Source organism: Papaver somniferum, chromosome 3, assembly GCF_003573695.1.
Source record: "Papaver somniferum cultivar HN1 chromosome 3, ASM357369v1, whole genome shotgun sequence".
In the NCBI taxonomy this organism is placed as follows: Eukaryota; Viridiplantae; Streptophyta; class Magnoliopsida; order Ranunculales; family Papaveraceae; genus Papaver; species Papaver somniferum.
Window position 1 is genome coordinate 174,822,787 of NC_039360.1, and position 72,089 is coordinate 174,894,875.

The 72,089-nt window shown below is 35.5% G+C and overlaps 2 protein-coding genes across 2 annotated transcripts; both read right to left on the reverse strand.

Moving 5' to 3' along the window:
* Positions 1-10,539: 10,539 nt before the first annotated feature.
* On the reverse strand, positions 10,540-11,844 carry LOC113358081 (probable serine/threonine-protein kinase samkC). Its single transcript, XM_026601591.1, has one exon. It carries the CDS (start codon positions 11,721-11,723, stop codon positions 10,764-10,766), a length of 960 nt encoding a protein of 319 aa, XP_026457376.1. The 5' UTR covers positions 11,724-11,844; the 3' UTR covers positions 10,540-10,763.
* Positions 11,845-12,360: 516 nt separating this feature from the next.
* Positions 12,361-16,362, reverse strand: LOC113358082 (aquaporin SIP1-1-like). The gene is made up of 3 exons (XM_026601592.1): positions 15,835-16,362; positions 15,445-15,717; positions 12,361-12,838 (listed from the first exon to the last, which is right to left on the reverse strand). The coding sequence occupies exons 1-3, from the start codon at positions 16,135-16,137 to the stop codon at positions 12,689-12,691; spliced, it is 726 nt and encodes a 241-aa protein (XP_026457377.1). The 5' UTR covers positions 16,138-16,362; the 3' UTR covers positions 12,361-12,688.
* Positions 16,363-72,089: the final 55,727 nt, after the last annotated feature.

The window sequence follows — 72,089 nt, forward strand, 5'->3', positions numbered from 1 at the left end:
TGTGTGTGTACTAAATGGTTGATGGAGGCTGGGTACGCATACTTGCGGAAGTTCACGACCGCGAATTTCTGCTGAGTTTGGAAATCAAAACCAACTCAATCCGGTTACTTAGCGAAAAGTTCACATCCGTGAATTTCTGCTGAGTTTGAAAACCAAAACAAACTCAAATCCGTTTACTTAAGTACGCATACCCGTACACATACTTAAGTGTGTTACTTTCTAAAATTAGTTTGTTCATGAACTAAAACATTTATATAATAAGGAATGCAATTTGCAAACCGTGGATATAATGTTCATGAGTTGATTCGAGTGAATCAAAACCAATTTTTCTTCGATTGTGTCTTGTATACTTCTATAAGATCTAATCAATTGAACAACTCTTCAACTAGTTCATTTGAGTCATTTGGACTAGTTCTGGTGAAGATGAATAAGGTTGATATGAAAGTGCTCATATGGCTAACCATTTGGTTAACTACTGTTGAACCAACTAGGTGTACACGTTTAGGTACGGTTACACAAACCTAAATGAACGTGCATTTTATTTGTGTATAACAAGTTAAGATTCGATCTAACAGTTGAAAGAAATTAGCTTGAATATAATCAGCTTTTCATCTAACGGTGAATATGAATGCTTTGTTACCAAGGTAGCATTGATTGCAAACCCCGATTTGAAGAATATATAAATAAGAACTCTAGCAACTGAGAAACCTAATCCCCACACCTCATGTGTGATACTAGTTGTATAAGCTAGAGTCGATTCTCCTTTAACCTTAGGTTTCTATCGAGACCCTGTAGGTTAACGACTTGAAGACTTCATTGGGATTGTGAAGCCAGACCAACTATTTTCTCTATAGTTGCGTGATATGATCTTGTTGTTTCTATCGTATTTAATACAATTGTAAAATTGGTTCGAGATTAATTTCTCCGATAGGAAAGATAGAAAAGTAGTCACAAACATCTTCTTCTCATCGTTTGCGATTCCACGATATCTTGTTTTGCTAGTCGATTAAGATTATTGTGAGGTGATTGCTGTTTCTAGGCTGTTCTTCGGGAATATAAGTCTGGTGTATCAATTGGTTCATGTTCACCTTGATTTATCAGAAGACGAAACAAAACTTGTAGTTATTTTTGTGGGAGACAGATTTATCTATTCCTGTAGACTTTTATGTGTGTTACAAATTTGTTTATTAAAATCTTCGATTTGTTTATTAAAGTCTTCGAAATATGTGTTGGCAAGCTTTCGCTTCGGCCAAGTTCATCTTATCTCATGTGAAAATTGTCGAGTAACATCTTACATGGTTTGTGTGATACAATCGTTTGGTGTTGTCTTGGAATGTTTCGTTATGATTATTTCAATAACTTGAAAATTGCTTTGATGCTAATAGTGTGTGAAAACGGCTAATTTCATCCTCTAAGAAAGTTTCAATGATTGAATTAAGAGTTAGAACACTTGACCATTATTGGATATCTCATATTGTGCACTATTGCACATATGTCCGGGAATCATAGAATGCGCACCCGTTTGCCTACCTGTTGGTTTGAGAAATCCAGGAACCTAAGTATGCGTACCCGTTTGCATACTGGCGTACAGGTTCATGTCCGAGAATTTCTGCTGGGATTGAAAGTTCGTGTACCCGTTTGCGTAAAGTATGCGTACATGTTTGCATACTTGAAGGTTAAAGTTCTAAAATCGGTTATGAACATGAACATAAACATTTATATAATAAGGAATCCAATCTTTGCAAACTGTGGCTATAATGTTCATGATTGATTCGAGTGAGTCAAACTGATTTTGCTTCAGTTGTGTTCTTGTATAATTCTATGAGAATATAGAAATTGAACAACTCTTTAACTAGTTCCATTTGAGTCATTTGAACTAGTTATGGTTAAGATGAATAAGGTTGATATGAGAGTAATCATATGGCTAACCACGGTTAACTATTTGTGAACCAACATGGTGTACACGTTTGGGTACGGTTACATATACCTAAATAAGGGTACATTTCATTTGTGTGTAACAAGCTAAATTCAATCTAACAGTTGAAAGATTTTAGCTTGGTTGAATCAGGTTTTTCATCTAACGGTGAATATTGAATGCTTTGTTGCCAAGGTAACTTGGATTACAAACCCTGATTTGAAAATTATATAAAGGATAACTCTAGCAACTGGGAAAACTAATCCCCACACCTCCTGTGTGTTACGAGTTGCATAAACTAGAGTCGACTCTCCTTTAACCTTAGGTTTTTATCGAGACCCTGTAGGTTAACGACTTGAAAGACTTCATTGGGATTGTGAAGCCAAACCCAACTATTTTCTTTGTAGTTGCGTGTTCTGATCTTGCCCGATTCTATCGTATTGAGTTCAATTGAAATAATTGTCTCGAGATTAATTTCTCCGATAGGAAAGATTAAAAAAATCACAAACATCTTCGTCTCATCGTTTGTGATTCCACAATATCTTGTTTCGCTAGTCGATTAAGATTATTATGAGATGACTGATAATACTAGGTTGTTATTCGGGAATATAAGTCTGGTTTATCAATTGGTTCCTATTTACCTTGATTTATCAAAAGACGGAACAAAAACTCTTGGGTATTTTTGTGGGAGACAGATTTATTCAATCTATAGACTTTTTTGTGTGAGACAGATTTGTTTATCAATTCTTCGACTTCGGGTCGTAGCAACTCTTGGTTGTGGGTGAGATCAACTAAGGGAATCAAGTGCGTAGTATCCTGCTGGGATCAGAAACGTAAGGAACGCAATTGCACCTTAAATTAGTGTGAGGTTGATTAGGGTTTAACTACAGTCCAGTCCGAAGTTAATTGGTAGTAGGCTAGAGTCTGTAGCGGCTTAATACAGTGTGGTGTTCAATCTGGACTAGGTCCCGGGGTTTTTATGCATTTGCGGTTTCCTCGTTAACAAAACTTCTGGTGTCTGTGTTATTTCTTTTCCACATTATATTATATAATTGAAATCTCATAGGTTGTGCGTTAAGTTCAATCAATTAGAATATTCGACCTTGGGTTGTTGATTTAAATTGATTGACACTTGAACATTGGTCTTTGGTACCGTTCAAGTTACTCCTCTTATATTCAATCGGGCTCGCAGATTTCTATTTGATGATTGCGGATTGAATTAAGAGTTAGAGATATAAACTCTTTGATATACTTTACTCTAGATTGAATCTGACTGTTTAGTTGATTCTCAAGAAAGTATATTGGAGTAAGTCGTCTCAGATTGCCAAACGAATTGTTGGGTGTGGTTGTTAGACCCCACATTTTCAGTTATAAGGTGAAAAGGATAATATATTATGCTAATGATAAATAAAATTCAGTGCAATGTAGAACCAATCAATATTTAAGGAAGCAAATTATGAACCTTTCAAACTGTGGGAATTTTCTGGGTCCTCTAATTACATAGAGGAAAGTCAATCCCTTTCGGCTTGTGTTGCAATACCAAAGAATCTCAAAGTGGTAGATTTGAATCCAGAGAAATTCTGGAGATGGTGCCAAATTAATTGTGATAGATAAGCTCCTGAGCTGCCCTAGAATAAGAAGAAAACAAATGCTTAAATAAAGACAAAGATAACCCTATCTCGATAGAAAATTGATCTTCTTCTTCGTAAACAAATAGCCTGGAAATAGGAAGGGAATGAGAGATGTCGAATCCAATTATGTTGATTTTCATAGGATTAGTGTTACCCATATTAATCTCATTTTCAACTTTTTAAATCATCATCTATTCTTCCCGTTGAAATGAGTCACTCTGAATATTTGAGTCCACCAGAATTGGTCGATGGTGATATTGAGATGAGCCAAAGGACCATGGATACACATGCACTTGCAAATATCGATCATGAATTTCAAAGAAAAGCTACAAACACTATAATTTTCTCCCCAACTAATTTTATTTTTTATAAGTTAGAGTTATTTAGACGATTTTCAAATTTGTAAGATTTCCTCTTTCAATTCTCGATTTGAGATTAGGTTGCAAGTATTTTATCAATAACTAGTTATTATCGAATAAACTTTAAAACCCCTCAACAATCTGCTTCATTTTTAGAGATATTTTGTAAAAGGGTCGCATGTTCAATGTTATATTAGGGTCTGGGTCGTAGAAGATGCAGTTGATGCGATAGGGTCGTAGACTAACTTTGACAGTCTAACATTTTACTAAAGCATCCTTATAAAATAGTGAAATGACATTATATCCCAACCTCGTTTAGAACTCTCCACCTCACCTTCGCCGATAGAATTGCAGTACCAACAAAAAGAATTAAAAAAAAATCAATCTGAAATTAACCATTTCTTGAAGTCAGATCAAGACATTCGATGCAATCAATCAATCAAAACCCATAAAACCCCTAACTCAATTTTTATAAAATCCTTACTTTGCAAAACTTGGGCAGAATTTTAACAACCCCTCACCGGTCTCCTATAGCGCATATGTTTGAGCTCTTTTTGAAATAAATTTCTTGGATCAAGCCATCGTATCTGACTCTCTTGGTTACATAACAGTAGACACACAACAAAGGAAGAAAAAATTCTTCTTCTACTACTCACTCTTTTTTGTTTTGCAAGATCCAAAGAGATAGAATTGAAATCCTAAGGTTTTCTTTGAGGTGATTACGAAGAAGATGGTATGTACTGGTGATGATTATAATAAGTATGTTATACATTACAAATGAACAAACTATTTTTGCAACTTGTATTTTTGTTGAAATCGTACCCGAAATTTCATCACTAGATGAATTGGATGATTTTTTAATGTTTTTTTTTCCTCGTAAGAATTTTTTTCTTCCTAATCGGTTTCTTATCCTAGACATACTTTGAGTGCTAGTAATACATCAGAATACATAATGATTGATGGTACTAATTAAGATTGAATGGGAATAATAAAAAATATGATTTTAGTATCTCTCTGTACCAGCATCAATGGAAGAAAAAGAAAAGGACGAAAAGTTTTATATGCGATAACAATAGTCAAACAGTCAGCACTAGTCAATGACGGTCCGGGTGTTAGGAAAGAAAATTAAAATTTAAAATAACGGTCTTCAACGGTCTATTGTTAGTCTACGACCCTGCATCAACTGCATGTTTCACGACCCAGACCCTAATTCGGTATTAAACATATGACCCTTTTAAAAAATAACTCTAATTTTTATTTCTTTATCTTTATCTAAAATTGAGTTATCCTTCAATTGATTTGTCTTACTTGGGGGATTTAAGATATAGTTTTTGTAGTTATTGTGTATTTAGTTCTTGCCTTTTTCGTTCTATCATACTAGTTAGTTTATTTATTATACCTAGGAATTTTTAGTTTGATCCCTCTTTCATGTATAATTGTTACACATCATTCTCATTTTAGGTTCATCGAAATTGTTGATCATTTGCATATTTTCCGGTTTTGTTATTTTCATCTCACCAAGTATAAAAACTTTTCTCTAGCATTAGTTGCAACCACATCAGTTCTAGTTCTTACTCTCATCAGTTATAGCTCTTACTTTCATTTCACCAAAAATATAATCTTGGAATTGTCGGGGCTTCGGAAACCCTACAACTAGAACTGCTATGTGGAATCTCATTAGTATTCAAAATCCTGATGTTATCTTTCTTTGTGAAACCAAGAATAACTCCACCAAAATGAGGCAGTACATGAGGATATTCAAATATCATAACATTTGGGTATGTTCTTTTGTGGGTCTCTTAGGTGGTATTGCTCTTATGCGGAAGAGTGGTTTTGCTTTAGATATTGTTCAATCCATGGATAAAACTGTCAACACCATAATATTTTCGGATCCTAACAAGCCTGAGTTCTTAGCAACTTTTCTATATGGTTCCACATACTATGATGAGAAACCACAATAATGGAATCATATTGGTAAAATTGGTCTTAGAGATGATCTTCCAGTGTATTCATGAGTAACTTAAACGTCACTAGGTTTTCCGTGAGAGATCTATAAACTCGAGGCCAACTATATTAGAATTCCCTGCAATCCCAACAAGTCATCGACTCTTTTGATATAAGTGACTTAAAATATATAGGATGCCAGTTCACCGGGCTAGATTTGATAGGCTTTAGTGAATGGTCTTTGTTTAAGTCATTGTGCTCACTCTAAGATATTCCATGTTATACTATTGGCTCTGACCGTCTACCTATTATTTTGGTGAGTTCTCATCCGAGAAACAATTCCTATAAATATTGTAAGTGTAGGTCTAAAGATCACATCAGTGATGAGGTTATAAGGGATGATTATACTACTAATATTAGACGTTCCTTGCTTTTAGAATGGTAAATATACTTAAAATTGTCAAATATGAACTCAAGAAATATAATATTTCTCATTAAGGGAATCTTGATCATAAAGTCAAGACTCTAATCGTTCAACTTAATATATGAATAGTCAACCTTATATTATCCAGAATATATTATCCATAAAGATCTTGAGCTTGTTCAAAAAATCAAAAAGATTTTTAAGCTCGGAAATCTAGAATGAATCATACTAATAGCTTTATAAAAATACTTTTTATTAACATAATAATTTGAATAGAAATTTTAATCATATAAACTCTTTAAAACATTGCTCATAGCCAATGGTCTAAGGATATAGACCTTTTATGGTGTCCCACTTTAGTTTACTTCCAATACCACTAATCCTTCCCTGACAATAGTTTTTTAACTGTATCGGTCATTGTGTCACTAAAAAGAACAATGATAAGTTATTGAGTTTCATTAATCTTCAAGAGTTTAGAAATACTATTTAGCAAATTGTCGAATGGACTGCTCCTGGCTCTGACGGGTTCCCACCCGGATTCTGTAAGTGGAACATGGCTCTGTTTGATAATGGTGTATGAAATGATATCAAAAAATAATTGACACTAACCCTTTGCTTAAAGAAATGAATTACACATTCACGTCCCTCATTTCAAAAGCGAGTAGTCCTGCAAAACTCTTGCAGACTTTACTAATATCTCTATATAATTCAAACTATAAAATCTCCAATTTTATTGTGAATATGATGAAAATTATCCTAACCTTCCAAGTTTCTTATTATGAAAAGGAAAAAAGATAAACATGGGATCATGGGCCTTAAACCTGACATGGCTAAGGATTTTGAATGAGTTGAATGATCATTTCTTATTAATATTCTCAAGAGATTTGGCTTTCTAAACATAAGTATAAACTCATACACTAATGTATTAGCACCACTAATAGTTATAAAATTCTAAATGGGTCTCCTTGCACTCCATTTAAAACAACTAGAGGTTTAGGTCAAGGTGATCCATAAACTGCGTGGAGTCTCTTTCTTATATGCCGAGTAATCTCATCCCATTCATGGCATAAAATTCACTAAGGAAACCTCCAGTATCACTCATCTGCTTTTTGCAGATAATTGTCTCCTATTTTCCGAAGCTACTCATACCGAGTCTAGCAATCTTATGTCTTTCAACAAAAATTTTAGTCATATCTCAGGTCAAATTATTAGTTTTTAGAAGTTTGAATGTTTTTCAGTAAAAATATTCATCCAGAACACCTTGTTTTTCTTATCAGGCTATGAATGTTAGAAAAATTGAGACCAATGAATAAGTATCTTGGGATTCCCCTCTAAGTATAATTCATAAACGGCTAATTTCTAGCCAACTCAGTTACCATCTCATGGTTTTACTTACTATAACTTGGTGTATATATGGGAGGGAATGTGCTTTAAAGTTTTTTTAATTAAAAACAATTAAACCCACGAATCACAACTAGATATACATTGAAATTTGGTAAAGAACCTAAAACATCTTTATCCCCTGTAGCCACTACCAGTAGTCATCAAGAAGATGTTAGTATTGATTATATGATCCCTCAAGTTTGTAGTATGTTTAATCGTGACACATCGTTCGACCAAAACTTTGATAAATTTGGTGCCATAATTGTCATCGTAGATATTGCCGGTATCTACAAAGGCTGCAAAGAATTATTAGGAACTGGCAGAAGTCTTGAAAAGGCTGAAAGTTTTAGACTGCTTGAAACTCCTAAGTGAATAAGGATGAAGGATTTTTTCAAAGTTTGTATTAGGAGTGCTGCAAAATATATCATTAGTTATCTCAATAATAACGACTTTCAGACTAGTTGGTCAAATTGTTCAGTCCTGGACGATTTCCATGTCATGTTAGACTAGGAATTTTTTATTAAGTTCTACTATTTAAGTAGGGATTTCAATGACTTAACGGATTAACGTACAACTCATAATGTCTCTGGAGAATCGAACGATGATTTCTTCCATTTTCTTTCAAACATTTTGAGGTTTTTATTTTTATCGAATTAATTTTCATAGAAAAAAAATTATTTGTAAAATGTTCAAAAGCTAACGGTAGATGGTCGCAGCTTCAAGTCTCCTTACCGCGCATTATATGTTGGTTGCGGTGTTAATCCGCTCTCCTTGTGGATAGGGTTCGAAGGGTGGGGTCGAATACAATAAAACTTTTATATAAGAATATTGAAAAAAAATCCATATATGCATTAAAAAAATTAGTCCCAGTTTGCGTCTTTGTAAAAATTGACTCTATGTAAAAACAAACACTATATAAAAACAATTTTACTTGGTCACAAGGATATTTTGAAATAGAGATTTGATTGTATGTAAATATATAAGGGGATATGGCTCGATCCACTCAGGGGCGAACTCAGTACCAACTATATGTAAACCATTCCTCCTCCGATTTAATCAGATCTTATTCATACTTGTGTTTGTCTTATTCTGCTAATTCTTCTCTTTTTCTTGTCGGATTTCTCGGTATCGTACTTTTACGGTATGTTCTTGTTACTTTGTATACTCTTATTTTCGATTTGAAACTCATTGTAACCTCGAATTTTCATTAATAAAAAGGTTCATTTTGCGAAATGAAACAGGAGAGGCTGTGCAAGCTAAAGTTGGGTCCATAAGAGCCGTCATTGCAGAAGAAGCAGAGGCTTTGAGTTTGCTGGAAGCAGCTTGTTGGGCTAAGAGTATGGAGGTAAGAAATTTTTGTGTGGAAGGTGATTGTCAAAGGTTAATTCTCTATGCTCAGAACAAGTCCAGCAACATTTTTTTTTCTTTTTTTTGAGGAATTAGGCGATAGTTGCAGAAGCAGTGAGGATTCTTCGGTCGTGCAACAACTTTTTGGGTTTTGTTTTAAAAACATGAGATGCAATGAAGTAGCTGATACTTTGGCAAAAGAGGTGCGTACAAGTGAGATGCATAAGCAAATCTGGTTGCAGATGCCTGATTTCATTTCTAACTTTTTACTTTCGGATTTTTTTTTTTTCAAATTCTGTTATGAACTGTAGTCCAGTAAATGAGGTCAATAGTATGTTGGTAGAAGCTAATATCTCAGTACAATGGGATAAGGATAACCAACATACCAGATGATCCTATATAATTTCTGTGTTCTTTTCAATCTACGTAACTTTCAAAAACAAAAAAAAACATAGAAAAACTGTAAATAGATCTCCATTTTTGGAAAAGAGACTATCATTTTTTTTCCAATTAGGTTTCTTCTCCGAAAATGAAAATAATTTTTTTTTCCTTTTAATATTTCTACTTTCTCGTTAAAAGGAAAATAAAATAGTTGGAAACAATAAAATAATAATTGGAAACAATGTTTTCTTTTGTGATCACCATCTAATGTACCATGAGATCGGGACATCCCAACTTCTACATTAAAAAAGAGAAAAAAATAATAAGGAAGATTTTGATTGGAGATTTCCCATGTAGTTCCAAACAGCCGAGAGATTAATACTGTTGCACGATTTCCTCGTTTGATTGTTCAGTCTTCTATCACTATACTACAGTAATCAATAGTATGTTATGAGTCCCAATCAGTATTTGTGGAGTGAAGATGATGTTGGAATATTGATGTGCGATGTTTTATTAACCCGAATGATCTTCCTGGTTTTATACGAGAAAATTAGCTGGAATAAAACGTGAGAACGAGTATATGGTTGGAAAATAACTAACTCTTCAAACTATATGCCCCATATTTGACGAGCTCGAATTCACCATATGTGGATGACCAATGTGAAAAATGGCTGCAAGAGGGTTATCAAACTTTATACGATTGAAGGGTGGCTTTTGCTTACTACTAGTGAGTTGGTAACCCCTTCTGTAGAATTTTGGTAACCTCTATGGCAGCCTTGAATCCTTGATGTTACCGATGTTCAATCATGTAACTTGACCGGTGATGTGAACTGCAGCCTAGGTTTGAATCAGTAAGTCAAAAACATTTGGGACACATAAGGCATCAAATCAGGTCAATAATGCTAAAAGAATCTCAACAAGTATCATGGTGATCACTAAATCCATAAAAGATTGATTTCAGTTTGACAAATTCGACTCGTTTCTTAAACATTGAGGCGGCATCCAGTTAGAAAAATGGTACACGTTCTTCTCGAATGGTTTGACAGCTGACGCCATCTCAAATCTCAGTAGTGAACAGATTCTAAGGCTCAGTAAGAGTGAAACTCAAAGTAAAACCCTTTTTGATCACCACGAACAAATAGCTAAAAAAGGAGATGAAGCAAACCATTTGACTGATGATTTATTTCGAAAGCAACTATAAGAGGGACATCACATAAGCATCAACAACAGATTAAGACATAAATCGCTTAAAGAAAGACCAACAATTTGTATTACTTGTCATTGATAACCTAAGCACGAGCATTGTAGTAATAATTTAAAAGAAAACCTAAATAAGAAAACATGAAAAGATAGCTATACCCAAGGGATTGATTGATTAATTAAATAGCAGGTGAAGATCTCAACCTAGAAGAAGTTCTGACTTTTTTGGCTGGAGGAGATGGAGTGACCATGGACTTGTTTTTACTGTTCTTCTTACTGGCATCACTGGGAACATCATTTGCTTTGGATTTCGATCTCAATACCCGCTTCTTTGACAAGTCTTGGACCTTTTTACTGGGACTAGCAACAATGGCTGGAGTAGTCTCTTCTTCTACTGCTTCTTTCCCAGGGGAAATTTGACGAGCATTTCGCGTGCGGGAAGATATAGTACGACCTCCTTTAGTAATACTCTGATTCTTCTTAGTATTTGGTGATGATCGATCAGGACTTGGTGATGATTGGATCGGATTTGGTGATGATTCAGATTCGGAAGAAGCAACCCTATCAAAATCATCTACAAGCTTTCTAGCTCTCTTCGGCTTGCTTTCACCTCCAAAAAGACGGCGAGTACTTGATCTGTTGATTTCAGAAACATCAACTGGATCTGATGATTTGTTGACGTGATTCACATCATATTCTTCATCATCATCGAGAAGAAGAGCAAGTCTTCGACGACGCTTTGTTGCAGCAGGAGCAGGTGGTGGTGAAGGGGAAGGGGAAGCAGATGAGGGAGATGATGAGTGATGTAGATCAGAGACGCGAACTGGAGTAGTCTTCTTAGAATCAGAGTTTTCGAGACTTTTCTTAATCGCCAAGAGTTTCTTCTTTTGTTGAGATCTGAGTTTCTTGACATTTCCTTCAATCTTTCCTTGAAGTTTCAGACGATTGAAACTAAGACCACCCATAGACCAGTGTGCTTCATGAGCCCAGGATAATAATGGATCCATTACTCCTAATGGTGGATCTACTCTAGCCTTGGTGTAGATATCTTCTTCTGCTGCTGATCTATTCATCAACATCATTCTTGGTCTTGGTAAGCTGCTTCCATAGAACTTTCCTGGACCTAATGCTACCACCATTTTTTATTTCAGAGAGGAACAAAAAGAAAATTGGGGAAATTTTTAGGGGAAATGAAGATTGGAAGAAATTGATCTTCAATTGACGATCTAAAGCTAAATAAATTAATTGCAGTGAAGAAATCACAGAAAGGTTGTTGTCTCTCTGAATAACGCCGCCCCCTTCTTATATTGAGTTAGGGAATCTTAGATTCAGCGGGAAATATCTTTAGGCGCCAAGATTTTGGCGGTAAAATCAAAAAAGACCGCCAAGATTATGGCGGGAGATGCTCACATGGGCCAGTTGTCTGCCACTTTGTCATGGAACACTTTGCGATTCTTTTACACCCCATTCCGAACACATTGACTATTTAGCTAAACCCCCTCTTGGAGTTGTTCAAACTAAAGAACACCCCCTGATAAGTGAGAAACAAAAATGGTTCGTTAAACTTCTTGTTAGTTCGATGGCAGGTAGTAAATGATGGACTCTAGAGGTCAACGGTGTGTATCCATTCACAAAGGGCACAGAGCCAGTTAGCAACTCTACTGCTATTGGCAATTGAAGATTCTGCAAATTGTTTTTTTTTTTTTTTTTTATTTTTAAGCATTATTGGTGGATGGGGGGGGGGGGGGGGGGGGGGGGTTAAAGGCTCCGATACTGCCCATGAAAATCCAAGTTCGATCAGCCAAATTTTTTATTATACACTCAATAATTCTTAGACTTGATTGCAGCACCTAATTAACCAGGATAACAAATACTATGTTCGACTCCGAACTTGTTCACAAGTTTCGGAGGTGTCGTTTTTTAATATATAACTACAGTTACTACACAAATAACAGACCTCAAATTAAAAGGAGTATTAACATATCTAGTTTTTATTAATGATGCCAGCCTTCGAGGCTGGTCTGGACAATGGATGAAACAGAAGTGTCAGACGGTCCTTCCTATCTAACTTCTTTTTTCTCCTGTTCTTTCAAGTCCCTCTTTTTCAGGCCTTCTTTTGCTTACTTGGAGGAGGTGGGAAAATAGCTCGGAACACCCAGGCGGCTAGAATAGCCCCAACAAAAGGGCAAATCCAGTAAACATAGAACTGCTCCCATGTGTTGTGGTTGTTCCTAATGTATGCCCAGCCAAAGGCCTGCAAAATTGAAGCTGAACGTTAAGCTACTTAAAATGCAACACTACATCATAGATTGGTTAACTCTCATGAAACAAGAACAAACATCATAAATTGTTCGCTTATGTTCTTGGCTTCTTCTCGCACTATCAAATTGCACGATGTAACCTGATCATCCCCAACCTTTGTAATTTAGCATATCAACTATACAGTTTGTTGAATAAACCGCATTTCAACTATGAAATTATGCAGTAATAGGCTTTTTTCTATAAGTTGTACTTGTATCATTTTTTTCTAAAGTAAGTTACTCGTACAAAGGTATATAGAAATGATATGGAGTTAAGGGCAAGCCTAACACTTTTGGGCCGCCAAAGGTACAAAGAGCAAAGCAAGGGTGGAGCAAAATGCATTTATCCAATGACTTTTATGTATAAAACACATAAAGAATGTAGTATGGAATATTAAGAGAAAACAAAGGCATGACGCTAACTGTAAAGCCCAATAATTCTCAAACGTCACACATACGAAAAATACAATTTAGTGATTTACCAAACAAAAATGTGTGGTTATTTAAGAAATGCTAGAAAGATTTTCTATACTTTCTTTTATGTTTAGATTTTATTTGTTAGTCTGTATGACAGCTTGTATAGTGTATAGCTGCAAATATTGTTGGCAAAAAAATAGTGCAAGTGCGAGGCCAATTGTGGCGGACACTCTATGTGCATGAGAAAGCACTTTTAAAATTCATTAAATAAACAGTGGCTTAACATGAGAAATACTACCTCTGTCCCACAAAAAGTGGGTCTTTCACTTTTTTTAATTTTGCTTAATTTTTAGGCAAAAATGAAAACTGAAAGACACACTTTTTATGGGACGGAGGGAGTATTATCGTCAGGATTAATCACCACACACGTGGAAGAATATAAGATTTTGCAATAGTGTAACTGCATTGAAGGACTAGACACTTAGATTTTTCAGAGTCCTAAGAAAAGCTTTGAGAGAAGTATCCAGGCTCAAAAATGATCTGATATTGATATTCCCTGCATTGACACTCCTAACACTTTTGTTGTGTTCAATTCAGCTATTCAATAAACTCTAACTTCGGCATATTTTTTGCAAGTAATGACTGCTAAAATAACCCTAGAAACTCCTTAGCTTCTACTTCAACTATTTCAGAAGAGCGCATATAGCCTGCACTTATGGCTGAGTTGATAGCTAGATTTTCAGCTGTGACATAAAAAGCCTTTCTCTGACTCTAACTAAATATTTTAGTAAAACATTATAGGTTCACTACTGACCCTCCATTAACCTCTCTGAATACAACTTCTAGCTTTACCTGAATTTTAATAAGAGCTCATGCACAATGCTGCTAAAAGAAGTAGTGACACCTTAACCTAAACAGAAAGGCTCTCCAGTCAATCAACTTATGCTCACGAAAATGTCATAGCTAGATTTTCAGCTGTGACATTAAGCCTGTCTCTGACTCTAACTAAATATTTTAGTAAAACACTATAGGTCCACTACTGACCCTCCATTACACCTCCGGGAATAACACTTTCTAGCTTTACCTGAGTTTCAATAAAAGCTCATGCACAATACTGCTAAAAAGAGTAGCGACACCATGCCCTAAACAGAAAGACTCCAGTCAATCAACTTATGCTCACTGTAGTGACTCAAAGCTGATGCTCTTTTTTGCCTTTTCACGTCTTGGGTACAGACATACAGTGAACATATGATGAACAATTAGAATAAGTATACGATGAACAAAGACGAACTAATGAGAAGAAGAGACATAGGAGGAAAGGGAGAAAAATAAAGTGGAAGGAGAACAATGATTAGGGTTCCAAAAAAGAATGCTTGTGGTTTTGCTGCAAGCGAAAATGCGTGGGTGTTGAATAGCTATGAGGACAATACAAAAACATAAGCATTTTTTTTCAGAACCCTAATTGCTATTCTCCTTCCAATTTTTTATTCTCCACGTTCTCCTATCCGTCTTTCTCAGGATTTCTTCTTTGTTCATCATATATTTTGGTCTACTATTCTACTCTTATACAACAAGCAAAAACAACTAGTAGACAGGAAAATGACAACGTGTACAGAAGTAATTGGAAATGATAATCCTCTCTTACCAAAAGAAAAAACAACTCAAAGTATAACAACATAGCTAACATTCCACTAGTAAATATTCCCCCTTACTTTCTTGAACCTTGTACTGTATGATGCTGATTTACACTGTTGAGTGATCTTTCCAATACAAATCCCATAATTTTGGCTTTTCGAAAGTGAAAGCTAAAGACTTGACCAAGGAAAGAATGTACCAAAAAGAGCACAAAATTAAAAGAGAAACCCAAAGGTAACAGATAATCTGGGATAATCACTAGAAATATTTATCTATTAACTATGAAAGCTACGGAACAGGACTTTCTAGTTTGGGAGGTCAGTATGCACCTTGAACTGAAACTAGCCATATGCATCAAGCAATTAGGAAGTCAGATTGAGAGAAAGCTTAAGCATATTGCATTGGAACAGCAAGGTCACAAATAATTAAGAAACCAAGACACGCAGAACAAGATAACACCGCAATGATGAACCGCAAAATAAAGAAGCATTTTGGTTAGGAAACTCACATTGGCAGGATTCATAGATGGACCTGTATAACCAGAGCCCGCGACAACCAGCGCAACAGTAGTCATAGAAAGCATCCATGTCTTAAGAAGGCTGTTGGCAGGTCCTCTTAGAATAATAAACAACACAGCAAAACTGATGATGAAGGTCAATACACCTTCAGCTATAGCTCCAGTGTGCACATCAACTTTCAGTGAAGGTCCTCCAAGCATATGTTTGTATTTTTGAGGAACAACCTCTAGTATGGCCAGTGTACCACCCATAGCTCCTAAAGTCTATCCAACAAATCACATCAAGATTTCACATCAATAAGCAGCAAATCACAAACAAAAGTAGACAGAAAGAAAAAAAATGCATAACTGGGGTAGGTGGGTGGGTGAAGATTAGAGAACCTGAGCAGGAAAACGGAGGGCAAGAGAGAAGAGATTATCAGGACCAAGACCAGCAGCATAAAAGGAAGCACTACCAGTAGGATTAAAACTAGCACCACCCAAGATATCACCGATCCAATTGAAAATGAAAACCAAGACACAAACTAACAGTGTTGTGATGAGAAGTGTTGCGCCGATGTTGTTACCAGAATCAACACCTACATATTTTGAGATGATAGATGTGAATATCCCTAGTGTTGATGCACAGAACACCCATAAGAATGTTATTATTGCATCCCCAATTGCAGCTTTTATCATACCCATTTTTTCTCTCCTGATATTCTCTTTTCGACCTCTCTTTCTCCCTTCCTCTCTGAAATTGAATTTGATTTTGTTTTGGGTGTTCCTGCGTGGTTCTACTTCTACTAGTGACCTAACTAACTGATAATCTTAATCTAAACTAATTAGACAAGATTTGTTTGATTATTGGTTTTTTTGGATTATCTTATTGGTTATTTTCCACTTTTCTCTCGCCATCGTCAGTACATCATCCCATTCCTTCTGTTTTTCTCGTTTTCTATTTATTGGGCTTTGTTTCCCGAATGACCTAATCTTTAAGCAGCCCACGCTGTTTGACTCAACTACTTCACTAGTTAATGAGAGTTAATTAGGCAAAAGAAAGAAACACTAAACACTCTTTTTTACTTCGAGTTTTTAGGGGCCACCCGAAAGGATTCAGGGGCCATCAATTTATACCCAGCCAAAGACTCTAGTTAAGGGGTACCCTATATGATATTTAAGTTACATAAATGTCCTTCTGGTAAAACTGTATAAAAACCAAATCAAAAAAAATTCTACTCATTTCAACTCTTCTTCTTCCAGTTTCATATTATCTTCCGATTGTGGAAGAAAAATAAACTTTCCCTCGTTCTTGTGTTCAACCGAAACATCGTGGAGAATCGTAAAATCAAAACATCGTTGATTCGTTTATAAAACAATGAATAAGGGAGATGAAACCCACAGACCTAGAACCAAAAACGTTGCTCGGGGTATCGATCCAAAGATTGGGATTTTAGCAAGAAATAAAGAAATTCTTGCTGCAAATGAAGAAGAACGCGAAGAACGCGAAGAAGAAGTACCCGTCAATGTACTCGGTGGTGGCGATTCCGATAGTCAAACACTTCGTCAACTTCAAATGGCCCCAATTAGGTAAGAATCTATCATTTTTGGGGTTTATTTCGCTTTAATTCGATGAATCGAGAAAAAAATTTTCTAGGGTTTTCGGTTATTTATCCAGATTCAGGCGATATCCATGCTTATTTACTTCTGAATGTAGTCGTGTTCTTCATTTCTCAAGAACATCGACAGTATTCGGGAGAAATATTTGATGGTTATCGGCCGAATATTGTTGGACATATCTTCTTGGATACAAACTGGTAATTATCGGTAGTTTAATGAATTTTTTGGCTCCCGAATATATTTAAGTAGACACACAGTATTCGGAAGTACACTCACTACCGAATATATATATATATATGAAAAAATCTCAAAATTTCTGATATAGGAAAAATCCTATTTTGGGGCCAGTATTTATTCGGAAGACAATATAATGTTTTATACCTCCGATTGCGTAGGATAAAATTTTAGAGTTTCTGAACTCCAGTTGATGAATATTCGGTTGTAAACATGTTTAGTTATATTCCGATTGTTTTTCATTCGGGAAAAATATGTGTCTTCTTACTTCCGAATATGTTTATTCGGGTTATAGTTTTGTACTTTTTCTTCCGATTGTGTAGAATGAAAATTTTAGAGCTTCTGAACTCCAATTGATGCATATTCGGTTGTAAATATGTTTAGTTATCTTTCGATTCTTTTGTATTCGGGAACAGTATGTTTCTTTTTACGTCTGAATGTGTACATTCGGGTTATATTTCCATACTTTGTCTTCCGATTGTATAGTTTGTAAATATTGTTCCTTTCTTTGTTGTTTAGACAAAGTCGAGAAAAGAGGAAGAAAGTGACAGCTAGTGCTAGGAGGGAAAGGAGTGCCAAAGATAATTCAAGTGCTCAACAAAGCTTACAAGAACAAAGCAGTCAACAAGGAGTGCAACCAAGTGCTGAACAAAGTGTAGAACAACAAGGCAGTGAACAAGGGGTGCAACCAAGTGTTGAACAAGCCGCTCAACAAAGTGCAGAACCAACATCTCCACAAGTTACACCCCACCATGAAATTGAACCAATTGATCCAGTGCCAAGAGTAGAAGAAGAAGAAGGACAACCAAGTGGTACCCAAAAAGCCAAAAAAGGAAAAGATGGTGTAAAGAAGGATATTGCTAAGAAAGCATCACATCTTGTCCCTCAACACTTGAAGAAGAAGGGTATTCCAGCAGGCACAATCCTTGGGCTACCGGCGGATGGAGGAAAATTGCTATTTGGATACAAAGACTCATGGGCCAGAGAAATATACGAAACCGAGGTAATAAAATTACTATTTTTTATTAATGTATTGTCTATGTGTTATATCGTAATATTTGTATTAAGGATTTTTTATGTACTTTAATAGGATCATCAAGATGCGGTCCGTACTCAAACCTACCGCCGCACCAATAAAAATGCTTGCATGGCCTTTATCCGGTGAATGTGAAAAGTTCAAGTCAATTGTTGCCAACTCGGGCTTATCTAATGCCGCCGAGAATTCATTGTTGGAACATGATCGTGTGGCCATATCGGCGTTCGTGGAGAGAATGTATCCTGAGACCGATACTTTCCATATGCCGTTTGGGGAGATGACGATTACTCTGGATGATGTTGTGCAGATTCTTAACCTTCCCGACCAAGGCACAGCTGTGAAGTTTAACTACACAAAGCAGTTAAGTTGGGAACAACTTTATGCTCTAACTAAAAAGTGCTTAGGTTGGGATGAAGAGACAACAACAACAGAATTTAGGAGGCATGCAAGTTACAGAACAAGACAGATCAACATTACAACTTTGATGAATATGTTCTGAGGCACCTTGGAGAAGGAAAAGAATGGAATGTTAACTGATGAGCAAGTGAACCACGCTGCCACCGCATATCTCCTTTGTGTATTGGGATGTGTCGTATTCCCCAATACTTCTGGCAACCGGGTCGACGCCAACCTTATAACTTTTGGATCCTCTCCATGAAGTCGGTGACTATTCTTGGGGCACGACATGCCTAGCATTCTTGATGGAAGAGTTGAGAAAGGCTTCGAGGCTAGGAACCTGCCAAGTTGCCGGGAACGTGGCTCTATTGCAGGTTTTTTCTTTAACTCTATAACTCACTCTATAGTTATTCGGTAGACAATACATATGATGCATATTCATAACTCCAAATGACGCATATTCGGTAGGAAATGATCCATCTATTTTTCCGAATGTTGGTTATTCGGTGGCTAGGTACTTATTTTGTTTTCCGATTATATATAATCGGAAATATTCTTTTGATATTAGAACCGAATATACAGGCCAGAAAAACTATAGGTTACTGAACTCCAAATGACGCATGTTCGGTAGGAAATGATCCATCTCTTTTTCCGAATGTTGGTTATTCGGTGGCTAGGTACTTAGTTTTATTTCCGATTATATATAATCGGAAATATTCTTTTGATATTACTACCGAATATACAGGCCAGAAAAACTATAGGTTACTGAACTCCAAATGACGCATATTCGTTAGGAAATGATCCATATCTATTTCCGAATGTTTGATATTCGGTGGATAGGTACTCAGTTTTATTTCCGATTATGTATAATCGGAAATAATGTTTGGAAATTACTACCGAATATACAGAATCTATTTACTAAAACTTGGTTTCTTATGTATATAGGCATGGATCTATGACCACTTCCCTATCCTGAAGTTGGCCAGAGAGAACCCGGGGTGGTGCAAAGGTACTCCTAGAGGAACAAAGTATATATTTGAAGACAACCGTTCTAGGACAAAAGAGCAGCAGTTGATTCGCATGAGGGAGATTTTGGACCAATTGAAGGCCTCAAACGTATGCTTTGATCCATACAAGGAAGATCGAGCCAGTGGGCATATAAATGTTCGGTCGTACTTGTCCCTTTATTTTGGACCATTGTGGCACCCCGCAGGATATGTGATGTATAACCCCTCTAAGGTGATGCGACAACACGGGTATATACAACATCAACCTGTGGAGAAAATGGGGGATTACTACAAATTGGAGTTGGAGTTGTGCTCTTCTAGTGGTGATAATCTCACGATTGTTCACACAGGCCCACCTACTGTTCTTGATAACTGGGATAAGAGGAATGACTTCATCATCGACACTGGTAGACGAACCACCCGAGGTGATGAAAATTCTCCAAATTTCAAGTTCAAAATTTGAAAAGTATCAGTTTTTCCCAAATTCTGATTTTTGGGCTATCGTACATTCGGGACTTTACAAAAAAAAATTATCCTCCGAATATTACAAGTTCAAAACAAACCATACCATTGCTCTAGGTGGTTCCAAGGGCCAATATAGAAGGTTAGACAACCCATATTCGGAAGTTTGGGTAACTAAGTTAACTGCCGATTATTTCAAGTTCAAAATTTGAAAAGTATCAGTTTTTCCCAAATTCTGATTTTTGGGCCATCGTACATTCGGGACTTTACAAAAAAAAATTATCCTCCGAATGTCTTGTTCGGAGGGAATACGTGTATCGTTAGCAACCGATTACGGTGCATCATTGATACGAAACCTCAACGGCCATATTTTCAGAAACCTCAACGGCCATATTTTCAAAAATTAGAGTCGTTGGAACTCTAATCTATATAAGGAGGGTAATCCCTCTCAGTTATTATTGAGTAAAAAATCAGAATGAAAAACCTTTTCAATGGCAAGTCCATCATCAATCGACAACATTCTTCGAAGATGCAAGCGAACAGCTACATCAATTGCAGCAATGGAAGAAGAAATATAAAAAAGGAACAAACAACCCAAAAAAATTAAACCATCGTTAGTGGCAACGAAGGAGGAGGAAGAGGAAATCAAGGCTAAGAAGCGAGGTGAAGAACAATTCCATCATAGAGAAAGATTAAAACAAGTTGAGGAAGAGACCGAATGGATAAAAAATTATTACATTGTGAAAGATCTACCCAAAGAACAGCAGGACGATCGTATATTTTGGATTAACGTTTCATTGGGTCCTTTTGTTAGTAAGTACAAGAAGCCACGCCACAATTATGAACCATCTCATGTTTCTTCAAGGGTGCACCATATTATAAAATTGTGCACCGAGCACAACCGTATTCTTGCTAGGCACAGAAACGACAGGTTTGCGGCACAAGATGCTTATTCCAAGTGGAGAGGAAAGTCGTTTCTACATTTCGAAGCCGCGTTGATTGTTGCATCTCGGACTGGGAAAAAAGAATAACATGTGATGTTTGAGTGCTGTAAATTCAAATTTTTAATATTAATCGGCGGTTTGATAAAATATGGAATTCCCGAATATGATTAATTGGATTAAAGTGTTATAATACTGTTGTTCCGATTACATAGTTTCAAAAAAAATTATAGTCGTGCCTCGAAATACCCACCAAATCGGTAGATAGATATTTAAGAGTTATACCGATTATAATATTCATAACCAAAACGTGTATCATTACCAACCGATTATAATATTCGGAATCAAAACGTGTATCAAAGAGCCCGATTCCTACATTCGGAATCAAAACGTGTATCATTACCAACCGATTATAATATTGCGACCGATTAAATCATATACCTTCACAAAAAAAATTCCAAAAAACTTGTACAAATTACATGTTCGAAAAAAAAAACGATCAAACATCGTCATCATCCGAGGGGATCAGTTCGAGTAACTCAGCGGTAATTGTTGTCCATAACGCGATCCCAATCAACCATGTTGGAGTCATATTGTTTCACCCAATCCTTGCAATGGTTCATCGGGAAGTAATCGTGCCACTTACTCAACGGAGGTAACGGACAATCTTTCTTTACTCTTAAACCGATAAAATGCATTTCATTCACAAATGCCATTACGATTCTTCTATCTTTAACCGACTCGTCGCAAGCCGTTCTTGTGGGTGCAAACGTCATGCTAAGTCCATACATAGGAGGAACAAAGAAATGTACCACGCAATTCAAAACGTCCGCTAGGAGATATCCAAATTTAGGAATTGTCATCCAATACTTGGATCCGATTGTCTTCAATCCCTTTCGGCACTTCACACGCGCAACTAAGTCTTTGAACTCTTGTTTTTTTTCGTATCTATCTCCTCGCCTCATCATCTCCATATAAAAACCCTTGTCCTTCACTACTTGTACCGCCATCTTATTTCTTAAATATTGGCATTGGGTGACATCTTCGATATCCGCCTCTCTAAAGTAACCCATTGATGTATTTTCAAATGATGTTTGTAGTTGTAGTGGTAAACAGGTTCTTTTCAGACTTGTGAAGGTAACAAAATTTCTAGATTTAAATAAAATTTAGGAAAAATAGCAAACTGAAGTAAAATTTTATGGAGAAATAGGGGTTAAGATTCCACCAATCAACAATACTTATGTGATCTAATATTTTTTTACTATGCAATTTAAATAATTGGGTTGATTCTAAATATTGCCAAGAGCAGATTTTCCAAAATATCAAATGTTAATCACAAGTATAATGCATCAAAAGTCTAAAAATAAGCATGCATTATCAAGGGAAAGCACAGTTGATTAATAAAAACCTGTTAAATCATTTTTATCAATGCAATTAATCATATAAAAATATTGCATAAACTAATAAAATAGAGATTACCACATAATTATTGTGAGAATGGCTTCCTCTGTCACCCCTGGGATTGGGTTTAGATCCTCATCTCAAAAACACACTCACAAGATGTATTCATGGCTAAATAAGTGTTTTTATTGATGAAAATAATTGATAATTGAAGTTTGTAACGCTGTTATACTGTTGCAACGTCACTGTTACAAAGGGTAGTGCTGAAAATAATCGATACAACACAAGTGTTGTATAACAACGACACAGAGAGTTCGCTGTTTGCACTGTTGAAGAACCACACTTCGGTACTGCTGTAATGAAGAACACGGGATACTGCTGTTTAAGACTGTTAAAGAACGACTGACTCTGAGAGTATGTTCTTCGTGTTCTTGAAGGTCTTCAATGGCTGGCAGCAGCAGCAACAAAATCTCTCTGTAACTCGATTCTCTCGTCTCTCCTGACCTCTAAACTCTCTCCAAAACTTTTCTAAAACTTTCCAACCCTTCTATGACTTGAACCAACTCTTATATAGTCTTTTAATCCCCAAAAATCTCTACTGAATCCGACTTTTTCTTTTCTTTTTCTTCTCTGCGCTGTTGAGAGAATATCTCTCTCTGATCTCCCTGTACGCGTTTATGAGCTATTCTATTGCCCCAAAACTCTCCCAAGACTTGAACAGGACCAAGTAGAGTTTTCTTTAGCGTAAAACTCTCCCAGAATCTCCTCAAAAAAATCTTTGAAACGTAAACAGAACCATACGTGTCCTATTTGGACTCTGATTTCTTCTCCCGGCTATTCCAGCCCAATGTGATCGATCAAAACACATGTACCAGCTCTGTTTAGTCCATTCACATCCAGCCCAACTGATTTTGGGGGTTGAATCTCTTTAGAAACCGTCCATTAATCGAATCCAACTCTGCCAGTAAACATGCATGAAGTTTCCCGCCAAAACATTAATTTGAAAACGTGAAGAAATGTGATCTCCCCCTATCCAGTTCTGGTGTCCCTTTAGCAGCTGCCTGGAAATGGGTCACCCCTTAGTAATTAGGTTACCCCTTATCCAAAATAAAGGGTCCGTATATCAAGTGTCCTCTGGGGCATTTTCCGCACTTTTTTCGGGGTTCCTCCGGGGTATTTCTGGGATACTTCCGGTACACTTCTGAGGCGCTTCCGGTACGTTATCAACGGAGGTCCAAATGCCACATTTTTAGCCAAATTCGCCGCAAGAGATTATTTTCCAAAAACACCTACAAATACATAAAATAACCAAATAAGTACAATATCGAGTACTAACAATATATACAAATGAGCTATATTATACACATAAATGCGTCTATCACCCATTTGTTCCGTAGCAACGTGAAACCCACAATTTCCATCCCCATCAACCTCGTCAGTCGACAAAACAAAAGGAATGATAAGTGGAGGGAGTTGTTACAAATACTCTTTGTATATTGTATATGTGGATCGATTTGGTCTTCCATTAAGATCTCTATGGAAACGAAGAGTACCTTTGTCCTCTTTTATAGTAAGAATTTCCATTGGTTGGGTTCGTTGCGAGGCGTTCATTTGCTCAACAACTTCTTCGACAACATTGGGTTGACTTACTTGAGAAGGCTCTGCAGAGATCTTTGGCTTTACTTGTCGGGTGGTTGGTCCACTTTGATCATTTCTTGGACGACCTCTTTTCTTAGGTTCCGGCTCATCTTCAAATTCCGCTTCCGAACGCTCGTGCCTAGACAATATTATTTTATTAGACAAATACTCCTTCAACTCTTTTCTTTGGATGGTCCTCGACACTTCGGTGTTCGGCCTACCGGTGTTCTTTTGCTTAATAGGTTCATCAACCTCCCTTAAACAAGGGTGAAGGGCTTCCTACAAATTATGCATCAATATTTGCTTTTTGGTGCCGTTTGATGTAGCGTAACGCTCGGCTATTCGTGCACACAATTCCGACTCAAAGAAAGACGGACCATCAACTACCGGGGTGTTCGGAGTGAAATTTAATTGCTTCCAAAATGGATGAATATCATTGATGTCAATCACTTCAACATACCTACCCAACTTATGACGACACGGGAGTCCAATACCTATCATATCCTTGCAAACACAAACCGTATTATCGTCATCATAAGTTTTATATAACTTCAATTGTTTCATCATGCGATTTATTGCGCATCTTGAAACTTTATGAACAACTCCCCTTAGAAGCAATTTTTCCTTAGTATGTTCCATCGGGAATTGGTGTACACTAAATTGCATACATTTCCTAATCTTTACGAGATCACGATTGGTGAATTCATGGATTGCTTCTTGGATCGACACAACTCCATTTTGACTACCAATTAGTATTTTCTTTAGTCGACCATGAGACCCCTCCGCAATGCTTGTCGCCTCGTTCTTGAAGTTACGATATTCATATGTCCATGCAAACACAAACCTCTCCTTAATCGTTAACCATTGTTTTTTACAATACTCAACCGGTTTTGGGTAGTCCGTGCCGTATTCATCCTCAAATTTCTTCAAGTTACATTCGTAAATTTCCTCGGTCATCGACCAAACGATTTTGTCCCATGCTTTCATGAAATTTTCCAAATAATTTCATTCTCCTTCCACTTTTCTTCAAATAACCTATCCTCTTCCTTACGTTCTTCCACGATTAATTTACTAATGCGCTCATCCTCTTCCTTTGACCTCTTGGTACCCTTCCTTGGTCTTTTAGCTTGGAAATGATGATGGCAATTGGTTTTGAGATTGCATTGAATGTGCCACGTACATTGAAAGTTTTGGGCTTCCGGAAACACTACCGCTATTTCATGCATTAAGGCTTGATCGTTGTCCGTTACAATAACCCTTGGAAAATTATCACCGTTATAAATGGACCTCAACGTCTCCAACATCCAAATGAAACTCACATTGTTCTCATGATACATTAAACCCCATGCAATCGTAAACGTTTTTGTCCGAAGTATGGCAAGCAATGTTCAACAACGGCATGTTATACTTGTTTGTCTTATAAGTAGCATCTATCAACAAAAATTGATGAAAGCATTGAGCCAATTGGATCATTTCGGGATGTGCCAAGAAAATACGAACCACTATACCATCCTTTTCTTCCCTTCTCAAGGTGTAGCCGTGTAACTCCGCTAACCACTCCGATTGTTGCATGACCGTTCTACCATCCCATTCAGTCCTTTTGATCGTATCTAGGGCCGACTTAATTTTTATACAAATAAGACAAGTTTTCGGGGTCGTCCGCCTTTATTTTACTTAAGATCGCACTCGCTTTTTGGATCCGCATAGACCTCACCGTTTGCATTTGATGTGGTTTTAACTTGGAAACCATTACATGTACAATTAAATCCAACGGATCATCATGGTTGTGACAACCGTTATCAACTTTATACATTTTATACTCTTTACCTTTAATACCATCGGGCTTATAGAAGACAATCTTAAATGGGCATCCTATCTTCTTGGTATTGCTTCGGTATTTCCTATTCGTCTTCCGTACGTACTTACTATTCTTTCCCTCGTGACTCTTTTGCGTCCCACCTCACTCACAAATCATTTCAAATCGAGTGTCACTAACATGATTATTTTGAACTACCACGCACATGTTATCTTTTGCCTTGTTCATAATCCATTCCTTTGCCTCCTTCTTACTTCCAAATGTCTAAACGTGCATAAAACAAAACAAATCTAATAAGCATAACCATTTAACATATAAATTTTGAAAAAGAAAAGAAAAGTAGTAATGAGTATACCAAATCGTTTGCATAGTATAGGGAAGTGTCGGGCCTCAAATAGAAATCATCAACAAACTCTTCAACGACCTGCATATGAAAACAACAAATTATTATACAATAATCGGAGGTTATTAAATAAGTCAAACTGCAGAATATACTATATTCGGAATCCTATCGGTTACCGAAAACACCCGATTTATGCAAATGAATGTACACAGTTTACTGAGTGCAAAAAATGATATAATCGGAATCTAAAATCTATAGTAAAACAGCCGAATATAAATAACCGAGAGATAACTTTAATCGATAAACATCCGATTTTCAAGTTTTCGGAAATTTTATTTTGAGGCCACTGTTATATTCGGTAGTCAAATAATGTTAAACTAATACCGATTGTAAAGGATAAGAATACTGAGTTTTGAAATTTTTTGAGGAATTCGTTTTTGGGGCCATTCTGGGGTAAATAACTCTACATAACTACCGAATGTAGATTTTTTTGGAAAACCAGTTTGGGGTTTTTTCTCATATTCGGAAGTAAACTACTATCTTGGAACTACCGAATATACATATTTGGTACTCAGTGTGTTATATTCGTAAGTTTATTCGAGAAATTATCTACCGAATCTGGGTAGTTCATGGCATTCAATGCATGCAATGATCGATTTTTCTTGTTTACAAAAGCACACAAACACATGCAAATCGAGTATTTGAGTTTCTTAACACAATACCTGTGTTTTACATGCATCGTTAGCTTCAATATCAGGCGATTCTCCATTTTCTTCCATGAAAGGGTCGTCTAGGTTTTCCTCTCCACAAAAGTTTGGATCATTCAACATATACCCCAAATCGTCTTCGCCATGATTCTCACATTCTTCTTCATATCCATCCTTTTTTGTAGTGATAAAATGGGTTTTCCCTTTTTTCCTTCATCTTCTTCTCTATAACTCTAACAACTCAAAAATGAAAAAGAAATGGAAAAAATGAAACAGAAATCATTCTAATACTGCGCCGACTACAATCGGAAGTCTGGGTAAATTTTTGTCTTCCGATTGTAATCGGAGGATAAAAATGTTATCATATTCTCCGAATATATAAGGGTAATTTTGCCATTACGAATTACGCGAGATAAGGGCTGGCTACATTTTCCCTTTGGGTGACCTTTTTTGTTTTATTGTTGGCCCCTAAATCCTTTTGAGTGGCCCCTAAAAACGCAAGGCTATTTTACAGGTCGTTGAGGAGTAGGTTGGTGTCTGGTTGTTTTTCAAATTCTTGAAAATTCTTGAAAAGTAAGAAGTTTGGGCTGCTCTCAAAGTCAAAGACAATGCAATATGATGGTGATGATACAACTTAACTCATTAGGAATTTTTGTTACCGGAAAATTGCCTCAAGGTATTTATAAGACCTTTATCAATTTAATTCCTCGAACGAATTCGTTAGGAATTTTTGTTACCGGATAATTGTCTCAAAACATCGATAAGACCTTTATCAACTTAATTCCTATTCCTAGGGTAGTACAGTTTGTTTCCTAGATGAATTCAGACTAATAACCATAAGCGTATTTGTTTCCCTAGATGAATTCAGACTAATAACCATAAGCGTATTTGTTTTCCTAAATGAATTCAGACCAATAAGCTTAAGCAATGCTCTGCCAAGATAATATCTAAATTTTTGCTTGGTAACAGCCTTTAGTAATTCGTGAAATTCAGTCCAGCTAAAATCTCAATCCTGATACGCACATTATATGGAGTCCCCAGATTATTCACAAATTATTCGGATTCACGATCTTTATATGGACTCCATGGATTATCATAATCTTTATATGGAGTCTCGGATTATTCACGATCGGAACAGTTGTTTAATTCGGCTCACTTCTTTTTTAGGTCCACTAGCATACTCGGCCTAGTAAGGCCATTATTTTTTCCGTTAAGAGAATGTAAAAATTGCGTATAGGGACATTCGAACCCATGACATCTTACATTTTTAGAAGAGCACCATGTTAGAGAGTTGCTTGGTTGAACCCGCAAGCATTTAGTATATCAAGATTGGTTGTCATATTTTAGCATCAAAACTCAAAGTCGCTTGATTAAATTATTAGAGTCAACTTCGTTAGGTTAGACTAGGAAATTTAGAAATGTTGAAACATGCAAGTATAACTCTAAAGACCTGAAGCTTCTGAAGACGTATCGACATCAATGAAGACATTATTCTTCTACTTGAGGTCAGTAATACAAGTCTTGACTTGTTTTCATTTTTACATACGTTACGTTCAAGTCATTTGGATTGAAAACAAAACATGCGAAGTTATATACTTGATAATCTAGTATTAGAAACTTGATCATCTTATTATGATCAAAGTGTCAAGGAATAATATACAAGTTGTTTTACAATTTTGGTATATTGAATTACGAAATATAAAGCTTATCTTTTGAACTTCAATGGATATGTAGTATGGTTCCTATTGGGGGTATATAGTAGAACCGATCCGTATGGTTTGGGGATCTCTAGAAGGACCGATCCCTATTGGGGATCTCTAGCAGAACCGATCCTCATGGCAAAACCTATTTCCAAACTCCCATAAACTTTAGGGTTTGTGTAGTTTTGAAAGTTTGATTAGCAAAATAGGAAAGTTCAAGATGTCGACATTGTGAGTAATTTGAACATGTGTATATATCTTAACTTTTATTGTTAAACATATTCCTTGATACTCCTTGGTGAGATCCCAAACCGAAATGTTTGAGAATCTTCTTTAATATTTTCGAATGTATATGTTTTATTTTTCTAGCAAGTAAAACATGCATGTGGAAGATATATTAGTTAAGTATCTTGTATATTAGCTAATATTGATTTATAAACCAAGAGATATTTTGGTATGACAGTTGGATATTGGTTGGAATTAGCCAAAACCGAAAATAAGTGTTTATTGCATATCTTGGGAATATTTTCGGTTATGGAAATTCCTTGGTATCCAAACTACCTTGGTATATAAATTGTGAAGTTTGTTCTTTTGACAAACTTCTCATGAGGCATGCACTTCATATTGTAGTCACTGCTGTAGCCGACTAATAGTATTACTAGTAATGCTATCTTGGAGAGGAAAGTAACCTAATTATGTAAAATCTCTTACATCCTCTAGTTTAAAGACTTATGTCGATCAAGAAGCGTCTAAATAGTACTGTTGGTGGGGAAATAAAATTTGCGTTGTTATTTTAGTTTTCGATTATTGATTTGATTGACTAAAGGTTATTAAACCTTGATTGCACCTAGTTTAATTATTCTTGAGAGTCTTTTCTTCTGACATAAGGTTACTCAAACTAGATCAAGTGACTAACGATTGTTTAGATCTATTTTTAGATCAGATGTTGAGTCGTGATCATTCATTATTAACAGATTCCATTTTATGTGTGGTCGATCAAATTGGGATCAAGTTTGGTTGTGCAGGTACAAAAGAAGAAGACATTGAAGATTTGAAGACAAAAAAATTTATGATTGGTTTCAGATCTTTGTGATTCAAAATTCGTGCACAAACTTGATTGGATGGGATCCAACTAGGTCTTGTTTGTCATTGATAGACAATTGCTTGAATAGTCGTAATAGATCGACAAACTATCATTTAGTGGTATTTCTTCAGTATCCGAATCTGATAGTTTATATACCAAGATCTGGTTATCTCGATACTCTAAATCTTGGTAGATTTTACCCAACAAAAAAGTTTATTAAATTATACATAAGAGTCTTTGTTGAACTCAACAGATAATCTATGATTTTCTTTTTGAGATTGGAAGAGTGGTTACCGAATAGATTAGTCATTTATTGTTTCGGAAGAAAATCCAAGGGAGTTGAGTGCTTGAAGTCTTCACAACGGCTGAAGCAACTTAAGATATTGGACTTTATCTTAGGATTCGGGTGCGTTGGGCAGATTGGTTGTAGGCGCATGAATATTAAGGAAACTAGGTATCTATGGGTAGTGTATTTGGTCTCAACTATACGAAGTTGGTAGTATTCTTTGTATAGCGGCTTAATTATGAGAATACTCAAAACTGGACTAGGTCTCGGGATTTTTCTGCATTTGCGGTTTCCTCATTAAAAAAATCTTGTTGTGTCTTTACTTGTACTTTCTGCATTTGTAATTATCGTTTTAGTTATAATGATAAGTAAATACATTGTACGTTAATCAAAATACTTGGGTTGATCCCTATAGTTTAAGGTTCGGTTTTGGACTTATACTATATACCAAGTGTATACCTTGTTAGCGCCATCTTCTTGACAATCTCTGTCTATATTAGATAACACAAGGAATTGGACTTATAAGTTAATATCAAAAAGATTTTGGTGTACTTGGTACCCTCGTCATTTCACACCAATCCACTGATCATTTGTTAATGGCTTTGATGTATTATGTTATATATATAATTTAAACGTAAATCATAATACCCATTTTATTCATTTAGTTAAAATATTATTTATTGTTATGTAATACGTGATGAATTTTCAGTGCCAAACTCAAATTAGTAAATTGAATTATATACGTACTTATGTCGTTCCGAATGACTGCCGGTTTAGAAATGTTGATCGACTTTTTTGAAAAAATTTGAATTGTCCGGATCTATGTAATACTCGTACGTTTGTCGTTCTGAACTTCCTCCTGTACCCTGAATTGCTAACTAGTGGTGATAGGTTTAAAAATTGTGCTCGAGAAATGTATTTCTCCTCAACAATCTGTCTTCATTTCTAAAAGGCATATTGCATATATTAGTGACGAATAGGAAAAACCTGGTTACTTAGCTCTTAAACTTTCAAAAGAATTTGATAATATGAGATAAGGTTTTGTTATGTTTATTTTCAAGAAGTTTGGGTTTTGTGTTCTTCCAGTAATTTAGGAATCTTTTTTCCTTCTTATAACAATAATTTTTATTTTCTTACCACTGTGGAATCAAACTTATGCCCGACTCATTTGGTTTATCTGGAAATACAGGAATCGATTGTTGTTTAATAGGACGAAACCTAGCCCATCAGACCAGGTCAACCAGTCCAAGTAACAACATCTTTAATGGGATATTAGATGCTTTTTGGATGTCGATGAACACCATAAGGATAACAGTTCCTGGAAAAAAAATGTTTGTATTGAAAAAGCGGGGGTTTAACAACCATACCCAACATTTCGTTAGGCAATCTGTAAGGACTAACTCCAATATAATTCCAAGAGAATCAACTAGACAGTCATACTCAATCAAGGAAAATATATCCAAGAATTATATCTATGTTTCTCAATGTAATCAGCAAATCAAACAAATACAAATCCGCGAGCCTGATTATTATGAGAAACAACTTGAACGGTACCAAAGACCAATGCTCAAGTTTCAATCAATTTCAATCAACAACCAAAGGTTGGATTTACCAATTGATTGAACTACGCACAACCTATGATATGTCAATCATATAAACAAAAATAATCCGGAAAAGAAATAACACAGACACCAGAAGTTTTGTTAACGAGGAAACCACAAATGCAGAAAAACCCCGAGACCTAGTCCAGATTTGAACACAACACTATATTAAGCCGCTACAGACTCTAGCCTACTACAAGTTAACTTTGGGATGAAATGTAATTGATCCCTAACCAATCTCACACTGATTAAGGTACAGTCGCGTTCCTTACGTCTCTGAATCCCAGCAGGACTCTACACGATTGATTTCCTTAGTTGATCTCACCCACAACTAAGAGTTGCTACGACCCAAAGTCGAAGACTTGATAAACAAATCTATCTCCCACAGAAAAGTCTATTTTTATAGATAAATCTGTTTCCCACATAAATACCTACAAAGTTTTTTTTCCGTGTTTTGACAAATTAGTTGAACATGAACCAATTGATAATCAGGTCTTATATTCCCTAAGAAGAGCCTGGAAATACCAATCACCTCACAATAACTTAACTATATGGTAGTAGAACAAGTTATTGTGGAATCACAAAGAATGAGACGAAGAGCTTTGTGATTACTTTTTATATCTTACGTATAGGAGATTAATCTCGAGCAAATCTTAGAGAAGATAGTACTCAATAGATAGAATAAGTAAGATCAGAACACGCAACCACAGAGAAAATAGTTGAGTCTGGCTTTAGAATCCCAATGAAGTCTTTAAGTCATTAACCTATAATGGTTTTAGGAAAAACCTAGGTTAAAGGAGAATCGACTCTAGTCGCAACTAGTATCACACAAGAGCTGTGGGGATTAGGTTTCTCAGATCCTAGAGTTCTCCCTTATATAGTCTTCAAATCAGGGTTTGATAACGTTAGGACAAAGCAATCAATATTCACCAGACGAAACCTGATTTAAGATTCAAGCTAATATTTTTCCACCGTTAGACGGTCTTAGCTTGTTACACACAAATGAAATATACTTTAATTTAGATATGAATAACCGTACCTAAACGTGTATATTGAGTTGGCTCAATAACAGTTAACCGAAGTTAGCCACATGAACACTTTTGTATAAACCGTGTTCATCTTAACACTTCCAGATCAAATGATAATCAAATGAATGTAATTATATTGGGATAATTGGACTTTGGTACTCGGGTTTTCCCAACACTATGCTTTGGTCTAATATTTGTCCAACGTTAGGGCTTGGTACCTGGACCATATATTGACATGCATTGACTGTTTATGACCAGACTTCGCTTAATTTTATAAAATAAAAATCTTGTAAAATATTAGTTTACAAATGTACCCCTAAATAGAATCTGATCCGACTGTTGAAATCCAAAAAAAAAAAAAAATTCTTTAATCTTGGATTATACCAAAACCAGATCGAGGAGAAATCATTTCATTTTTATTTTTCTTCTTTCCTCTTCTCGTTTCTTATTTGTTCTCTACTGCTGCTGAGTTGAGCTGATTTGTGAGTTTTGATTGAGATTTGATTTGTGGGAAATAAATTAATGTAAGTGTATGGACGTTGAAGGTGATGAGGTTGTTGTAAATCGCAGAAGAGATCGATATTAAGATCCCGGAGATGCATCTTAGAGTATCATATTAGGGTTTTTAGATTGATTTTTGAGATTGAACAGATTTGATAGGATAATTGAGTTATTGATAGCTGGAGAATGAAAGGGTTATCGTTTGATTTATGTTACGGTTTTGATTTTTTAAGATCGAATAAATTAGGGTTTCTTAAAGTCTCAAGAACAAGAATATGATTGAGGAATTCGGGTTTAGGAATTCGATTGAAGGTTCAATCAGTGATGGACAAGAAGGAATTAGAGTCTGGGTTTGATTTGATTCGACAAATAGGGTTTTGTTTGATTCAGAAGTTGATTAGGTCGGAATTGATAGAGGAGATGGGTGGATTCAGTTTTTTCTAAAGCTGTTGTTGTTGTTATTTGCTGTTAGAAATAGGAATTCTAATCAAGAAGAAGACAAGGAGTGGTTGAATTTGTGACTGGTTGTGGCTAGAGTTTGGCAGAGAAAACATAAATTAGTAATGGGTTTGAACTGAAGTTGAGTCTGGTGGTGGTGCTACAGAGAAGATTACAGGTTGTTGTGTTGGTTCTATGTTTCTGGAACTGGTGTTGATTGAGTTGCAGGAGCTACATCAGAGATTATAATGGGTGTTTGGTTTGTAATGAAGTTGCAGGTGAATTGAATTGTCTAAGAGGCTCAATAACCTTCAGAGAATGTGAGAATGATGTTATTGAACCGGTGGTACTGAAATTATAAGTTGGTGCTGAGAGCTAGGTACTGAAGGTGTTGATGGTGGCATTAAGTTGGTGCTGAAATTGCAGGCAAGGCTGGATTGGTTAGGGGTTTGTTGGCTCTACAGTCAAGAATGAGCTGCAGGGAATGGTTGCTATCGAGCTGCTAGGATAGATGGGTTATGATAAGTTTGTGTGTGCAGTTTTAGATGGTTCTAGTGTGTTACTGTTGTTGGGTTGGGGGTTATGAACTTATGATAAAAAGAAGTTGAGAATTTGTAAATATTAAGAAAACTGAAGGGTATTGTAGTAAACTTCAATAATTACATTTTATATAAATTTTTTTGATAATTACTAAAAGAAGTTGGGACTTAACCTAGTCAACTTGGGTCAACGTCTGGTCCAGGTACCAAGCCCTAACGTTGGACAAATGTTAACCCAAAGCCTAGTGTTTGGCAAAACCTGAGTACCAAATTCCAATTATCCCAATTGTGTTACATAGAGTTGTTCAATTGTTTAGATTCTCATAGAAGTATACAAGACACAATTGAAACAAAATCAGATTGATTTAAAAGAATCAGTACATGAACATTTTTACCACTGTTTGCAAAGATTGCATTCCTTAATTTATAAATGTATTTGTTCATGAGTATGAAAACATACTTGCACGATTTTAGAACTAAACCTCATAAGTTTGCAAATGGGTAAGCAAACTTAAGTTCCGGACTTTGTCATGTCCGACAGTTCTCAAATGGGTGCGCATACTGTCGTTCCGAACCAAACTCAGGTGAATAAGATTGCAAACGGGTACGTAAACTTAGTTCCCGGGCTTTGACAGTTAAAACCATTCACATACGGGTATGCATACTTGGTTCCCGAACCTGAAATCATTCTTACAACAGTTTGCATACGGGTATGCATACTGTGCTATATCCAGACAATGGTTAATTGTTGTAAACTCCCATTTCAATCACTGAAACATTCTTAAAGATGACAATAGCTGTCTCACACAAACTATTAGCTTATAAGCAATTTTCAAGTGATCGAATGATCAATACGAAACATTCCGAGTCTACATCAAATGACTGTCTCACACAAATCATGTAAGATGTTGTTAGAGCACTGCTCGGTCGAACTCGCAAGCGTTGCTTGTTTGTCAAGTTTAGTTACCAAAAGTGTAAGTCTTGATTTATAGTCTACTAATAGCTAAGTCTCGGACTAGGATAGAAAGTGTAGTTGAGCTCTAGACTCCACAATGTTCATCATGCAAAGACGAAGAACTACTCAAGGAACTGGTGGAACTTCATCGACAAAAAGGTATGTGGAGGCTTGAACTTATCTATCACTCAAAAGTCTATCTACTCTATCTCCTATCTTGAGACAAAAGTCGTATTGCTATATAGACTATGATTATGCACATGTACTATTTCGAGCTGAGTTTATCTCGCTTATCTATTTCTCGAAATATGTGTTGGTAAGCTTTCGCTTTGGTCAAGTTCATCTTTATTTGTGACGAAAGTCATATTAGTTTCAATCACTTGAAAATCGCTTTGACGAAAAATAGTTTGTGAACAACAGCTATAACGTCCTCTAAGAATGTTTTAATGATTGAAATGAGAGTTTAGAATACATAACCATGGTTGGATATAAACATCGTGTGACAACTCATATGTGTGTAAGTTCAATATCCTTGGACCAAAGTATGCGTTCTTTGCTGCTCAGGATAATCGGAACTAAAGCCCGCGTACCAGTACGCGTACTGCCGGAAGTTCACAACCCGTGAATTTTTGCTGGAGTTTGTGAACTGAAAACAAACTTAATCCAGGTACTTAAGTCCGGGTACCAGTATGCGTACTTAAGTAGGTTATTTTCTAAAAACTGTTTAATTCGTGAACTAAGATATTTATATTTTAAGGAATGCAATCTTTGCAAACCATGGTTATAATGTTCATGAATCGATACGAGTGAATCAAAACTGTTTTTGTTTCGATTGTGTCTTTTATACTTCTATGAGATCTAAGCAATTGAACAACTCTCTAACTAGTTCATTTGAGTCATTTGAACTAGTTGTGGTGAAGAAGAATAAGGTTGATATGAAAGCGCTCATACGGCTAACCTATGGTTAATACTGTTGAACCAACGACTTGAACACGTTTAGGTACGGTTACTCAAACCTAAATGAAGTTACATTTCATATGTGTATAACAAGCTAAGATTCGATCTAACGGTTGAAAGATATTAGCTTGAATCTAATCAGGTTTTCATACAACGGTGAATATTGAATGATTTGTTACCAAGGTAGCATTGATTGCAAACCCTGATTTGAATACTGTATAAAGGAGAACTTTAGCAACTGGGAAACCTAATACCCACACCTCCTATGTGATACTAGTTGTATAAGATAGAGTTGATTCTCCTTTAACTTTAGGTTTCTATCGAGACCCTGTAGGTTAACGACTTGAAGACTTCATTGGGATTGTGAATCCAGACCCAACTATTTTCTCTGTAGTTGCGTGATCTGATCTTGTTGTTTCTACCGTATTTGAGTACAATCGTAAGATTGGATTGAGATTAATTTCTCTGATAGACAAGATAGAAAAGTAGTCACAAACACCTTCGTCTCATCGTTTGTGATTCCACAATATCTAGTTTCGTTATCATGCGATTTAGATTATTGTGAGGTGATTGATATTTCTAGGCTGTTCTTCGGCAATATAAGTCTGGTATATCAATTGGTTCCTGTTCACTTTGATTTATCAAAAGACGGAAGAAAACTCGTAGGTATTTATGTGGGAGACATATTTATCTATTCCTGTAGACTTTTCTGTGTGATACAAATTTGTTTATTAAAGTCTTCGACTTTGGGTCGTAGCAACTCTTAGTTGTGGGTGAGATCAGCTAAGGGAATCAAGTGCGTAGTATCCTGCTGGGATCAGAGACGTAAGGAGCGCAACTATACCTTGGATCAATGTGAGATTTATTGGGGTTCAACTACAGTCCATACCAAAGTTAGTTTGTAGTAGGCTAGTGTCTGTAGTGCCTTAATACAGTGTGTGTTCAATCTGAACTAGGTCCCGGGGTTTTTCTGCATGTGCGGTTTCCTCGTTAACAAAACTTTTGGTGTCTGTGTTATTTCTTTTCTGCATTATATTTTGTTATATAATTGAAATATCAAAGGTTGTGCGTTGAATCGATCAATTGGTAAATCCAACCTTTGGTTGTTGATTGAAATTGATTGATACTTGAACATTGGTCTTTGGTACCGTTCAAGTTAATTTCTCTTGTGTTCCATTAGACTCGCAGATTTCTATTTGCTTGAGTAAGTATTGAATCGATAAATTTAGATATAACTCTTGATATACTTTTTATTAAGATTGAGTCTGACTGTCTAGTTGATTCTCTTAAAAGTATATTGGAGTTAGTCCATATAGATTGCTAAGCGAATATATTGGGTGTGGTTGTTAGACCCCCGCTTTTTCAGATGTTACCAGGTGATTTTTCATACGATCATCTTTTGACTTTCGTCAAGAATAATGATGAACGTAGTTAAAGCAAAAAGCTTTCCAACACGTATTTCGAGAAAAATATAAGCGAGTTAAGCTCAGCTTGAAATATCAAATGTGTATAATGTAAAGTCTATATAGCTTTGTCTCAATAGGATATAGAATAGAATAGATTTATGAGTGACAAATGAGCTCAAGTCTCCACATACCTTTTGTTTATGAAGTTCCACAAGCTCCCCTTAGTATTTCTTCGTCTTCAATCGATGAATGTCGTGAAGTCTAAAGCTCAACTACACATTCTATCCTAATCCTAGACATAGCTATAAGTAGACTAGAAATCAAGAATTATAGTTTTGACAATTAAACTTGACAAACAAGCTTGAGATAGCAACGCTTGTGAGTTAGACCGAGCAGTGCTCTAACACGTATAATTCCCCCAACCCTCTGAAATGCACTACCAAATTGATGCTTCCCTTTAATATGATACACTGGTATGGGATTGGAGTGTTTCTTATACGAAATAGTGTTATTCAAGACTGTTGATTAGACTCAGGTTTCACTAAATGGCCAAACGTAGCAGAAGCTTTAGTTGTTAAACTACCAAATTCTTGGGCAAGGCAATGGGAGACAACAAAATGGAACTCTTTTGTGACTATCAAACTATAGTCTTCTTCATAAATAGCGAAAATATCAATAACAACATTTGAGAGCTGATGATGTTTTTCAGATTTAGAGAAGTAATTTATAGCTTATGATTATGTCAAAGTGGTCCATGTCAATAGAGATCAAGTCTCTTTTGCTGACAGATTTGTTGTTACCTATGCTAGGAAAACTTGATCCAAATGTATAGGTCTCTACTCCGTCTATTTATTTATACGATATGATCTTGAATTCCCTTAGGGGAGGAGTTGTATTGTTCTCGGATAAGTTTAAACGCATCTTGTGTTAAAAATATTTCTTTTTTACCCTTATTAAACTTGATTTGACATTTTTTTCTTTTCTCCCTAAATCTTTTTTAGGCACAAAAACAAATACAACTTATTTATATATAAATTTAAGTAGTAATCGGAGATATCGATCAACTTATAAATTTTTGACTGAGTTGGTAAAGTACGAGCCACCTAAAATTTGGGTCATCATTTTGATTTGGGAAATAAGGTAAATTATAAATTACACTGCAGAATTTGTGCCAGAAGGAAATTTTCTAGTCAACTCACAAGACATACTTTGTATTCCATTGTGATTTTAGGTTACCTACTAAGTAAATTTGGGTCGCATAAAAGAATCAATATTATAGTGGTAGATTTGAGACCATTTACTATAATTTAAGTGTTGCAATTGTTCGATATATTTCACTAATTAACTAGTAATATAGCGGTAGTAAGGATCGTTCCCACAGAGAGCTGTGTAATTGATATGTTATTTGGAATTGCTAAACAATAAAAAGTACTAAAAATGGAGGATTGGTTTGATTCTAATAAATAATAATAATAATAAAGTACTAGTAATAGCTTTCCCCCCTTTCGGCATAATCAGACCCATATCCGCTTCGGCTCCCTTAGCTGGTTCCTCATTGGGTGCGCTGGTAGGCTAACACGACAACATGTTCGACTAATGTAGTATATAGTACGATGTTGGAGCTTAGCTTGTTAGGATTCTAACTAGTTTCTTGTTTATCAAATAATAAATATTAAGATGAAAATATGATTAGGAATTATTCGGCGTTACCAAACGTTGACTTGCATAGTATACTCGTTTATCTTTCATAAGAATCAATCATCACTAACCATATAACAATAGCTAGCTCAGTGTTATCCCCAAAGTTCCTTGTGTAATATGATATTGAAGCGCTCGTATATCAGGTTATATCCAACCAAACCACCAAGTAGTAGCACACTCAAGGTGTAACCCAATCAAAAGCTTTAAGTTATGTGAACTTAGATTGATCCTAACAGTTAGACTCTTAGCGCAAGGTACGCTTGAACAATAAATATAGAAAAAGCAATCGATAATATGATGTAAACTTCAAATAAAATTTGTAGAATAATTAAGTTTCACGTCTGGAACATAGAATTCATTATAATCAACAAAACTAGCTACTCATGATTACACTGTTTCCCAATTTATCCCTAAAGGGGCAAACTCTAAAATTTTAGTAAAGAACGAAAATATAATACGAGATGGTTGATATGATATATGATATAAACTTAGAGTCAAGAAGTATTTATTTTGTAGTCACCAAATTGTAGAAGCGCACGTGCTCGATATCCGTGCAAAGTAGTTGCCAAAACTAATCAGATTTCCCAAAATAAGTCGCGGCCAAGTCTGACCAGTGGCCATGCAAAGAAGTCGCATACACCCAGCCTAACGGGATCGTGCATCAACTATAGAAGCCCAACCCATTTAGTATTCATTTACTCATTAGCATGTCTCGGAACTGACAGGCGTATTAATGTTAAGCTACCCAAATTTCCTAGGTCATTCCTCGGACACCGTACACTCCGTGAAATATTTTTTCCCCTGGATTTGGTTTTCCTGAAGACAATTCCCTCTGACACTCGACCATCCGTGAGAATTAAAAGTTATGGGATTTTTAGTTTCTCCATTGACATTTCTCCCTCCGTGAAAATTATAATACTCTGAGTTTTTAACTCCTCGACCCAACTCTGGCAACAACCTAATTTCACTCAACATTTTCTTCTTCACCATTGAACAAACAACAATAGCTTGACTCAATCTCCTTCGCAACTGTTAACTGTAGCTCCATGTTCTTCCCTACCATCAACGGAGTCGACTTCATCATCAAGAATCATCACAGAGTCTCCATCACTAACAACAAAAGCACCTCAAACCAGGGGCGGAGCCAAGAATTTTATTATGGGGGTGCAGAATTTTCTATTGGATGCAAAAAAAAATAGGGGTGCAGAAAAGCAGAAATAGGCTTACATATAAAAAAAATATCTCCCATTGGGCCTAAAATAGGTTTTGGAGCCAGCTGGGGGTGCAAGTGCACACCCTCGCAATGGGCTGACTCCGTCCCCTACCTCAAACAATACTACCAACTCCATTACCATCATCCTGACCTACTCGTTTCGTCTCCATCAACGTCATCACCACTAACCCCGTTATAGATATATCATCACTAACGGCTGCAGCCATTATTCCATGTAAACCTCCTCCTCGATCACTGTATAACATCACTGCCAAGACCTTCAACACAATCAAACTCATCCACCATCGATCCTTGTCCAACAACAAGCTCCTTCACATCTTCTATCGATCTCCATATTCTCCCATATCAGTCACCAAGCTCTATCAACGGAATCAACCAAAACATTCTTTCTTACTTCTCTCGGTTCCATCTTCTTTTCTTGAATTTATCCATCATTCGCCGATAGCAACTACATCTTCAATAGAAGTAATCATACCGAATTCATCATCCAAATCCACAACAGCTTTATATCTCCCTTCTTCACCAACTGCCAATGTCAGTAACCTAATTCCAGTTCCCTTGAACTTGTCGCCTGAATAGGAGAAGATGACAGTGGCATGCCAGAGCTAAACAACCGTCTGCCTTAACACATTTTGAATTGTGGCAACCCCGAGTAATCTGCCAAGCCTTTACAGGTGCCTTTATAACTCGTATGAACTGTCAGTTCGAGAGAACTGACAATGCATATTCTAAACCTCTTAACATTTTCTTTTCCTCATAATATCTCCATATGATATCGGAACGACCTCATTCTTTCGCCATTGGCTTCGTCTTTTCATCTTCTTCAAGATGATGAGAAGAGATCTTTGATTTGAGAAAGTTCCACTTGGTCTTTGGCCCTTTTCCGTCGGTAGACTTACCTTTGTATCTCTTTTCACTTCTTTTCGGATGATTAACCTAATAAAATATACTCCCTCCGTTTCTGGAAAAGTGTTACTTTCACTTTTTCAATTTGGTCTACTTTTAGATGAAAAAGTGAAAGTAACACTTTTCCAGAAACAGAGTTAGTATAAACTAGAAAACAAGCATTATACAAGATTTGTTTTTTGCTTAATCATATAAATTTTATTACCAAAACCAATAAAAGAATATGACAAAATCATTCTAGACAGGTCCAGACCAATACAACTAATTTTTTTTTCAAAATCTTTGTACTGAACTTCCTGGCCCATAAAGGAAAGCCCATAAAGAAAAAAAACTGGAAAAAAAAAAGAAAAAAAAACAGAAATTTTCAAAATCTAAAGTAAGACTTATTCTGACATTCTAACACCCCTAAGAAGGAAGGTTTATTCTCATAGTATACAAATTCACCTCTATTTAGCAGAACCCCCTTCTTAGCCAAATTGTCTGCTGAAAAATTGACTTCTCTGTATGAATGTATGAATGATAATCTATTCAGCTTCTTTTTTATTTCCTTCCATCTATTATTCACTATCCAAGGTATCCTCCTTGTCATAAAATCCATGATGACTGCCTTTGAATCAAGGCTAAAACACACATCCATAAAACCTCTTTTGACTGCCCATTCACCATCTGTGACCAAAGTCATCACCTCAGCAATATAGTTAGTGGCAATCCCAATACCACCTGAAATAGCTCCTAAGTAATTCCCATTAGTATCTCTTCCTATATAACCAACTCCAGCCTATCCAGGATTTCCTTTGGCAGCACCATCACAGCAAATTAATACTTGGTTCATCACTGGATACTTGAAAAAGCACTCCTTCACCACATTGATACACACATGCACACCTTTAATATCAAATAAAGATAATACATGGAAATCATACACATTACTCCATCTTTTACCACTCATTCTGACATTGCATTCCTTGGTGAAGCTCAATATTCTGCTTTTAACTTGCACCCAGTTTGGAGTTATGTCTTCAGACATTTTTCTGTTTCTACTAAACCATATTTCTACCATAGCTGTGTAAGCACTAATCAACCACACTTGCTTCACTGTTGGGCTCTTATGCTTCACAAAGTTTAGTACCTCCTCAAAGTTTAAGGGAATTGAAAATTTAAAGATTTCACAGAGCCAATGCCATATTTTCTCACTAAATTTACACTCCCATAGTATGTGATCCATATTATCTTGGCTATCACCACACAAATAGCATTTAGATACTGTGCTAAAACCTTTTTTTCTAACTATTTCTTCAGTTGCACAAGCACCTCTAAGAATTTTCCAGACATTTAAAGATATATAAGGATGTATATAAGGACTCCATACCTTTTTTTGTCCATGCAACTGGAGGAAATTTACTTCTAACTTGTTGAGTTGCATTTGCAACTGTGAATTTTCCTGTTAAGTCTGCACTCCAGATTCTTTTGTCTCCCCAATATGAGATAAATCTTCCACCTGAAAGAACTGAGTAAATGTTGCTGGAATATGCCATTTTCCATTATGTATTAGGTGTTCCAGCTTCCAATCTTGATGTTCTTGAATAAAGTTATTGTCAGGGAATCTCTCAGCAAGTGTATAATCATATATCCATCTATCATTCCACACTGAGATACACTTACCATTACCCACCAACCATCTGGAACCTTCATTTATATCTTGAATTACCCACTTTAATCCATGCCATATTGAAGAAATTTTGTAAGATTTGATCCATTCTCCTTTTTTATCCATAAACTTTGCTTTCATGAACCTTGTCCACTCTTCATCCTCAATCATGATTCTCCATAGTAGCTTCGTTAATAAAGCTTTGTTTATCACTTCCAATCTTCTGAGACCTAAACCTCCTTCAGAAATAGGAGCATTTACTTCTTCCCACTTCACTGTTACAAGTTTCTTTTCAGCTGGATCACCAGTCCAAAGGAAATTTCTAACTATTCTTTCACATTCTTTTATCACCACCTTTGGCCACTTATACATTGACATGTTATATATTGGATAGCTGCTTAACACATATTTAACTAGTGTAAGTCTAGAAGGAAAAGGAAGTAAAGTACCTTTCCAACTAGCAAGCATATCCAACATCATTTCTACAATCCGCCACACTTGATGTATTCTCACTCTACCAGGATTAAGGATACACCAAGATACTTATCTGTAAATTCAGATAGTTTCATTTGCAAATGCTCAGCTATCCCTTTTCTTCTAACATCAGATGTACCTCCAACAAAGCATTCACTCTTCATCTTATATATGACTTGTCCTGAAGCATTTGATAACTAGTTAGTACCTCCATTAACTTGTCCAGATATTTTTTATGTCCATTACAAAACACAAAAATATCATCTGCAAAAAGTAAATGAGATGGTTGAACATAATTTTTTTAAACCATTGCCTGAATTTTTTCTTCTTGCACCATTTGAGTTAAAGTTCTACTCAAAACTTCTTCAACTATCACAAACAGAATGGGAGATAATGGATCTATTTGTCTCAACCCTCTACTTACTTCAAAGAAACCACAAGGACCCCCATTTACTAATACAGAAATTCTAGCTGAAGTAAATAAAGTTCTTATCCAACTAATTCCAACTTCTGAGAAACCAAATCTTCTTAAGACTTCAAAGAGAAATTCCCAACTCAGGGAATCATAAGCTTGAGATATATCCAATTTCAACCCAACATTTCCTCCTCTTATCTTTATATTCATTTCTTTGATCATCTCATAAGCCAACACTATTTTTTCATGAATGGTTATGCCTTTTATAAAAGTTCCTTGCTGACTAGAAACCAATTTATTCACCATACTGCTGAGTCTTGTAGTTATTATTCTGGTAATTACTTTAAAACTGAAATTTGCCAGTCCAATTGGTCTGAACTGATCTGCCTTTTTGCTCCTTTCACTTTTGGTAACAGAAACAAGAAATTTGAATTGAAGCCCTTAGGAATGAATCTACATTTCCGACAGTATTGAATAGCCTCTATAAGATCCTGACCTACTACCTCCCAAGGAAATTTGTAAAAGCTTCCAAGAAATCCATCTGGACCAGGAGAAGAGTTTGCATCTATCCCAAAAATAACATTTTAGGTCTCTTCGCAAGAAGGAACAACATCCATTACAAAATTATCTTCTGCAGAAATAACCTTTGGAATCACTTTAAAGATGTCATTTGACAGATGAACTGGTTGTTTCTTGAATTTGTTTTAAAATTGATCCACTAACAAATTTGCAATTACTTTTTGATCAGTAACTACATTACCATCCTTGTCCTCCAATTCCACAATAGCATTTTGAGCTTGTCTTGTTCTCATATTAGCATGAAAAAAAGTTGTATTAGCTCCACCACCTTTAATCCATTTAATTCTTGACTTAGCATACATTAAAGTATTATACTGTTGAGCTGATATTTCATGTCTTCCTCTGGCAGTAACTAAATCATTCAACAACTTTATATATTCAGGATCTGCATCTGATAGTAATGAAGCTTTTAATACATCTTCTTCTGTTTCTTGCACTTTTTCCTTAAATCCCCAAACACACTCCAATTCCATTGCTTTACCTTTTGCTTAAATCTTTTGAGTTAAAAGTAAACTGAAAAGATGGATGACCCTCACTTAGTTCACTCCGAGATTGTTTTATTAAGTTTAAAAATTCTGGATGAGTAGTCCACACTTCTTGATATCTGAAAGGGATATTTAAAGGTTTAGGAATTCCTATCACAGAACCAAGAAGAGCTCCATGATCAGAAACTCCTCGAACTCCCACCTTATAGCTCCATCATTCATATTGCTCAAGCCATTCGACATTAATGAACGCTTTATCTAAATCACACAAAATTCTTTTTTTCCCAGGTCTGTTGTTGCACCAAGAAAACTGTATATATGTTCTTGCAACTTGCATTAACTTACATAAATCCAAACATTATCTAAAGTCTTGTATTGAAACCCTCATAGGTCTTCTTCCTCCCTTTTTCTCATCATTATTCAACACAACATTAAAATCCCCAATAACTAGCCAAGGATAGTCCATTTCACTAATATTCACCAGCTCTTCCCAAAGCTCTCTTCTATTAATAGTCAAACAATCAACATATACTCCAGTGACCATAACACTCCCAACTGCTACTATAATTGCCTGTTTGGTGATAGACACAACAATATGAGTAGCTAAAATTTGATGCTAGAATAACCATATATTTTCTTTTTCACCTTGAGTTGAATTATGAATTAGTTTCTTACACATACCTGGTAGCTTTAAACTCTTTATTGAATTCCCATTAGTGGATACTTTAGGCTCAGCAATCCACACTAATGCAGAACAATATTGATTCACTAAACTTTTTAATTTATCTTTGACTCTCAATCTTTTCAAGCCTCTGATATTCTAAAAAACAACTTTCATTGAGAACTTGAATGAGAAGATGAAGGACTTCTCATACCTTTTGTTACCACTAAATTTACTGTAGCTGCTTGTTTTCAAGCATTATACAAGATAATATGCAAGAAACATAGCTAAGAAAATATGTAAATAAATCACTTATCAAATTCCCCCACATTTGGCTTTTGCTTGTCCTCGAGCAAACTACCTAATTAAAATTCAATAAATCCCTTTCGTTGAGTACACGGTTTTATTTAGCATGTGCAACAAGCCTTTAAACCCCTAGGTGTCCCCAGTGGACGAGTTATAGTCTCGTAAGGTCTTACGAGAGGTATACCCACAAAACCTAGTCCAACTTTAAAGTGTTCCAGAGTTTCAAGCATTCAAAGAGTTAGGAATACACAAAGGTTCTCAACCTATTGTCAAGAAGTCAAAAGTATAAGAGAAAATTAACACGTAAAATGTGATTAATCGAAGAAAGTGTGACCGGTCAACCTATACCATAATGAAAAAAATGCATGTTCGAGTTTAGTCGAATGTTTCGACTTCTGCCTCACCAACAAGTTTTATGATAATTGCACTCATAAGACCGCTTTTCTTGCCTCACACATGTGTACAGGCGAGAATGAAGAGACAAATCCTACACACGCTGAATGGTAGGAAGGAAACCTTCCGAATTATTTCTGGAGACCCCACAAGATCGTGGGAAATAAAATATTTTTCTGATGATCTCTAAGAAAGAAAATCAACCACTATTGCAAGTATGGGAGTACTCACTCACCTTCACATACGATCGGCGGTAATGATAGCACCACTCTCACAACATCCAATAAAAACGTCTTCGGCTCGTCGTCTTCATCTTCTTAGTTTTCGGTCTTCATCTGTTAATAAAATCTTGAACTTCGTAGAACTTTGAAATTTGTAGCTCTTTTCTTTAAATCCTTGTCGCTTAACTTCCTGATATATTTCTATTTCCCACAATATATTGAATAAATCCTTGTCGCTTGAAACTTCCTGACAATTTTGTAACTCTTTTCTAATTGAGTCGTCAAAAAACTGATGTCACCAGAATCCGGCCAACAATCACTGGAAGTTACTGTCACCGGTCACATGAGTCACCTGACAGTCAACTGTTGACTTCAGAAGGTCTTCTAACAGTCAGGGAAATGAGACATCTACCGAGTCAGCTAGTCTGATTCGGCTGACTGATCTGAGTCACTGAGTCTTTTGGATCAGATGAGTCAACTCGTCAGATGAAAATTCCAGGATGATTATGGGTATGTTTCGGGGTTACTTTCCTGCACATTTATGTCCTAACATTCATCTAATTGTGAATCTGCTTAATCATTCAGCAGCTCACCGAAACTAGCACTTTCACCTCATTACAACATCAAAATCATTACAACCATAGCGATATTTTGCTTTAACATCATTCAGCAGCTTCATATCCTTCTAGTTTCATCTCAACAACAAACCAGAATCTTAACCATTCAGTCATAACCACCACCACCACATGATTCTTCTTCTGCAATACTCAAATAGAACTAACATCACCAACACAATCGTTATCTCATTTCTTTTTCCAGTTTCATCTCCAACTCAATCATATTGATGCAAATCCATCTAATCGCCACCAATCGAAAACCACTTCTATCATTATTTGCATCCATAGCAACAACAACAATAACATTTTTTTATTCTTAACTACACAAAACCACTATAACCCATCTTCTTGACCTAACTTCTTTCTTCATGATTCCAATAGCATACTGCAACAATTTTTACACTATTAGTACCACCATACCCTTGAACATCAATCTGCATATTCTATGATTTCATCCCCTATTTGTTCCCCCTTATATTTTCTTTTCTTTTCTTATCTTCACCTGAAATCATAATGTCAAATTAAGAAACAAAAGGAGATTATGATGCTGCCGTGATTGAAATTATGAGGAATTTTTCTTCTACAAGAATTGGTGGTGGTTATAACCGTGATTTGAATGAAGGAGATTACGGTAATGTCTCCATGAATCTGAAGATTGAGATGGGTTTTATGAATTATAAGTTGTTAGAGCATTGCTCGGTCAAACTTGCATGCATTGCTATCTCGAGCATGTTTGTCAATGTTAGTGATCAAAATTATAAGTCTTGATTTCTAGCCTATTTGTAGATGTCTCGGACTAGGACATAGATAGTGTAGTTGAGCTTATATCTCTCGACGTTCATCTCTTGAAGACGAAGAACTACTAAGGGGAGCTTGTGGAACTTCTTCGACAAAAGGTATATGGAGACTTGAACTTATATATCACTTGGAAAGTCTATTTCTACTATCTCCTATATTGAGACATAAGTCGTGTTACGATATAGTTTTCTCTATACACATTTGAGATTTCGAGCTGAGTATATCTCGCTTACATATTTCTCGAAATATGTGTTGGTAAGCTTTCGCTTCGACCAAGTTCATCTTATATCATGAGAAAATTGCCGAGTAACATCTTATATGGTTTGTGTGATACAATCATTTGGTGTAAGACTTGGAAGGTTTCAATACAATATCTTGAAAATTGCTTTGATGTTAATAGTGTGTGAAAACGGCTATTGACATTATAGAAGAATGTTTCAATCATTGAAATAAAGATTTGATGATGTAACCATCTTTGGATATAAGCATATATAGTGTGTTCGCACAGTAGTGTATAAGTCCATAAACCGGAATCCAGGAGTGTGCATATGTGTGTATACGGAATTGGTGAAGGAGGTAAGAATACTGGCGGAAGTTCTCGAACCGAGAATTTCTGCTGAGTTTGGTTTTGGCAAAACTCTTAACTAGTTACCTTAAGTATGCGTACGGAAGTTTTTGAACCGAAAATTTCTGCCGAGTTTGGAAACTTTACAAACTCAAAAAACCGGTTGCTTAAATACGCATACCTGTACGCATACTGAAGTTGGTTACTTTGTCAAATCGGTCAAGTCCATGAACTTAAACATTTAAATCATAAGGAATGCAATCTTTGCAAACCGTGGCTATAATGTTCATGATTGATTCAAGTGAATCAAACATATTTGATTTCAATTCTGTTTTCTAAACAATTGAACAACTCTTTAACTAGTTTTATTTGAGTCATTTGAACTAGTTATGGTTGAGATGAATAAGGTTGATATGAGAGTAATCATATGGATAACCTCGATTAACTATTTGTGAACCAACATAGTGTACACTTTTAGGTACTACATAAACCTAAATGAGGGTACATTTCATTTGTGTGTAACAAGCTAAGTTCGATATAACGGTTGGAAGATATTAACTTGGTTGAATCAGGTTTTTCATCTAACGGTGAATATTGAATGCCTTATTACCAAGGTAACTTGGGTTGCAAACCCTGATTTGAAAACTATATAAAGGAGAACTCTAGCAACTTGGAGAAAAAGGGGTCCAGAATCTATAGTGTTTGTGGCTTCCAGGTCCCTCAACTTAATTCTTTGAACTACCACTTAGAGACCATCCTATAAAGAGAGTTACTAGTTGCATAAATAGAGTCGACTCTCCTTTAATATTAAGTTTCTTCTCGAGACCCTGTAGGTTAACGACTTGAAGACTTCATTGGGATTGTGAAGCCAGACCCAACTATTATCTTTGTAGTTGCGTGATCTGATCTTGATGTTTCTATCGTGTTGAGTGCAATTGAAATAATTGGCTCGAGATTTTATATCTCCGATAGGCAAGATAGAAAAGTAATCACAAACAAACTTCGTCTCATCGTTTGTGATTCCGCAATAACTTGTTTCGCTAATCGATTAAGTTTATTGTGAGGTGATTGATAATACTAGGTTGTTCTTCGGGAATATAAGTCCAGTTTATCAATTGGTTCTTATTCACCTTGATTTACCAAAAGAGGGAACAAAAACTCTTGGGTATTTCTGTGGGAGACAGATTTATTCAATCCTATAGACTTTTCTTTGTGAGACAGATTTGTCTATCAAGTCTTCGACTTTGGGTCGTAACAACTTTTAGTTGTGGGTGAGATCAGCTAAGGGAATCAAGTGCGTAGTATCCTGCTAGGATCAGAGACATAAGGAGCGCAACTGTACCTTGAATCAGTGTGAGATTGATTGGGGTTCAACTATAGTCCAGTCTGAAGTTAATTGGTAGTAGGCTAGTGTTTGTAGCGGCTTAATACAATGTGGTGTTCAATCCGGACTAGGTCCCGGGGTTTTTCTGCATTTGCGGTTTCCTCGTTAACAAAATTCTAGTGTGTTTGTTATTTCTTTTCCGCATTATATTTTGTTATATAATTGAAATATCACAGTTTTGCGTTAAAATCAATCAATTAGAATATCCAACCTGTGGTTGTTGATTTACTTTGATTGACACTTGAACAGTGGTCTTTGGTACCGTTCAAGTAATTTCTCTTATATTCAATCAGGCTCGCAGATTTCTATTTGCTGATTGCGAATTGAATTAAGAGTTAGAGATATTAAACTCTTTGATATACTTTAATCTAGATTGAGTCTGATTGTCTAGTTGATTCTCTAGAAAGTGTATTGGAGTAAGTCCTCTCAGATTGCCAAACGAATTGTTGGGTGTGGTTGTTAGACCCCCCGCATTTTCAATTGGTATCAGAGCAGGCAAATACATTAAAGACCTCATAAGTCTGTGTTTGAAGCGATCTAATATGGACAAAGGTGTTATCTCTATAAACGTACCACCAGTCTTCGATGGCTCTAATTACTTATGGTGGAAAATTTCTATGCGTGCCTTTCTTCAAGCGCGTGATTTTCAATCATGAGTTTATGTAGTTAATGGCTATGATGCTCCCATTGTGGCAGTAGGGAATGTAAACGTTCCTAAGAACATTAGTGAATACAATGCTGCTGAGATACTTGCTGCAAAGCAAAACTCTGACGGTTTGAATGCCATCATACATGCGATTACCCCAGATATGTGCACTAGGTCTAAAGATGCTTGGGATATCTTAGAAGCCGTATTCGAAGGTAATACCAGTGAAAAGGAAGCTAGGCTTAAAAACCTTAATTCCGATTGGAAACACTTTCGTATGGCAGATGAAGATTCATTTGATGAGTTTAATCACAAAGTGTCTGAAATTGTTAATGCATCTTTTGCATTGGGTAAGATTATTCCTAAAAAGGACGCTGTGATGAAAATTCTCAGATCGCTGCCATCTAGATACGATTCTAAGAAGCATGCCATCGTTGAAGGAAATAACCTTGATGCTCTTTCCAGAAACACATTGGTTGGAAAACTAAAGATCTTTGATCATGAGCACACATACAAAATTGGAAAGGGTGTTGCCTTCAAAGCACAAAAGAACACTAAATTACTCGACAAAAGTAAAAGTGTTTATGCCTCCGAGGATGATCTTTCTGAGACTAATTCATCAGATGAAGATCTTGACAAATCAGTCTCTATGATCACAAGACAGTTTAGGGATCTTCTATTGAAGAGAAGTAAACGGTATTCAAGAGACAAACCTAGGTCGTCAGCTAAACCTCACAATCGCGTTCCTCCTAAAAACAGGGATGCTGACGAGGCTGATGATGAGGATATGCCACAATACTTTAAGTGTAAAGGTTTTGGTCATTTTGCTAATGAGTTTCCAAATCGTAGAAAATACACTGAGAACAAAGGTCTTGCTGCAACTCTAGATGAAATGTTAGATCACTATGATTCCAATGAAGACGAAAAATCAAGTGTTGCACTTCTTTGTGAAGATATCGATTTTGATAACTGTAGCAATACTTACATCAATCTTGATATTCTTCCAAAAAGAAATTCAACCAATCTGGAAGAAGAAATTAACCTTTCTGTTGGAAACTCTCTGTCTGATTTTTCAGGTTATACTCTGTGCCAGCAGCTTGCACATCTCGGGAGTCCGAATCAACATATCCATTGACATGTTCTTATTGTTCACTCAAGGGTCATGAACTTTCAAATTGTTTTAAATATAAACACAATATGAGACATGTCAAGAGACTTCAACGAAGAGCAAATCGCCTAGAAAGCTCAAACTTGTTCAAAAAGTCGCTGAGGTATGTAAGATTTTATCCTCTTCAAAGAAGTTGGTTTCCAAAGATAGGTCAAGACCACTAGAGAAAAGAGTACAGTCTAAACACTTTGATAGACATGGATCTATGAATTCCTTTCAAAAGGGTCATGGTGGACAAATTGTTGCTAACCACAGCACAACTTAATTGTATTGTTTTTGTGCATCTTGTCTCATGTGCCTGATTAAAAGAGACAAGAACTTGCACACCTTAGGTTTAAAAATAAAAAAAATGTTTTGCTTTTCTTAGATTTGCTGTATGGTTTGAAATTCTTTCATATCTAATTGATATTTGAAGGAACCTCCCTGTTTATGAAAAGAGGGTTATTCTCGTCAGTTCCACTCTCTTTAGGGTCGTGAATTGAGTGTGTGTGAACCTGTGTGGTTAAAAGGTTTCGTAACCCTACATTCATTTTTCCTTCTCTGAAACTCTTTTCATCTTAAGACTGCCTATTGAGTTTAAATTGTAATTTCCTCTCACAAACCCATACACGTATGGAGACTACAAGCATCATGTGTTCTGATGGAAAAGATGTTAATATGATTGTCAAGCCATCAACCATAAAGGAAAAAGAAAAATCTTTGTTGCCTCCAACTTTGAAAAGAAAAAGAAGGAATGTGAGAAAGCCAAGAGTTGTTCCTTCAAATTCTTAGAAGTTTTCTGATGTTCTTGAAGAGTTGAAGGAAGCTAGAAAGGAGATTAAGCAAATAAAGGCTTTTGTTATGAGAACTCTCGAAATTCAGAAGGCCCTGGTTCGACAACATCATCCTAGAAGGTTTGTTGGATTTGACTCCTTTCTCCATGAACCCTATATACCTATGGCTGTTGACGACAAGGAGTTCGGGGATGATAAAGAATTCTTCAGAGGTCTCAATGTGTAGTAAATATTCTTTGTTATGTTTTTAGAAGAATAACTAGGGTTTGGAATATCCATTATTGTGAGTACACATATCTATGTCCAACGATTTTCATCTTCATTGTTTTTAGATTTATTTATTTAAATTCTAAAGTATTTTTTAGAAGATGATTTTTTGCAATTTTAATCTTTATGATTCTATATATTGCAAATTGTTATGGCATATGTTGTTTACGTCCGTGAACCTGTGACTGTCCCATACTTGTTCAAAAGTTATCTCTATTATATCGATATGAATGTATTGATGGAAGATAGAATGAACTTTTGACATTACAAAAGTTAAAGCCTTTTATGTCATGTTTTTGATAAAAGAAAGGATAAAACTTTTGTTTACAAGGATTAAGTCTATTATATGTCATTGTACAAATAGTGATAAAAGATAGAATGAATCCTTGTTTATTCCGCAGTATTTGGTCGATCTCCGATCCACAATCTTTGTGCATATACTGTGTTGTTCCATAAGGTTTCTTATGATGAGCACAATCGACTGAGTTGATTATTCTCTTATGATTAACTTAGTTGTTGCTCCGTGAGGTTCCCTATGTCGAACATGTTCAACTAAATTAATCATTCTCCTTTGGTTATTTTAGTTGTTGCTCTGTAAGTTCGCTTATGTCGAGCATGACCAACTAAATTGATCACTTTTTGTGGTTAATTTGGTTGTGTATTCCAATTGAATTAATCATGGGTTCTCTTGTGATTAATTTGGTTGTTATTTTTCGATTGAACTAACTATGGGTTCTCTCGTGGTTATTTAAAAGTCATGTTTTCATGTGATTTGTTTGTCCAAAAGAAATCCTTCTTTTCTTGTGAAAGTAAGGTCGCCTTTGTTGTTCCTTTGGGGATGACATTTTATGGGGGAGAGTTCATTTTGAACTTGTGCTTAATTGCCAAATCTTTGTGGGGAGTGCGGCTGTGGAATTTCAGGGGTTATCTTGCATCTTCATTAACTCCTTGATGAATGCATTTAGCTTCGGCTTTACGATTGCATCTAAATTTGTTGGTATGTTAATACACTTTTTGGTCATGATGTATCTTTGTGGAAATTTCATTAGGATCCCACTAATTTTCGTACCTTTGCTAATTTTGTTGACAAAAAGGGGGAGAATTAATGTGTAGTTCACACTACAAATACATATGGTTTACGGATCATTATGTAAGGGGGAGTGGTTTTCATGTTGAGATATGTATTGACTAAGGGGGAGTGATGCATATCACCATAGTGTTATTGTCAAAGTTGTAATACAATTGAACTTGGATGTTGTGTAATAATACTATGACACTGTATAACAATGATTGAGAGCATTTGTTTTCTCATTGTTATAGCTACGGATCATCAACAACTGTGATGCTGAACTTACAACCTTTAGGATCATGAAGTACTTGGAAGTGGCGAAGATTTCGAGTCGCGTTGAAGATGCCAAGGAGATCAAGTATGTGAATAAGAAGCTTATTTTTTATCTTTTTTGTAATCCATATGCATTAATAGTTTTGTCACTAAAATTGACAAATGGGGAGATTGTTAGAGCATTACTCGGTCAAACTCGCATGCGTTGCTATCTCAAGCATGTTTGTCAATGTTAGTGATCAAAACTATGAGTCTTGATTTCTAGCCTATTTGTAGATGTCTCAGACTAGGACATAGATAGTGTAGTTGAGTTTAAATCTCTCGACGTTCATCTCTTGAAGGCGAAGAACTACTAAGGGGATCTTGTGGAACTTCTTCGACAAAAGGTATGTGGAGACTTGAACTTATCTATCACTTGGAAAGTCTATCTCTACTATCTCCTATATTGAGACATAAGTCGTGTTACAATATAGTTTTCTCTATACACATTTGAGATTTCGAGCTGAGTATATCTCGTTTACATATTTCTCGAAATATGTGTTGGTAAGCTTTCGCTTCGACCAAGTTCATCTTATATCATGAGAAAATTGCCGAGTAACATTTTATATGGTTTGTGTGATACAATCATTTGGTGTTAAGACTTGGAAGGTTTCAATAACGGTTATTTCAATATCTTGAAAATTGCTTTGATGCTAATAGTGTGTGAAAACGGCTATTGACATTGTAGAAGAATGTTTCAATGATTGAAATAAAGAGTTGATAATGTAACCATCTTTGGATATAAGCATATATAGTGTATTCGCACATTAGTATATAAGTCCATAAACCGGAAGCCAGGAGTGTGCATATATGTGTATACAGAATTGGTGAAGGAGACAAGTTAAGTATGCGTACCCGTACGCATACTGGCGGAAGTTCTCGAACCGAGAATTTCTGCTGAGTTTGGTTTTGGCAAAACTCTTAACTAGTCACCTTAAGTATACGCACCCGTACGCATACTAGTGGAAGTTTTTGAACCGAAAATTTCTGCCGAGTTTGGAAACTTTACAAACTCAAAAAACCAGTTTCTTAAGTACGCATACCCGTACGCATACTTAAGCTGGTTACTTTGTCAAATCGGTCATATCCATGAACTTAAACATTTAAATCATAAGGAATGTAATCTTTGCAAACCGTGGCTATAATGTTCATCATTGATTCAAGTGAATCAAAACGATTTGATTTCAATTGTGTTTTCTAAACAATTGAACAACTCTTTAACTAGTTTTATTTGAGTCATTTGAACTAGTTATGGTGGAGATGAATAAGGTCGATATGAGAGTAATCATATGGCTAACCTCGCTTAACTATTTGTGAACCAACATGGTGTACACGTTTAGGCACGGCTACATAAACCTAAATTAGGGTACATTTCATTTGTGTGTAACAAGCTAAGTTCTATCTAACGGTTCAAAGATATTAGCTTGGTTTAATCAGGTTTTTCATCTAACGGTGAATATTGAATGCTTTGTTATCAAGGTAACTTGGATTTCAAACCCTGATTTGAAAACTATATAAAGGAGAACTCTAGCAACTGGGAAAACTAATCCCCACACCTCATGTGTGTTACTAGTTGCATAACTAGAGTCGATTCTCCTTTAACCTTAGGTTTCTTCTCAAGACCCTGTAGGTTAATGACTTGAAGACTTCATTGGGATTGTGAAGTCAGACCCAACTATTATCTTTGTAGTTGTGTGATCTGATCTTGTTGTTTCTGTCGTGTTGAGTGCAATTAAAATAATTGGCTCGAGATTTTATATCTCCGATAGGCAAGATAGAAAAGTAATCACAAACAAACTTCGTCTCATCGGTTGTGATTCCACAATAACTTGTTTCTCTAGTCGATTAAGTTTATTGCGAGGTGATTGATAATACTAGGTTGTTCTTCGGGAATATATGTCTGGTTTATCAATTGGTTCCTGTTCACCTTGATTTATCAAAAGACTGAACAAAAACTCTTGGATATTTCTGTGGGACACAGATTTATTCAGTCCTATTGGCTTTTCTGTGTGAGACATATTTGTTTATCAAGTCTTCGACTTTGGGTCATAGAAACTCTTAGTTGTGGGTGAGATCAGCTAAGGGAATCAAGTGCGTAGTATCCTTATGGGATCAGAGACGTAAGGAGCGCAAATGTACCTTGAATCAGTGTGAGATTGATCAGGGTTCAACTACAGTCCAGTCCGAAGTTAATTGGTAGTAGGCTAGTGTCTGTAGCGGCTTAATACAGTGTGGTGTTCAATCTGGACTAGGTCCCGGGGTTTTTCTGCATATGCGGTTTCCTCGTTAACAAAATTCTGCTGTCTGTGTTATTTCTTTTTCACATTATATTTTTTTATATAATTGAAATATCACAGGTTGTGCGTTAAGATCAATCAATTAGAATATCCAACCTTTGGTTGTTGATTTGCGTTGATTGACACTTGAACATATGTCTTTGGTACCGTTCAAGTAATTTCTCTTATATTCAATCAGGCTCGCAGATTTTTATTTGCTGATTGCGGATTAAATTAAGAGTTAGAGGTATTAAACTCTTTGATATACTTTAATCTAGATTGAGTCTAACTGTCTAGTTGATCCTCTAGAAAGTGCATTGGAGTAAGTCCTCTCAGATTGCCAAAAAAATTGTTGGGTGTGGATGTTAGACCCCGCATTTTCAGAAGTGGGTGGTACAAATTAAAGAAGTTGTTAGTGTTGTTGATTCTGATAAGATGGATTTCTGTAAGAGAGCCTAATTAATATGATTTGGGGAGAAACTTATTTTTTTTTCACGACCTAATTGATTAGGTTATAAGATAGATATAGATTAAAGTAGTCGTTGCTTGGGTACTGGCTACCAAATGACCCCCTCCCCCCCCCCCCCCCCCCCGGCTAACTTGATAAAAACAATATGATGGTGGCCCTGACAAACTAAAGATCTGTCTTTAATGGTTCCTATGGTACCTTATCCTTGTCTGGTCCTGAAAAGATGAGGGTACCCAAATATACCTCAATCTAAAACTTTTCCACCTATAAGTCCTTTCTCCGAAAGTGATTGTCTATGGACAGAGTCGAGACAATACAACTAATCGGTTCACACTTTGTGTGATCGTCTATGGATACGAGATCGAGACAATACGCAACAAGATAACTTATGTGATTGACTCAGTATGTTTACTTGATAATAAGTTCAGACTTAACTAAACACAATATGATTGCTATCAAGTAAATAGGAATTAACGTTTGTGTATTTTACTTCTAAATATAATAAAAACAATTATAATTGCAGAAATAGAAAAGTAAAATACACAGCAAGATTTTGTTAACGAGGAAACCGCAAATGCAGAAAAACCCCGGGACCTTGTCCAGAATTGAATACTCCCAGGATTAAGCCGCTATACAAAATCTAAACCAACTTCGTATAGTTGAGACCAAGCAACTAAACCTATAGTTCACCTAGTTTCGTATGTATCCCAGCGCCTCCAACTTGCAATAGGTCACACACTTGGAAAAATTCCTTTGGTTCATATTCCAAACATTAAAGGAACAAAAAATATGTTCGGTAACAACTCTTTTCAAACAACGTGATATGAGTTTGACAAAAGACTCTTCCGTTTATCCAAATAAACTCCTTTGTTAGGTTCTTAGATCTATCTATCAACAATTACCAAAGTAATTTTTTAGACTATGCAATCAATACTTGGAATCACAAACGTATTGATGCCGATCTACTCAACTAATCAATCAAGATTATCACAAAGATAAACCGATTATAGTTGGATCCCCAGCCGATCAAGTTTTGTGCACACCAAAGATTATGAACCCAAATCAGAAACTTCTTCGTCTTCAAATCTTCTTGGATCTTCAATAAACACCTGCCCACAATCAACTTGAATCTCTTGTGATCAATCACACAAAGAACGGAGTCTGTTAACGATGGATTATCACAAGACGTCTTTAGATCTACAAACAGTCTAAAGATCCCCGTCGAAACTTCGATCTAGTTTGAGTGAGTCTTATATCAGAAGAGAAGATTCTCAAGCATAAACAAACTAGGTGCAATCAAAGTTCAACAACCGTTAGTCAATCAAATCAATCGAAAACTAATAGTAAACTGAAATTATCTAGTTTCCTACCAACGGTCCTCGTTGAACTTCCCAATCCCAAAGAAGTATTTAAAACGAGCGGTCGTAAGAGATTTCGCCTAATTAGGGTACCTTCCTCTCCGAATAGATGGCTCCACCAGTAACAACACAACTAGGTAGTTTTGCTGGCTCTGAAGTTTGGACAACTAGGTAGTTTTCCTATCCGATTAGTTTGCTCGAAATGCAAACTTCAATATTTATCGACCAAGGAAGTTTGGACACCAAGGAATCTCCAAAACCAAAAATATTCTCAAGATATGCAATATATTTCCAAATTCGATTTCCATAATTCCAGGAAATGCTTTGTCCAAATATTGACCGAAATCTCAGTAGAAAATCTCCAATTACTAAATGCACATTACCAATTTTTATTTTCTAGAGATATGCATTTTAATTGCTGGAAATTAAAAGCATATAAAACTAAAAACCTTAATTAGAAGATTCTCAATTTATTTCGATCCGGGATTCTCCTTTAGCTATTAAGGAATATCTTTGAATAGTAAAAGATAAGAGTTACTGCACATGTTCAAAGTATGTCGACATATTTACTTTCTAAATCCTTTTTCATATTTACAATCTTGGAACCGATTTGCCACACTTCCAAACAAATTTAGAATTGGTTCATCTGACTTCCAAGAACTATGTGATTGGTTATCCTATCAAATCACCATTAATGGGTTTCACGGTTCTACCAAAACAAGTTTCGGTTCTACCTCCATGTGGGTACTAGGATTAGTCACACTAGATTTCCAAAATTTGGTTGACTAGGTACTAGGATCGGTTACCACATATTTATGGTATCTAACTTGTATTCGGTTGCACAAGTCATAGGATCGGTTACCAATAACTAAGACTTGTTGTACCTCTTACAAGGATCGATCCACCTTGCTTGTGATCGATTACACCTCTTACTAGGATCGATTCCCCAATGGCTAGAGTTGGTCATACCAATTACAGCATATCGATCATACCATCTCAGATGATTACTTAACATCGGTGATCGAATTTTAGATAGTGGTAAATAGGTTGTCGTTCACTCGGACTTGTTGAAAGTGATTTTAGGATTTAATAAACTAAAATAAAAGAAAAATATATGTACAAAAAATTGTCACAGTATGAAGAGAGTTACTGGGACTAGGATTTCGTCGAATTCATAACATAGGGTTCAATTTATTTATTCTCAACGATGGAATCTCAATAAATAAAATTAACATGGACTCTTATTTTTCCAAGGTAGATTTTCAAAAGATTAGTTGTAAATCCTAAGCATGATGTATCAAAATATTTAATCTAAGCATACCTCATCAAATTAAATGACAACCAATTAATTCAAATCATATTTCAATTAAAATTAATGCAAAAGTCTTAAAAAGAATTAAATCATTTTACCCATGTATGAAATTCGTCTTCCTCCGTCGTCCCAGTGTTGGGGTTTAGCTCATCATATCGAAAACACACTCAAAATGTTTATCCATGGCTCAAAAGGTGTTTCTATTGAAGAAATATGAGAAAATGGTAAAAACAGCTCAACTACAACGTAAATAAGCGTTGCAGAATGACTGTTACAATGGAAACAGAAGAATAAGACTGATGGATATCAACAGCTTATGCTACAGTAATATACGACACTTCCTGCGACTGACGCCTGAGGGTCGTTGTTCTTCGTGTTCTTGAGTTTCCGCAGCAGCAAAAACTTCTCCTGCAACTTTTTTTCTTCGACTCTGCAGCTCACCAATCTTCTCTAACTTCACCCCCAAACTCTCCATCCCCAGCTCTACTGCTCCTATACACCTTATATAGCCTCTCATGCACAAGAAATCTCCTCCATAACTGCAAGAAATCTCCTCCTTAACTTCATTACTCGGCATTAAGGAAAATATTCCGAGAATATTTTCTTATTTTTTTTAATCTCTTCCGAGCCTTGATTTGATCCAAACACACTCCATACACGCTCCAAGATAGATTGAGAAGGTTGTATACACGTGCAGGGCTGAAATCTTCATGGCTCATCCACAAGCAAAACCGTGTTTTGCTTCACTCCTCTGTTTTCATCCACACGAGATTGTAGCCAATTTTAGACGAATCCAGCTGGCATACCAAGCCTGTTTAGTCAAAGAAGAATATTATGAGTTGAATCCAGCGATTTAATCTCCTTCAAACTCCCCCAAAATCACGACTGAAAAATACGCTGCATGGAAGCTTATTTTCCCTCCAAAAAAATGTTCAAACCGTGGGGAAGAAAGATTAGCCCTTATCCAATATCTTGGGTGCCAGTTTACAGTGGGTGCTAAAGATGAAAATGGGCTACACATAGCCGTGGGTGCCTCTTAGCAGAAGTGGGGGTCCGCATAGCAATTGTTTTTAAGGGGTGCTCCGAGCAACTTTTCGAGCCGCATTTTCCAACAATATTTATTTCCAAAAAACACCTACAAACACACAAAACACCATAATAAGTACGAAATCGAGTACCAACAATACAGAAAATTGAGGACAACTTAGACACAAAAATGTGTCTATCAATCGGTTTCACTAATAAAAATGTCATACTAATACAAAAGTCAGGCCTTGTGAATAGTTTTACCAAGATACATAAACAAGTTATGAGCGTTTATACTAAACACACATATTGGTAATCCAAAGATTTACAATGAATAACAGATACCAATAAGCCTAGCGATTTCCTTTTCGATTCATATAACAAGTTTATGAACTGTACTTTCTTTAAACGAATGTAAAACATTGTTTCCTATGACGAAATCTTCACCCATACCCATACATACAATAGAATTCTTACGATAATGTCGATGTCTTATATACGAAATTCAAAAGATAGACGTTATACTTCGTATTGTAATTCCTTAATACTATGTCTAACTAGAGTATAATCATTCACAGCTTCGCAGTTATGTTTTCAATGTGCACGACTTGAAAGATACGTTAGGAATGAAACAGTTCAAGTCAAATATTACTAACCTCAGGAGGAAGGATGATGTTGTCGTTGTAGCTCTTTACTTCTTCACATTCTTCAAGTCTTCACGTAATACTTGTAAGTCTCATATCCTAGTAACTTTCTAGCTAACCTGTACGAAGTTGACTCTAGTAAATAATCAAGCGACTCTTTAAATGAGTTTTGATTCACTAAAATATGATAACCAAACTTGACATACCAACGCTTGGTGAGTTCAACCGAGCAATCCTCTAACAGGTCCCCAATATAACTTGCCTGTGAAATGACTTTTTTTATCCTTTTGTTTAATTTCTTCTTCTTTTGCTCAACTAGCTCCAACACACCTATCAAACTCAAAACAAGCATAAAACACATGGCTCACAAGAAAAATAGTAAAGAAAGCATAATAAATCGATAATAATCAAGGTGTTTAAGACACCTATCTTTGTCTTAGATCAAGTGGAAGAGCACGTAGTTTTCCACCTTGTAGTTGTAGGTTTAACTTTCACAGATGGCATTATTATTTGAGTAAGCTAAAGGCTAAAGGCTTACATGCTTTCGATGACAACATTATCTTTTCATATTTTTGTGCAACATAGGATTAGAATTAAAAGTGGTGTCATACATTATCTTGGTCATGAAACATAGTCCAATTAGAGCAGCACCTATAGCGAAGGAACACCAACAACCCTATAAGAGAGGTTAGAGGTTGCACATGGGTACCATTCACCGTGTATTTCACTATTTAGTTCAGGTCACGTAATCTTAGCCGTGAGCCCATGACTCTTATATACAATTATCAAATATAAATGTATGCATCATTATTCTCTTTCTAATTATGATGCTAAAAAAGATATTACACCCAGATAAATATTTTCATTTTGTTCCTATTACCTTTTCTTATATTCTTACCCACTTATATTGAAGGTAGCTTAAGAAACCAGCGGAGATTTATGATTGTATGTTCCGCAATATCACATCGATGTGATAGAATTCACATCGTCAAACAGAAAATTTTATGAATATTATTAGTGAAAAAGATTTCTTTTTCAGCAATATACGTTCATAGAAAATATAAAAAGAGTTTGTCACAGGGTTATCTATGGGGGAGAAATAAAAATAAAAGAAGATTTTGAACCGGAGATGTCTACGGAAGAGAAATGAAAATATAAAAAACTTCGTTAGGACTCAGGTACGAGCGGGCATTTTACAAATAGTTACCATTTGGTGCAAGGGATATAGGGTTGTGCAACGAAAGACTATTCTAGCTAAAACAAGGTAAAGTAGATCATGACTTTCTTTATATGCAGTTTTCGATGTCGTTATATTTACAAAAGCATTTATCCAATAAGATTACTTAGTTTTGCGCCAACCAAATTGAGCCCATGCGAACACAGGGGCAACACTAGTAATATAGATTATAAAATTTGACACAAAGAAACCCAAAATAACAAATATATATCCCGAATAAAGAATATCTTCTTCTATAATTAGATAAACTTTCTCCATAAATATTCTTACAATCAAAAGAGTATCTTCTTTTATATTTTCCTAATTAAAGATTATCTTCTTCTATAATTAGATAAACTTGTCATAAATATTATCTCAAAATGTGATATTTGTGATAGTTATCTTTTACGTTTTAATACAATTATTATCTTATATAATATTTAAGACCTATTAATGTCTAAAGAGAACTTTTGAAATGTATTATATCATGATATTATGGATGAATATATCTTCATTTGAAAAACAAAGAAATCGAATGTAACCCGTATTTGTTACATTTTGCATCGATTATCTACTTATTTCATAAGCATGCTTATTCCTCTTGCACATATACCATATGCATCCTAACACACCCATTATAAATGCCACCAGAGACACTTACGAGTACCACCATCTTCTTATATGACAAAATTTCCACCAGGTAACCAAATGTCCGTTGGATGGTCAAAACTCTGGTAGTATACGACGGATGCATTAGACTTGTCCCTTAAAATTAGATTTCCATCATCCCTTAGACTTGTCTCTCAAAATTAGATTTCCATCATCCCTTGGTATATAAAAAACTTCCACCTGGTAACCAGACACACTTGAATTTTGAGGATTATTGCAAAGAAGAAAAACAAAAAGTAAAAGATGAGAAAAACAATTCTTTTCAGTAGCATCCATCTATATAGATATTCCTAATCGCTGCTGGGCCCTTAGTGCTAAAATAATTTAATAATATTATAATATAAGTATATTTCAAAAGATCCCTTTAGGCATTAATAGGTGATAAATATTATATAAAATAATAATTGTACTAAAAAAATAGAAATAATGTGAGAGTAGTTCTCCTTTTGTACTTAAAGATATCTATTGTTGTTATTTGTAGGTCTGTTGACCTTTTTTTTGTTTGAGATAATTCAAACATGCATGTCAGTAGCGGAAAAGGTAAAATTGCTTTAGCGTTATTAAAAAAAAAGATTAGTATTTAGTTTGTTTCGTGGTGTCTTATAAAAAATTAGTGGTGTCTTACATAATGTTTTAAGAATTAAAATTGAAGTTTTTTGTCGATTGAAATTGATGAAATGGTTATCTTATTTGCAAGTTCTAGGTTTTGAAAGAGTGCACGAAGTATCACAAAGATCATAATACACAAAATAAAAGTCCTCAACTCTTCAAAGTACTTGCACAAACAAATTGATTATTACCAATGATCAATACACACAAAACGGAGTCTGTTAACTTTGATTGGTCAAGAGTTCTATCTTCATATCTCGCATCACTGAATCTGAAATAACCTCAAAAAACTTGAGTGACCTTATATTATAAGAGAATGACCATTGGATAAACGAGCCTAATCTATCAAAAATAACTATACTGTTAGTCAATCAAATCAGTAATCGAAAACAAAAATAGTAATACTATTTAGTTTCTAGCAATGGTACTGAAAAGGAAATGGTACCAAGTACACCACCAATTTTTTCGTTTGGCAAGCTATAAGCACATAACCTAATGCAATTGCAAGTAGACCAACTTAATGATCTTGATAATATATATATATATATATATATAGTTTGTATCTCTATCTTTTCTCAATCAGAAAGTCTAGATAATGAACAAAGAAGTTGTATCCAATTTTTTTTTCTCTTCTTGCTAGTTACGAACAAAGAAGTTGAAAATAACAAGCTTAATGTTAGAAGCACTGAGATACAAGATTTTCGTGAGAAAAATAATCATCGACAAAAACTTTTCTCTATGTCGGTTACGAACGAACATAGCAATTTATGAGATATTTTTTTCTTTATGAATCACATTTTATTAATTGGAAAAAAAGAGTTTTGAAAGATTACAATGGAAAAGTTAATATACAAACCAGCCAACTACATAGGCTATTTGCTAGACAAAATTAACAGATTCTGTGATATTCCACATTTGCTCTACTCTTGCTAGAAAATTAGGTCTTCCATCATACACTTGTCTTTGCCCTGCTGCCAATCTAGCACCCTTTTTGCTGTTGTGTCTGCTGCAAAGTTTGTTTCCCTGTAGCTGTGTAAGAATTTGATAGACTGAATGTGTTTCATTGCCTTCTTCCATCTCATTTTCACAAACCAGGGAATCTTATTGTTTTCAAATTCAGTTATGACTGTTTTGGAATATGAAATTAGGATTACATTCTGCACCTCCCATTCAACAGCCAACTCCACAACACTTATGACTGATATACTTCTGCTATATAATTTTTAGCAATACCAATTCCACCAATTATAACCCCCAACACTTGACTCAAATTATCTCTAATTACTACACCAAAACCAGCAAATCCTAGGTTCCCAATTGATGCTCCATCACAGCAAAACATGATAGAACCAGGACAAGGTGGATTCCAGAAACAAGATTTAATACTTTGAAATTTGATTTTTCTTGGCTCAAGTTTAAAGTACAGTATTACCTGAGTATCAATGTCAGAATTCCACTTGTTGCTTTTCATTCTGAGGCTTCCTTCATAAATTGTTTTTTTAATTCTTGCCTTGAAACTTTGGATATTTGGCTTTATCTGCTCAAACCACATCTTATTTTTCTGGAACCAGAGATCTTTTAAAATTGCACAGGCTGCAACAATCCAACATTCTTTGATGAAATGACTCTTATCTTTTGCACAACTCCACACCTCTTCAAAGGATTTAAGAATTTTAAAGTTGAACACAGAGCACATCCAATGCCAAATCTGTTTACCGAACTTACAATCCCATAACAAATGTTGCATGTTGTCTTGCTCTTCTTCACAAATGCAACACCTGGAAGCTAATTCAAAACCCCTTTCTACCATTACAGAGTCATCAACATATACTCCCTGTATGATTTTCCATATGTTGCTTGCTATAGAAGGATGTAAAAATGAATTCCAAATCTTTTTGTAGCATTGCACAGGCTGTTCTTTGTTTCTTATTAAATTGACTGTAAGGGGAACACACCTTCTTCCATGAGAGAGTCTTATATTTTCTAATATCACCATCTCCAGACCACAAGAAATTTCTGATAATTTTTTCACAAATTTTTATCACTGATTTTGGCCATTTATAAATGGGATAATTGGTGTTTAGTACTCAGGTTTTGACCAACACTAGCCTTTGGTCTAACGTTTGTCCAACGTTAGGCCTTGGTACCTGGACTGGACGTTGACCCTAATTGACCATGTTAAATTCTTACTTACGTTTAGTAATTACTAAAAAAATAAAATAATTATGGAATTGACTTTTTACCCTTTATTTAGATTAAATCACCCTTATTGTCGCACATACATTTTACACACTTCACATTCCTAACCTAACCCTACCCAACTATGAACTCTCGATCCCACTCCCCTTTTATTCCCTTCCATCTTTTGACCATCATATTCTTCGTCTCTTTCCTAAAAACACCAATACGACCTGCAAGTGTGACAATAGAAAAAATATTAATACCGTTCCATTTTCATCTCATCACTAAGAAGATCAATACCCGTTGAAAGTATAGGAACCAAAAGACATACCTTTTATATTTCTCCAACTCTTAACAAAAATCATCAATACGACTGGCAGTAAGAAGACCGTCACAACTTACTCCATAGTCATTTCTTCATTAGCTCGCCATGGTGGAGATGACCATCAAATATGTCACCAAGGTCATACTTTTCAAAACAAGATAATTCACTAGCATGCAATTGATCCTTGACCGACTTCTTTTCTAGGAGGAAACCTCTATAAATAATTTTGCCAAAGGTTTTAGAACAATGTTCATTGACAAAGACTGTTCCACATGATGATTGATTACTTGATTCACCTTTTTCCTTGAGAGTAGATGTTACTTGAGAAGAGACCTTGAAGTTTTTCCTAGATTTTTCATCGTCTCCTTTAATATTATCCATGTTACTAAATATAATAAAATTGAGTAAGAAGAATGATGAAACTTACTTGAAGGAGCCTTTTTATGAGAATAGTCACCTTAATTGATGTTCAATTTATAAAATTCAACCAAGAGGTATCAAGATTTAGCACCAAAGGCAAGAGAATGGAAATCGGTACCAGAACCTTAACTTTCTCCTTGCTATTCACGAACAATGGAAAATAAAGAAGATAAAGAAGGTTCGTAAACCCGTTGACTTTATATACTCCTTAACGGGCTTGACCTGTTCCTGAAAGATTTTCTCAACCGTCAATCTAGCAAAATAAATTTGTTATATTATATCAGCGAGACTCACGTATAAGTCTTTCTTGATGAAAACAAATTCAATCAATATTTGTGACAAAAATTGGTTAATTGATACATAATCCGTTAAGAATATGTTATTTACCTAATAAACCGTGTTCTCGAAAAACTTCTGATAAAGGATGATTGAGTTTTTGTTAAAAACACAAACCACAGTTTAAATGTCTACATAATTATTTGAACAACCTAAGAGCATTATCAGCTTGGCTTATTAACAATCATTCCCATGGATCATGTTATTGTTTCTTTCTTAGGAGTCAGATAGGCAGGGATAATAGGCTGTTAGGAGCACAAGTTTTGTTGATACCCACATCGAGTCACAAAAATTCGGACTAGCAGATGATGTGGTAGCACCGAGTCAAAATGACTTTAATTAGATACGAGGGAGACAAACATGACACCACATGTAGCTTTATGTCATGGAAACATTTCAATTTGAGCGAGCTTGAACTGGTATGAATAGTTTCATAATATGTCTTTTATATAAGAAGGGTACATCTTCATTATCCAATGTAGTATCAGAATGTACATGGACTTCACAAAAAATATATGGTGACATACAAAACGGAAGAGTCATAATAAAACCAAAACAAACAAACAAACTATTTATTTGTTACTTGCCCAATCTCAAGATATATACATGATGGGGTAGTTCAAGTTTCTTCTTAACAAGAAGTTGGGTGAGCAATAAGTTGATCACGAACCATCTCAGAACGATAGTTATCATCTCTTGTGCCCGAAGCATAATCAAATGAGTGATTATTCTTGATCACACTTGAGATATTCCGTTCAATGCCCTTCTTGTTGATGAAGTGGTCAACTAGTTGAGTATCGAGATAAGTAGACGTCGAAATCTTCGCAGATTTCCTTTTAGGGATATTGAACATTTCCTGACATGTCCAAAATTCCCACACTGAAAACACAAGTTGTGCGAGTCTGAACAATGCAAGGAATTGAAATTATTCATGATCACAACAAGATATTGCAAGAATTCAAGAGTATTTCAAAATAGCTATAAAAATATCTTCGTATATAGACCAACTTTTATTGCATTCCTTAAACAAATTGATAAACACTTTTTAAGACTACGTAGCCTAATAATTTTGATGGACTTATTCTTGAAATTTGTTATTTCCTAAAGAAAATATGTTATTCGTTTAGATTATATACCCTCAACTGAGAAACCGGAGCTCTCAGTCGGCTCGAGAGTATTTATAGAAATCGAAAAAGATCTTAGAAGAATCTTTAAGGAACTCTGGCGTACATTAAAGGTGAATGAAAGAAGCCTCCCAAAACAACTTCCCATAAGGATATGCTTTAATGATCGATTACAAACACATACTTGTTAGGTCTAAGGGTGTTTGTGTGCTCTGATACCAATTGACAAGGAGAAGGTACCAAGTATACCACCAACTTTTTTGTTCGGCAACATATATTGACAAAACCTAATATAATTGCAAGTAGACCAACTTAATGATCCCTGACAATATGTATATAAGGTTTATATCTTTATCTCTTCTCAAAAAGAAAGTTTAGACAAATGGGACCGCGAACCTGATTGTTAACAAGAGTACTTGGACGATCCCAAAAATCAATATCCAAGATCAATCTAGTTGTATCCTGATATTCAAATCTGAATTCTGCCAAGTATGAAACTTGTTATATATCTTTCAAGATACAAGACTCGTGATTGATCTTAATTATATGGAAGTATCCACTAGAATTGAATATGTACTACCTGTGTAAATCATATTATAAAGATTAGAACACCGCTACCACGGTAAGGAGTGCCGACCGAAGAAAAAAGGAAACACTGTTGTAATTGGACTGTAAAAGGAAATTTGTGCCTAAGGTGAAAGCATCATTTTTCCTGAAACAAAGAGAGTGCGTCATTTTATTAGTTTCAATAAAAAAATTAGTTGATGCATAAACCAAAATATGGCGATATCATATGTTATACATCCTTTGTGGTGGTTTGCATAATGACTATGAAATCAATTTTTAAAATTGTGCCTAAAATGATAAACACCTCCGAATTTTTCGTAAAAACTTTAAATTTGATATTATTATTTGTACTCATTGTGTAGATCTTTAAAAAACTTTCCAACGAGATAAAATTTGTAAAATCTTAAGACACAGATTTTTAGATGTGTTATATATTCTAGGTTGCTTGCTAATTATACCCCTGAAAAAATATGATAATAAGGAATTATAATATAATTTGAATCTTATACATATTTACCCTTCCTCTTTGGTTTATTTACGAAAATGTCTAATACCTATTTGCCCTTCCTCTTCGGTTTATTACGAAAATGTCTAAAGGAAAAATAAAATTTGATTCAGAGGGGCGTTTTTGGTTTTTCGGCCCGAAACATTTCAATCTTTTTGTGTCAACTGATCACTTACATTTTACAAAAAAGTGACCATATATATGGTCCTCCCACCCTCGCTTCGCTCGGTCAGTCGGCTCAATAAACAATATAATGCAGAAAAGGAAAAACACAAGACACCAGAAGTTTTGTTAGTGAAGAAACTATAATAGCAGAAAATCCCTGGACCTCGTCCAGATTTGAACACCAAACTGTATTAAGCCGATACAAACACTGTCCTGCTATCAAATTTTGGACTACAGTGTAATTAAGACCCAATCCAGCCTCCAAGCGATTCAGTTACAGTTGCGCTTCTTACGTCTCTTGAACCTCGCAAGGCTCTAGGCAATTGATTCCCTTAGCTGACGTTCTTTACAGACTAAGAGTTTCTTCAACCAAAGTGAGGAATTTTGATACCAATCTACCTCTAACAGATAAGCCTATTTTATTTTCCATTTAAATCAAAAATCAAGGCTTGGAAATCTGTTTGCATTCGAAACATTTACACTCAGTTACCTTATAAGCCTGGATTCTTAGCCACCTCTCAAGAAAAATCTTGAACTAATCAATTAAGAATAGTTTTTCAGATATCCATCTTGAGGAATCATAAAATCTAAAACGAATAAACCTTTGTGATTTCTATCTATCTTGCCTGAAAGAGATTACAAGAACCTCGATAATAGAAAAAATAATAAGGATACACGAACTATCAAGGTATGGATAACCGGACCTGACTTCATGAATCCCCAAGTGAAGTCAGTCTTTAAGTCGTAGACCAAATTATGTTTCTCTGAGGAAACCCAAGTTAATATTAGACGACTCTAGCAATCAACTAGGACACAAAAGTGTCAGGGATTAAATTTCCCAGTTAAAAGATCATCTCTATTTGTAAATGTTCAAGACTGAGGGTTGTTTAGAATTCAAGCTAAAATAACTTGAGATTCAAGAAAACACTTTATTTGTTTAGATGAAACTCTAATTAGGTTTTCAAGTAAGCATATGAAAAGTTAGTCTTGAAATCACATAAAAGAATATACACATTGGTCCGATTACGAAACCGTGTATAATGACCATTCTTTAGAAATTATGCCTTATGAAATATTAAGCAATATGATGTGCACTTAAGAATTTAATCATGATCTACATACACATGGTGTTTTAGTGATCAATGATGTCTTAGAGGTGTTTATGAGAGTCATAGCAATGCTAAACATATTTTACAAAAAGAAGTCTTTGAGCATTTGCTAAATATTCACTGGACCGTTGGTAAAACGGTTCGTGAACCGTTAGGCAGTTCATGAATCCCAAGAACTACAGTTCGTGAACCGGGTTGACCAACTGTTTCGTGACTCGACAGTTTGCGATTTGGGTTCCCCAACGTTAGCACATCATCAAAATCAGATCACCACGGTTCGTGAACCAGGTTGGTGGACTGTCCCATTCTGAACTGTAAGGCTTGCGAACTAGTTCTCCAACATTCCTGTATTCCAGAAACTCAGATATCTAGGGTTTGCGAGATGGTTCGCCAACCTACCCTGAGCCAAAATTACATGAGTTCAGACTTTCTCTCTTTGATGTTTGAAACCTTCGCAAATGATAAAATCATTGCTTGGGAAATTTTCTAATGATCCAAAAAATTAATTCTTGAACAATAAATTGTTTTGAACTAATATTTTAAGGACCTACGAACATCCAATGATGGAATCATATTTTGAGAAGCTTGACTTGAAATTTCTGCTTTGCAATAAATCTACTAAAAGTCAAACAACATAGTCTCAAATCGATAGAATGCTAAAGTTTGTGAGTAAATAGAATAGTTCAGTTTTCACATACCTTATTGATGAAGTTTTTAAAATATCTTCGCCAATCTTCAGTGTTCGAGGGGGATGTTTGATAATCAACTAACAACTTTTATGCCTAGTCTGAGATTTGGCTTAGTAGACTAGAAATCAAGATATAGTTTTGTTCCTCTAATATTGACAACAAGCTTGAGATAACAAAACTCGTGGGTTGAACCGACCTGTGCTCTAACAGGTACTTGTAAAGATTCTTGATCCTAAAGAAGACTTTATATGGACGTAACACAAGAGATTTCACCTAATTATATTACTCTAATCTATTAATGAGTTGGTTTCCTAAACAAACGGTTAAACAGTTTGTTAAGGGTTGATCTTGTATAAATACAAGCTCTACCATTTATAATGTTATGACTAAGTCTTGTTTGGAAGACAAGGAATTACCAAATCTGAAAATCCTTAACATATGCAATATATTAATGTATGTTTTCCGTTTTCAAAAATTCAAACTGCATACGAACCAATATACTAAAATTACTCATAATTTAAATCCAATATTAGCTTGTATACTTCCATATATTTTACTGATATAGTATCTAAAGATATGCAAACCTCTGGGATATGGTAAGTATATATTTCCTAACACCTTAAATATATTTGAATTTTGGTCTTTTACGACCTCTCCTTGAGTACTAAGGAAAATATTTGAACATTAAGTAATAAGAATTTAATACACGTTCAAATTGCTATGTGGACATTATGTGAACACTCAAATTTGATCCGTGTACATCTTGATGTTTTTCCTAACCCTAGGATCACAAAACATATCGAAAATATAAAAACAGATTAAACAAGACCGGTCAGGGATCAGTCCCGCACATGAGATGGGTCTTGGGAAGGGATCGATCCTGAAATTGACCCTACATTGGGATTGGTCCTGAATTCTATTTTGACTACAAAACACAGT

What these genes read in the sequence shown, in the direction of transcription:
- LOC113358081 (XM_026601591.1), bottom strand. Translation starts at nt 11,723, where the DNA reads ATGGTGGTAGCATTAGGTCCAGGAAAGTTCTATGGAAGCAGCTTACCA.
- LOC113358082 (XM_026601592.1), bottom strand. Translation starts at nt 16,137, where the DNA reads ATGGGTATGATAAAAGCTGCAATTGGGGATGCAATAATAACATTCTTA. An exon ending in CCCTCCGTTTTCCTGCTCAG is followed by an intron (nt 15,718 to 15,834) that starts GTTCTCTAATCT and finishes TTTGTTGGATAG; the next exon opens with ACTTTAGGAGCTATGGGTGG. An exon ending in CATCTATGAATCCTGCCAAT is followed by an intron (nt 12,839 to 15,444) that starts GTGAGTTTCCTA and finishes TCAATTTTGCAG; the next exon opens with GCCTTTGGCTGGGCATACAT.